This window comes from Desmodus rotundus, chromosome 9 (assembly GCF_022682495.2).
Source record: "Desmodus rotundus isolate HL8 chromosome 9, HLdesRot8A.1, whole genome shotgun sequence".
NCBI lineage: Eukaryota > Metazoa > Chordata > Mammalia > Chiroptera > Phyllostomidae > Desmodus > Desmodus rotundus.
The window spans coordinates 4528708-4600796 of NC_071395.1; the positions used below are offsets into that span (position 1 = coordinate 4528708).

The window sequence follows — 72089 nt, forward strand, 5'->3', positions numbered from 1 at the left end:
TGGGCAAAATGCACGTCTCTCCCTTCAGTACACTTTTCTCTCTGAGTCGACTGTAATGCATTTGCTAGAGAGAGAAACTTACCAATATGAGAAAGCTTATTTGGGGATTAAAACAAGGCTGTGTGGTTCCAGAAATTCAGTGTTCCTCTGACCTTTTTATTCATGAGTTGGAAATGTCATCGCAACCTTCTTTTGGGGAATATGTTCTTGAATCCTGTGTTAGTTGCTAATTGAAATGTATTATTTCATAGTAAGGAATATATGAGCATGTTGGGGGGAAAAGAGCATGTTTCAAGATCCCAACTGTTCCTCTTTTGACCGAGCTTCTTCTTCGGGGAACTCATGCCTTCTCCTGTCTTGCCAAAATTAGGGAAGGTTTTGAAGCTGTTGGTGCCTGATGCAGTGTGAAGGGCAGGTGTAGGCCTTCAGCTTAAGTGGAAGAAAAGGTAGAAGTGAAGCAGGGTGCAGCCAAGAGGAGGGCCCCAGGAAGGGATTTGTAATGGGGTCCAGGACTTGGGGTGTCCAGGAAATATTAGAAAAATGTATGTAGGATGTCCTCACCCCCACAAGCCTGAGCCAGGGGGGATGGGACACATGGAACAGGGCCATTCAGAGCTGTTTTGGGTAGCAAGAGCTTTGCAGCTAACCCCTGGCACAGTCATTTAACATATCTATAACCTTTAACTGGTTTCATGGATATGTTAAATAGCTGTGGCCCTGCTTTGAGCCAGGGAGATGGGAGTGACTTCCACCCAAGGTGGGACTGGGAGGCAACTCCCCCTGGTTACAGGGCCTGCGTGAGAGCTTGGAGATGATTGGCTCCATGCCATGGGGCCACACCTGCCCAGACTTACTATGGCAGCCCCGTAAAGCTGGAAGAATACGGGGATGCTGGCAGGTGTAACTGACTGTAGGAGGAGTCGGATATGGGGCTGCAAAAGAAGATGGGTGCTGGGATTTAAACCTAGGTGCAGCAGCCATAGAAGGGGGGGAGGGCCACAAGGTTTTGGGGGAGAAAAGAGGAGACCATGCGGCTCCAAAGTAAATGGGAGAACCATGAGGCTCTGAAGCAAGTAGATAGATAGAGGTCCATGTGGTTCTGAAGTGGGGAAAAGGACCACACGGTTCTGAAGGAGAGTAGAGAGGACCACGTGGTTTTGGAGTGCTTCTTTTTGCCACGCGGCTTAGGCAGCAGGAGAGACTTTGCAGCCATAGAGAAAGGGGGAGAGAGGACTCTTGCTGGTGGGCCATGAGAAGGTGCCACATGGCTTTGGATTAACTGGAGATTGCGGCAGCCACACAGCTGATGGTGCCGGGAGCCTGAACCACGGACTTCTACTTCTTTTCCTGAGACACGGTACCCCAGACTGGGCACAGGGAGAGGGAAGGACTGTGCATCTGTGGGTATTCTAGAGGACTTTAGTATCTTATTGAAGACATTAGGTCTTTATTCTAAGTTTGTGTAACTTTTAAATAAACAATTCCTTTCCTTTTCACCAGTCTCTGGCATTGAGAGACGTCTTTCCTCTGGCGGTGGGCATTTCGAACCTAGCAGGTGGGCGTGGGGGGCAGGAACCTCCAGAGACAGAAAGGGGGAATCCTTTCTGTAATAATTTATCGTGAACCACCCCCCCTTGCTCTGTAACAGAAGTGACGGGTAAACTGTAGGACTCCGAATGATAACATCGTCTTCCAAAAGGCCAGTAAGAGACAGAGTTAACAGAATGGAAAACACAAAGCAGGGACGTGGCCAGTGGCAGGCCACAGGGAGACTGACCGGAACAAAATGCAGACAGATGATCAGCTGCTATCGCAACCACGCAGCAAACAGGGTTCAGCTGCCTGTTGCCACAGAAGCCAAACACCTGCGGCAGGTAGATGCTGCTGAAGAGAAAAGAGGATTTATTCAGGTGCCGCGCAATCTAGTAGAGTGGTAGACTCCTGTCTCAAAGCCCTTCTCCTCTTTTTGCCATGAAAAATTCCAACCGGCCTCAGCAAGACCAAAACTGAAGCTGGGGTCCAGAGTTCCTGTGCTTTGGCTGAGCAGTCTCAGTCCCCATTCAGGGAGCTTCGCTTTCGTGGCTGCTGTTCATTTCAGGCTCCCTCCTGGAGCCTGTGTGTGGAGTCCGCATGGCCCCACGCCTGTGGCTGCCAGGGCCACAATGTCACATACTCCCGGGAGCATGCCAGCGCACCCACAAATGCATCACTAGACTCCCTCCTGGAGGCCATGGGCCAGGTAGCTACTAAGGCCACGTATCCCGTGGAAAGAACAGGCAAGTGCACTGGGCGAGTGCGGGGAATGAGCCAGGGTTTCTTTGTTCCCCCAGGACTATAGTAGCTGGGGTGTGGGATGGACCAGGGGCTTTCTCAGAATGACCAATCAACTTCCCAAATTCTCGTGTACTTCAGGTGGGTCCACCCACCACCAATCCCTTTCCCCCCCATATTAGACTGACAGGCCTCTTTGGTCTAGAACCACCACCTGTGCCACTTGGCCAATGGGAGAGACTCCCGGCACTCCGACTGACTGTTGTACAGTAACACTAGCATTGAATTAAATTATCTTGTAGTATTTGTATATGGTTTCTAATTTTTCCCTCTTTATTGTAGCCTGCTTGTTTTCTTCTTTGTAAGTGTTTGAAATTTCGTGTCACCTGGTTATTGGGAATACACTGGAATTTGTGACTACTCAACTTTGATTCTGACATTTTAATTTCATTATAATTTTGAAAATTTTTAAATTGAGTCTTTAGTATTAACGATCACCAAGATTTAAACTCTAGATCTACATCTCATTTTATGCTTTGTAAAATATTTTATGTAACACTATGAAGGGCTACAAGACCAGGAATTGTTATTTCTAATTTGTAAGTGATGGAGCAAGCGGCTCAGGAGTGACGTGGTCCAGAGAACAGCGCAGAGCAGGTGACATTTCAGGTCTCCTGGAAACCCAGCCCTCTTTCCAGTGCGTCGCGTGCCATTAAAAATACCTTCCAAAATCAAACTGCTGAAAGGACGGTCCCTGTAGAAATCTATGTGATGAGGTTTCTGTTTTTAAGTGTTCTGCACACAGTGATGTTGATGCTAAAGGTAGTTGTGCCAGAATGAAACATCCCAGGTGTAGGTGGGAAAGATTTCCCAATTTGGCACGTGGATCCTTAGTGGATCCTACATTTAAGACAATAAAGCACCCTTAAACAAAAAGTTTCACAGCCGAAAGCTTTTCTAAAAGGATTTATGAAGCCAAATACTAGCCAGAAAAGCACCAGGTCTTGGGGCACGAAGTCTAAACCAGCAACAGCAGGCTGGATGGAAAAAACAAACATGTCTGTCCCCCTGGGATTGAGGGGCACCTTCATACGCTACATACTGCGGGGAAGCGGTGTGGGTTCTCCTGAAAGAATCTACATTGGCTGCAGATAAGGAGGTGGGAAGGGTGTGGTGGGGCAGTTCTAGGATAGGGGCACAGTCCGTGAGGGAGAAACACCCACTACTTTTGATTGGGGGTGGGCAGCAGTCCTGAGTATTCCTGCAGATGCGGGATGCTGGGGCCACTACGTGATTCAAGGCTCCGACATACATTCGGGAAGATGAGCCGTCTTTTGTTAGCTGGCCCAGCTGTCAACTGGTTAAGTGCTCGTAGCTGGTTAACTTACTTTCCAGGGAATATGATTTAATTTGGGGCTTCTCAGAATTTTTCTCTTGTCAGCACATTGCCAGTAACTCTCAGGTTTCACTAAAAAGCACTAATAATATCTTACTTTTGTTTACGGATGGATTTCTGTGAAAGGATGGGAACGCATTTTTGGTTGTCATTTTGGTGAATGAAAACGTATTCAGTTGTGGATTTTTCTGGTGTTATAGTAGGTGTTCTGTTTGTTTTGCTTTCTCTTGTTTAGTTTGGTAAGGGCACTGAGTGGATCAAGGCCTTGTTCCAAAATCAGTTTATATGTAATAGTTTATCATGTTTTCATTTTAGTGCTTTCCTCAATTCAAAGATAACTAAATGCCCATGGCAGTGGTCCCTCTCCCTACGCACCTGAAGCCACGTAGACAAGCCAGATTCCCACGTTCTGACGCTGGCCCGCAACCCCCTGGTGGTGGTCCTGACACGGGAGGTCCCTGCACCTAAACTTCAGAAAACAAGAAGAAACCGAAGCCATCCTCTGACCTTTGTGCTACTTCCACTGCTGTGTCGTCCGGTGTGAGAACCTGTTACCGTCTCGTAACCGATAATAATTAATAAATCATTTATTTTCAAATCCTCCCTGTAAGTAGGTCATTTCCACTAAAATCATGTAAGGTTTTTTTTTTAGATTTTTCTAGGGATTGTCACCCTTAAATTCTTCCTATCCTAAAAAAACATTCACTCATATTAGGCATTGTTTTAAATATACGTTGTACTTATTTTTCTTCTATAAGCTACAGAGTGACTGTTCAGCATTTTCTTTATAGATTTTATGAATTTAGAGGTAATATTCAGTCACTCTTCACCTGTTACTTTTTACATTTTACAGTCTCGGTTTGCTTGACTCTTGTCCATAGACCCTAACTTACGACCTGTTTTTACAGTTTCCCTCAGCTTAATATTCCGTAATGACAAAACCAGAATCTCGGCTCTTACTTACTTTGTTGACAATGAACAAGTTGCTTAACTTCCCTAACACCATTTTCTCAGTTCATTAAATGTGGGTGGTAAAAGTCACATCACAACACTTTCTAAGAACTAAATGAGGGCATTGTATGCTGAGCACAGCGCGGGCACCAAAGTGCATAACAGTGCGCACTCCATGGCCCCAGGCTGAGGACGAGGGCAGCACCCCAGGATCGGTGATTTACCAGATATTTCTCTTTTTAAAAAAGAAAGAAAGAAAGGGAGAAAATCACTAAATTAGCCTTTTACCAGAATTCATGGATTCCCCAAGAAAGGGTTTTCTTCCCACTCTGGCCAGTTTGCAAGCAAGGGCTGCCTGCCCTCTCTCTTCCCACCGTGCTGGCGCGTCAGCAGGGGCAGCTCCACGTCTGCTTTTGCTGTTGGTCTGTCCTCCTGAGGCTATTGCTTTGCAAACGCTCTGGTTGACTTGCGCCCTTGAGTTCTCATTTTCCCAACTCCTGAGCTGACTATTTCCTAAATAGGAATTGCCTGTGTACATCAAGGGAAGGTTCTGCTCATGGGGAAAAAAAAAAAAAAAAAAAAAAAAAAAAAAAAAAAAAAAAAAGAAGCTTTTACCACAAATTAAAAAAGAGTAGCTCTGGTTGTTTTCTTTTCCTATACATTCTATTTTTAAAATGCATTTTTAGGGACAGTGGCAGGGCCACCTGTGATATTGTTACTGGCCACTGTGGTTGTAAAGACGCCTTCTCCTCAGAACCCGTGAGCTCTCATCCAGCAAGGCGCGGCCAGAAGAGGAGGGGCAGCCTTGTTCGTCTGGTCCACAGCGCGTGGCACGGCCCTGCGGCTGGTGTCCAGCGCGTGGCTCTGCGGCACGTCCGACAGCTGCGAGCCTTGCAGTGGTCCTTCCGCTGTAGATCGTTGTCAGCGATAACTCCGTCGCTTACCATGGCATTTCAGAACGCGCTTCCGAAATCCATCTGGGGGTCCCGTGCTGTCTCATCTGGAAAGCTTGACTTTCAGCTGTAAGATCCGTTATTCGTTGCCACAAGTCTCAGCAGTCTGCTCATGAGACATCCCAAATAAATCACATCTTCCACGGCAGGACTTAACCTGCACTCTCGTTTTTCTAAATAGAACATTTCACAGTGTTTGTTAGTCTTTGAAGAAAAACCTTAGTGCTAATGCTAATTTAGCTTTTCATCTTTTTTCCTATTTCTTGCTTATCTCTGCTTTACCTGCATTACTAACATGCCATTCATCAGGTGTAAAGTTTGCGCTACCTCTAATAGCCAAATCAAAGTGGGTAGCTGTATAATCTACAACTGGTCCTGCTTAGTCAGGGGAAAGAAGCTGTCTGCCACACGAATCCATGTAGCTGTTTTGATGGCACTAACTTGTCCTAAGAAATCATGTACTATCGATCTCTCTGCATTCTATGAAGAAGTACATTACCAGTTTCACCAGTCATGTCATCGAGCATGCCTAGGCTGGGTCACCACGCCAGAGAGGGCTTAAAACTTTTGTATAAACTTTGGGAGCTAAAAACCACAAAATATTTTTCTGCCCTGACTAGCTTGCCTCAGTGGGTCAGGGGTCATCCCGAAAAAGGCCGCCTGTTTGATTCCCGTCAGGGCACGCTCCTGGTCGTGGGCCAGGTCCCCTGCTGGGGGTGTGTGAGAGGCAACCTATCGATGCTTCTCATGTGCATCAATGTTTCTCTCCCTCCCTTCCTCCCTCCCTTCCCCCCTCTCTAAAATAAATAAATAAATAAAATATTAAAAAAAATATTTTTCCTCGCACCTTCTAAGTTCTTTTAGCTGGGCTGGTAATTCAAACAATATATAGCAGAATAGCAGAAGAAAATCAAATTTTAATACACGCATACAGGGAATTCCCATAAGCATGAACATTCCAAAGACAGGTAAAATTGTGTATGTACATCATTTTGGCCAAAGGAGAAGGGGGAGGGGAGGACTCAGGGGCCTGAGATTTCAAAGGAAACAGGCAATTTCCAAGTAGTCGAGGCAGAACAGGACCACCCGACAGGTAAATTTTTACTAGGCAACCCCAAAACAGTGGGACACAGGGCTGACCCAGTTACCAGGTCTCTGCTTGGAGCCTTTTCGTCCACCGCACTTCATTCACGGGAGGCAAGCGTGAGTAAGCTACGATTTCCTTCCTGGAACAGGTCTTTCCTTATGAGTCCTGTGGGTGGGGGAGGGGCGGGTCACATGTTCTGAGCCTTTGGTTTCTTCATAACCGGCCTAAAATCAGTATCCTGAGGTAGTTTTAGGGCGGCAGAACTTGGGTGCTCTTCAGACTAAAGAGTTAAATCAGAGCTATTCACACTGAATCAGTGGCTACAAAAGTTATGAATGAATGAATAAAGGACATGTATTTGAGTCAATTAATTTAGAATATCAGGTGCTAAGCTTAGCAAGGCATGTGGAGAGAAAGGAAAAACTCAACTAACATTTGTACCTCCAGAGGTGTTTCACAGGTTAACCCCTCTAACCTTCCCAACCTGGTAGTGAAGGTATTATCATCTTCAATTTGCAAAAAAGGGAAACCGAGGCTAAGAGGATAAGGAATTTGCCCAAGGGCATCGGCTAGGAAATGGTAGCTTCTAGATCTGAAATTAAGTCTCACTGCGGAAGTCCACGCCTTCCTCCTGGCCCGCTGCCCAGGCGAGAGGCAGTCTCTCGACCTCAGCCAATTCGTGGGGTCGCATGCAGGGCACCCGAAGTGATGCTGTGGTGAGTCATCTTGGCATGGTTCCAGGCAGGGTGCAGACTGGCAGGTGAGGCCTACCTGCATGCAAGACAAAGATTAAATGAGCCCTCAGTGAATACATATTGTAAAATACTGAGCTGGAAAATAAGTTCAAAAAAATCAAATTACTGTGTTTTATTGGATTTTCTTTTTGATGTGGGAATAAATTAATCCACTTGGTAAATAAGACAATAAGACGTATCCAGAGGAAAAGCCTGCCTCTGCCCTGAACCCACGGGCTCAGTCCCCGCCCTCCTCCTTGCAGATGTCCACCGCTGTTTCCTGCAGGCCTGATGGTCAGCGTCCTGGAGCCGAAGGTACAGGGGACAGGCATTGTTCTTTCTGCACCAGGCTTTCCCCTCACGTGACATGATGTCTTGGAGAGCTCTTCCTGTTAGTTCGTTTCATCGGTCTCCCAGCAAGGGACCTGTCTCTCAGGTTTCTTGCCATTTCAGTTTTTGTTTCTTTGGCCTACTTCCCTTTCTCAGTTGGGCAGCTCTCTCTTTCCGGGAGCGCCTTCATCCTTTCAGGCCCATGTAGGCCTCTCTGTAGGTAACTGTCGCAGAGGGAATTCTGGGTCAAGGAGTACAGGAGTTTGTGATGTTCTTACGCAATGAGTTGCCGTCCTCAGGGATTGTAGCTGCTGGTACTCACACCTGCAGCAGGAGCGTGCCCAGTTTCTCCGGACTTCCCAAAAAGAGGTGTTTAAAAAATAAAATTTGGAGGTGTTTGCCACTCTGATAGACCACAATAGTGCCTGATAGTGTGTTGCTTTCATTATGTGTTGTGGTTGGTTATTGTCTGTACATGTGAGAACTACTGTAAATATATATGAATTGTGTGCCTCGCCACTTTATTGAAATCTGTAATTTCCTTGTTTCCTTGTTAACTCTGGAGCAAGATGAACTGGGAGTGGTGAGTGAATTGTCTTCTTCTTGGCCAGAGTGGGATGCGCCCCATGTTCCTCATTACGCATAAAGCTGACTGTTACACCGAGAAACGGCTATTTCCTCCTATTTCCATGGCGTTTTTATCAAGAACTATTGTTGTAGTTTCCCAAATGTCTCTCAGCATCCATGAAGTGTGTATGTTTTTCTTTTTAGGTATGTAATTTTAAAAACTGCTATATTACTAGCTTTCCCAATAGCAAACCAGGCTTGAATTCCTGGAATTAACTCCATTGGTGAAGATAAAATAATTTTTAATGGGGTGCTGGGTTTTGGTCCCTGGTATTCACTGATGACTTTTTGCATCAAAAATCATAAGTGAGATCAATCTGTTGGTCTGGTTTTTTCATGTGGCCTTGGCCACGGTGTGGTGTCAGTTTGCACAGGCAGCCCTCACGCAGCACAGGAGTGTGATACTGGGAAAATGACAAGGGAACTGAAACCGTGGAGAGTGACATTAGCAATCCTTGGGATCTGGGTCCAAACGTCACAGCAGCGTCTTCATTTGTGCTACAGTTTCACTGGGTAGTAATTCCGTCCGTTCGGGCCAGCTTCTAAGACAATGAAGCCAACCTCTACTGGCAACAAAAGGTTTTTCTTTGGTTTCCTCATAATCACTGCATATGATTTTAAACACAGTGGGTTCTGGTCCTTAGTACATTGTACACTAAATGATGTTAAAGGGACTCTAGCTTGTTTTTTTACATTCATCAAAACTCTTCAACATGGTTTGTGCCATAACTTCACGCAAGCCCAGATCTCATCCAGTCTTTGCTCTGCTGTTGCCGTTTTCAAATCTAATCGCGTCCAGTTTTACTCCAGCATCATCTGTTTCCATGTCTCTGCTACACGTGAATCTTTGTTGGCTAAGTTCCACTTTTACTCATCCATTCCTGTAAAATGTCACGGGTTTGTCACTGGGAGCCTGGGTCACAACACAGTGGCATGTTTGGCTGTCTGTGGGTGACACGGGTCCCGGATACTCAGGACCAGCCACCTCAGGCTGGGAAGAGGCACCGTGAGGGTCCCTGCTCCTCGGGCTCCCCTCTTCCCTGCGTGGTGACAGGGGGCCTGAGGGCTGGCAGTGCAGCTCTTACTCCCTGCAGTCCTCATGGCTGACACGTCAGGGTGACTGTCACGGGACCCCCGATGTGAGGGACCGGCTTATGTAATTGAACTGCGATGATGAAATGCATGCGCATCAGGTCCATGTAATGCGAAGACTGCATACAAAGTGTCTAATAGTGTTTTTGCAGCGTTTTAGAAGTTTCAAAAACTTTAGCATTTTTTGCTCTATGTCATATAGTATTCCCTTATGAAACCACCTACTCATGCCTCTTTTTTTTTACATGATAGCTCTATTTCCTGTATAGAAATAAGATTTTTAGATTTTTTTAAATCTTTACAGAGTCAGTAATGGACAGTTATATTTTTCTAAGGGAATTACTCATGTCATCCAGGTTTTCAAATTTATTTGAGCAACATTAAACAGCTCTCGTGGAGTGTATCAGATGTAGGTTGGTTACTTCAGGATGGCCCTTATTTTAAAAAGGTGTATTTTTGCTGCCACCTCTCACTTGTTTTTCGTGACCTGAGTTCTGCTGCCGGGGGGCCGGCTTCCTTGCCACACCGCAGCCCCACTCCTGGGTGCTTACCGAAGACAGATGAACTCACGTGCCGACACAAATAACTAAATGCTCTTTGTTTACTTATTTGTGTGCCCGCTCGCTCTCTCGCTCATAACAGCATCACCCGTGGCAGCCAGCATCGGAAAACCGCTCACGTGCCATCAGCTGTGCGTGGACGGGCACACTGCGGTGTGGCACTAGGGTGGAGCGCTGAATCCACTCCGAATCGAAAGCCATGCCTCTCACGCACACCACCACAGGGATGAGTCTGAAAACCGTTACGCCAAGGGAAGTTAGCCAGGCACGGGAGTGCCTGTATGATTTCATTTATCAGACATTTCTAAAAAGGCAACACTGTGTTCCTGTCAATAGCTAGCTGATCATTACTAGGAAAGGGGGGCGGAGGAAATTAGGCATCGATGTGCATAAACTGGGGAGCAGCAGGAGCCTGTTCGCTTCACCAGGAAGCTGCAGCTTCACACCCCAGCGGACCACAGCGGTGCTCCACCAAGGGGATTAACCCTCCTCCTTCCCCCTCTGGTACCGGATTGCTGGGGGGCACTGGGGGAGGGGCTGGACCACAGAGGCCTGTCATTCTAACTAGGGGGTGTAAACCAATCAAGTCTGGAAAGATTGGGAAGCTGATTGGTTCTTTTGAAAAAGCATCTGGTCCACCCCAAACCCAAGCTAATAATAATTCCGGGGGGGGGGGGGAAAGTGCACGCTCTCTCTCTCTCTCTTGATCTCTCGCTCATAACCTGCACCTGCCGCGTTTGTTGCAAGGCTCTCTCTCCTGGGAGCATGTGACCATGTGGGGTAGCAGCTACTGGGGCCACAGCAGACAGCATGGGCTACAAAAGGACTCAGCTTTAATGTGAAGCAGAAACTCTGACACCGGCTTTTGCTTTGGCCTTGCTGGCTGAGGACAAGATTGGACTTCTTCCGCGGTGGGATGGAGGGAGATGGGACATTGGCAATCTGGGGGCAGCCTTCCACACAAATGAACCATTTTGCCACGCCACAATCTCCCGTGCATGGTCCTTGGAAATCCATCCTCGCAATCCTGTGGAAGAGCCTGTTTTCCACCAATAAAACTGTTAAGAAATTAAGACTAGTGGCTGCCAGAGGCTGAGGGGAGAGCAGGGAATTGATTTTAAAGGGCACACACAAGGAAACTTTGTGAGGTGATGCAGACATTGTACATCACAATTGTAGTGCTGTTTATGCTGTATGTACTTGTCAAAACTCATCAAACTATCCTTTAAAAATGTGAATTTTACTCTGTAAAAGTTATACCTCACTTAGAAATAAATTTAGCAACACTTCTGAATAAATGATCAATATACTGAGAAAACTATTTCTGTACAGCAACACCTAGAAAATGAAATAAAAATACCATTTACAACAGCACCAATAAGAAACAAATTACCTAGGAATATATTTAACGTATGCGCCCACCTCTACACAGCAATGAGAAACATTACGGAAAATAAATTAGATCTAAATAGATGAGGGATATGGCAAGATCATTGATTGGAAGACTGAATGTACGAACAAAGCAACTCACCCAAGTCCAGATTGATCTGTAGACTCAGTGTAATGTCAGACAATACACCGGCAAGTTTCTCTTTTTAATGAAATTGAGAAGCCAATTTTAAAGGCTCTGCGGGGATCCGGAGTGCTGAGAAGAGCGTTAGGCGCCCTGGGGAGACGAGGCAGAGGGCTCCCACTCCCAGGCGCTGAGGTTTGTAACAAAGCCACAGCGGTTTCCTGGGTCTGATGTTGGCTCAAGGATGGACACCAACACCCACATAAGGGTACCTGGTTTACGACAAGGGTGATACTACGAGACGCCGATAAGTAGATAATGCTGGGCCGATTTGACAGTAAAGGTAAAACAACAGAAATTAGAAGAAAACAAAGGAACTGCCCTCGTGACCTTGGGATAGGCAAGTATTTCCAGCACGGGACACAGAGCAGCGGAGACAAAGCACAGAATTTGAGGAGCCATTTGCACGGTATCTATTATGAAAAGGACCTGTATCCAAAATGTAAAAGAAGTTCTTAAAAAAAAAACCCAAGAAACCGAAGGAGGGAAAGGACAAATTTCGCCACAAGACAGGATATAAAAATAGACAAAAGTCTTATGTAAAAGTGCCTAATTTCATTAGTCATGACAAAAATGCAAAGTCAAACCTCAGTACAAGTCCACAACCAAACAGAACCACAAAAAGAAAGAACTGAACAGTAGTACAAAGTGATGAATTATTCGCAGAGCTGTGGAGACTCTTGTCCGCCTGGTGTGGGTGAAGCTGATGCAGCCACCTGGGAAAACCGACGTTCTTTATTAAAGCTAATCCTAATCACATCCTGAGACCCAGTAATTCCACTCATATTGTTAGAAAGAAATGTATACCATGGGCACCCAAAATACGCACGAAAATGTGGCCTGTGACATTAAGAACTGAAAACTGGAGACAACCCTAATGTTCACTAGTCATAACGTGGATTTCTGAAAGTTTTCACACTGTGGAATTCTATACAATTTTAGGACAAACGGCACCTTACAGTGATGGGAAAGGGCAAATCACGGTTACACGGTGTGGGTGAATTTCGCAAACTTAAGAAGAAGCCAGCACAGAAGGGGTGTATTGCTTGATTCCATTCGCGTGAACTGAAATAGCCAGTGCTGATCTATGGCGAAGAGAGCCAGAGGGGGGCTTTCGTCGTTGGGGGTAGTGTCTGGGAGGGGCAGGGGGGTTGCTGACTGCGGTTATGGCCTGCATCCGATGGCATCCAGATCAGGGGTTATGGGTAAACAGGTATGTTCAGGTTACAAAAACTTTCTGGCCAGCAGCTTAGGATTTCTGTATTTTCCTGTGTGTGTGTGCGTGTGTGCTAGTTCACCATGAGGTTATAAACAAAGCGGACACACCAGACCCTCGTTAAAAGCACAGCACCAGTTCCTCGGGGACGTCCTATTGTTACCAGTTTTCACACACACAGACCGAGAATAGGTAAAGGCTGCAAACACATAGGGGGCTTCTAAAGGTTACAAATATGTTTTTAAAGAAATGTTCTCAGAATTTAGCTAAGTTTTGCCAGGGTGGGAAAGACAAAGTATTTAAGAGTAGAAACCTACCTTGGCTATTGTAACTAATACTGCAATGAGTGGCTGTTTTGCATTTCTTTGGATGTACAGCCAGAAGTGAAATCACTAGGCCGTAAAGCAGTTCCATTTTAACTTTTTGAGGACCCTCTGTACAGTTTTCCACAGGGGCTGCACCAGTCTGCGTTCCCACCACAGTGCACGAGGGTTCCCGTCTCCACACCCTCGCCAGCACCTGTTGATTTATTGATGATGGCCGTTCTGACAGGGGAGGCTCATTGTGCTTTAATTCGCATTTCTCTGACGATTGGTGACCTTGTGCCTGTTTTCACGTCTACTGGCCCTCTGTACGTTCTCTTCGGAGAAGTGTCTGTTTAGGTCCCCTGCCTACTTTTTGCTTGGATTGCTTTTTTGTTTTTTGGGTTTGCTTGTTTGTTGGTTTTGGTGTTGAGTTGTACAAGTGTCCATCAGTAGCCAAGTGGATAAAAGTTGGGGTCCATGTATATATTCACTGGAACACTACTCAGCCATAAAAAAGAATGAAATCTTACCTTGGGACCTAGAGGTCATTGTGCTAAGTGAAATAAGTCAGACAGAGAAAGACAAATACCATGATTCCACTTATATGTGGAATCTAAAGAAAATAAAGGAGCAAACGAAATGGAAATAGATTCATAGATACAGAGAACAGAGTGATGGTTCCCAGAGGGTGGGGGTTGCAGAGATGGGTGAAAAAGGTGGAGGGATTGAGAAGTATGAAGCTACCAGTTTAGTCACAAAAACAGTTACGGGAATGTAAAGTGCAGCATGGGAAATATAGTCAATGATACTGTAATAACAGGTGTGTACCTGAAATACCAGGCAAATCACTTTGTAAAACATGAGTCTAACCACTGTGCTATCCACTTGCAACTAATTCAAAATAATATTGAATGCAAACTGTAATTGAAAATAAAACTTAGAAAAGGTAGAAACCTAAACACGCAGTAAATTTCAAATGACTCCATTTTAATTAGGATAATTTAAATTTTACTCTTACAGTAAGATAGGCCAAGAAGAGGCCTTCTCTTAAAAATAAATTAGTGCATATATTTGCACAATAACTGAAATTTTCCCAGAAAGTCAGGAATCTAAACCTTCGGTGTGTATCTCACTACTATTAGTTGGAATCCTTCCAACTACTAGGGCAAAGGAGTGAAACGTCAATCATTGCCAAGTTCTCATAGCGTATTCCTTCGGACCGCCAGCTAGAAAATTCCAGGTTTACTTAGTCAACCAGCCTGTTTTAAAATTCTTCTATGTAAATCACCCATTTGTGTTTAAACATTATTAAAAACGTTTAGAATAAGGTTTCTATTAATGCAACAGATTTATAAAGAATATAAGGTAATTACTGCAGACACCTGTAATTGTAAAATTACCTAACAGAAAATATTGTGATGGCCTTTCTAGAAACCTCTTTATAGTAACAGAAAACATACACATACATGAAGTGACTCAAGGTTACTGAGTGAACAGTACATAGAAATTTGTTTGAAAAATGAATGACCATGTTTGCAATAAAACTCCAAAACACCAGCTGCTAGAGGGCAGAGTATTCTGACGGTCAGGGGGCATCCCTGCACACGGTCGACTGGGCTACTGCAGTTGCAAAGGCACGGCACCTCCCACGCGAGTCACAGCTTGCTGCGTCAGTCAGGAAAAAGTTGGACTCAGGAAGGAGCGTTCGGAAGATTTACCGGCTAGGTCTTTCTTGCTGCCTCCCTTTGCAAAGTTATAGCGTGCGCGCTCGCGCTCTCTCTCTTGGTAAAATGGTTCCAAATTCATTTGCTCGGTACTTATTTAAAAGAAGTTAATATGTAAAACTGCTAGTTGTTTTACTATAAGCATGGCGTGCATGTTCTGTTGGTTCAAGAATAAAATTAAAACAAGATGTCCTCTGTAAAGCAAATATATTTATTATGCACTTTCATATACATAGGGATTTTTGCTTAATATAATACAAGGAATAAAATAAAACTTTTACAATGTGAAGTTCAATGTACATTTTAGGCTATTTACATACCCCAAACCAATGGAAAAGTAAAAAAGAAAGTATTGGTTGGCATCTACATTTGCTGAGACATGTGACTAAATGGAGGACACGAAGCAAAACAAACATTTGCATAGCCAGACGACGTGGAGAGAAGTATGTACTCCTGCTTTTTGAGAAGGAATTCTTTTTGGTGAAGATTCTCGGAGGCGCGGGGTGAGGGTGACAGACAGAAGACACCGCTGTGCTACGCAGTCCACACTGAGCTCTGGGCAGACCTTTCCTACAAGCACTCAGATTTTTATTCTTCATTCCTGTATTTTGTATCGCCCGGGTGGTCAACTCATGACTTTTAGGGACAGACACGGGACATTACAAACATGTTAAAAGCACATGGCATCATAGGCATGTAGTGGCATCAGGTGATTTACAAAATTTCACCAGTTTAATTTTCAAAATAACTTTTTAGGAGTTATATTTGGAGGACTATTTTTACTCTTCTTAATGGATTAAAAGCCATTTTCAATCATGGTGTTATGTCCCCCAAAGAAAGAAATAAGCAAAGTAGGGCATCTTGGTTCCTTATCATCCTTAGCATAACTAAGAGCCGTTTTTTGTTCTATTCCAAAACGGAATATAAAAACATTCTGAGGAATACTTACTTTTGAAAGTCTTATTTTTCCAGCAGGTTCTCTTCCTACCAACTGCTTCAAGTCTTTATCTTATGAATACGGAAACATTTAGCTGTTTGAGAAACATAAATCCCTTCTGTAATGAGTCGTATCTTTGCCCTTTGGCCACAAGGTGCATTTTTGTAAAAAAAAAAACAATAAAATTAAATAAATACAATTCTAATAATTCAAGGTTAATAGAAAAACCGGCAGCATTCAGGGTTCTCTAACAAAAATACACCTGGTAAGAAATTAGAGCTTCATCTTCTACAGTAATGTAAATGCACTGTGTCTGAGATACGAGGAAGGTTGGTTCTCGCAACAGTATGTGTTCAGGTTTATTAAAAGAATCACTAACACTTTTAAGGCTACTTTGCAAGAGTCCTATTAAGTGTATTAGGAAGTGTCCCATAGGGACAAAAGTTCAGTACTCGACACATTCCCATCTGAGCGCTGCACTGCCATGTCGCCCTAACAGCGACTGACCTCCCACTGCGCCTCCTACTCCCGAGTACGACCGATGACGAACACAAAATGAGTGTTGCTGACTCTGAGCAACAAAAGCAGAACGAAAAGCCTACAGGAGATCCAAGTGAAGGAAGCAATGACCACAGCCCAGTGCACGCTTGTTTCTGTGAAAACGATCACGCAGACCCTTCGTGCCAGATGGCGTTACTGACCTCGGTCACCTAAGACACTCTTTTAAATATTCTCCTCTCCTAGCAGCAATGGTCTTGTGCTGAATCTCCAAATTCTCTTTCCTCATTCCTCCTTCTTACCAACAGTGTACGGGGAAGAACAGAATTTCTGGATATTGTGAGATTTTTCAGGGCTCCTGAAAAGATCTAACACACCCCCTTGGCTTTTAAATCCACTCGCACCTTTCCAGACAGCGCACGCCCGCGGGGGCCGGCTCCATGGGCCAGGGCTGCGGGTCGCATGCTTGGCGGAGCCGGTCGGCTTGGTTTTCCGAGGTCACGGACCTCACCCTCAACCCTGGCGGACCTCACCCTCAACACTGGCGGGCATCCCGAAGGTGGTTGTCCAAGAAAGGAAACAGGAAGGAGTATGTGGACAAAGCTTCTTGTTTATCAAATACCAAAAAAATGCACATGTGCTATGGCTGACAGGTTAGTGGTGTCACCTGTGAAGGACAGCACTCACCACACTCAGCAAGGACCTTCATCCCACTAACCACCGGAATCGACCCAATTGATTTTCGGTGGGGACTTACTTTCAGCATGCAGTGATTTGCAAAATAGAAGCAACTGAGAGAGAAGCCAGCATCAAAACTCACACCTGTAAATTATGGTGTACTCATCTCGACGGAAGAGATGAAGGCAGGCAGTGAATTGTCCGGGGATCAATAACCCCCCTCGGAGACTGCTGGACCTCCCTCCACACACGTGCCACCGCGGCCTGGCTCTTTCCGGGGCAGTTCCCGGCCTCGGGGATTCCATCCATCTTCTGGGAGGTGGAATGACAAGTGAGTGGGAGGCGAACTCACACCCCAGTGAATGAGACAGAACTTGGTCTGCCTAGCCTTTTTTCTTTTTCCTTTTTGACACTCAAACATTAGGAAGGTTCTACTGGGAAATGCAAATTTCAACTACTTAGAGCAGCTCCCTAAAAGACGAGACATTATTTTTAAATCTGTGAAGAAACCATTTTCTTCACCTCAATGTGGCATTAATAGAAACTCATTTTAACCAATGCTGAAGGTGTAGCAAGTATAAATAGTTGCACGATTTATTTTATTGAGTGACATTTTTAAAGATACAAGAAACAAGCCATACACTACAGCAATGTGGATGTGACCGCAACGGTAGGCTTAAGATTCACTTGCCACAAAAAGAAAAATAAATACAAGGAACACTGCCTCTTCATATATATTTGATCATGGCACATGCACATTTATCAAATCTTAACTTAAAATACTTAAAGTTCTTTCAGCTTTTACCAGGGAACTGCGGTACATATCTGCATTTTAAAAAGTGCTTATTCTTGTGGAGTGGGTACAAAGCACACGAAATGAAGCTTCCGAAGCACGAGGGTCACACTGAGAAGGCAGCCTCACGAGTCAGGCACAGGACAGCACTCGAGGGGGACGCACTCCCTGCGGGTCGCACTCTCTTGGTTTCCTTCCAGCAGGCGCTCCGTGTCCTCAGCCGGCAGCCGAGGGACCGCCCGATCACCGTGTCTTCCAGTTTCACAGGACAGGGAGCTAATGCAGAAGTTAAAGATACACATATGAATTTCTACACTGCACTTACTGTGTAACTACATACAGTCTTAGGACCATATGTAAGAATATATACACTTCCTGTGTGAAGCACAAGGCAGACATTAGAGATTCGTTATTTAACTTATAAGGCACTTTTAAAGATTCCACAAAATGCTACCTTATTCACGTGTTCTGCCGTTCAGTACACGCAGTTTTGCTCTGCCTTTACAAAAGACATCATGAGTTGGGGAGTGGTAGCACAGAACAAAGTACTTTTAAAACAAATCACATTGGAGAATGAACTACTCCATACATATTATTTTTGAATGAGATTTCACCACACTGAAGGGCATCTGTTAGCAAAAGGTATAGGAAATTATTTATGCTAATGCATCACCTAAAATACATCTCCAAAGCAAAAGAAGCTTTGAAAGAGCTTTCCATTTGCTAGAAGGAAAGAGTACAATTTTGTTGGAGGATAAAAATGATTAAGCAAAGTAGGATAAACATACTTGTAGTAAAAGTCAGGGAAGATTCCTAATGAAATATTTATCGCCAATATCAGAAATGTGCTTCTAAAAAGTATAGATAATACAAAATTCTGTATCTATTTTCCCATCAACTTCCCCTATATAATTAATGAAACATCCGCTGAGGTGTTATTTAATAAGTATGACTTTATTTTTGAGGTTTTAACATTTCTTTTTTTTTAAAGATTTTATTTATTTATTTTTAGAAGGAAAGGAGAAAGAGAGGGAGAGAAACATCAATGTGTGGTTGCCTCTCCCATGCTCCCTATTGGGAACCTGGCCTGCAACTCAGGTATGTGACCTGCTGGGAATCGACCTGGTGACCCTTTGGTTCACAGCCTGCATTCGATCCATTGAGCTACACCAGCCACGTCTAACATTTAATTCTTATGTCTAAATCTAATGGACCCTAAAAACTCTCTTGCCAATACATCCATTCATCACCCTTCCACACCCATGCTCAGCGGGTGCAGTTTACTTAGAAGAGTCTTAAGAATCCGCCATCCAAAAATTACCTTTTGCTGGTTCAGTCTTTGATTTTTAGGGTGAAAAGTTAGGAAACTAACATGTACTATCATCTACTCAGCACTACATACAGTGTTTTATTCAAACCAAGAAGTATTACAGAAATAGCTCCTCCCTGTTACCACCAAATAACTTTTAAGAGGGAAAATGACTGTATAGAAGGAATTCTTAATCTGAGACCCATAAATAGTATATTAATTAATTAGTTCATTCATTCATTCAACAAATTTTTACTGAGAAACTACTATAGGTCCAAGCAATATCCCAAGTACATGGAGCGAACAAAACAGATAAAAATCCCTACCCTCACAAAGATTCCATTTAAGTTGGAAGGGGGCAAATAACAAACATAATAAATAACACATGTAAAGAATGTGAAATAGCCAGTACTTCGGACAACAAAAGCAGAGCGGGGAAAAGGGAGTGCTCGAGGTGGGAGAGGCCAGATTCCTAAGAGGGAACTAGACTTCCGGTACTCTTCATGTGGACCACAGGTTACCTGTTATAACGGTGTCTCCTTTTTATAGTTGAAGCTAGGGTCAGAGCCATCGATCTGAAGCTTCAGGGCTTGTTTAAGGCTTAATTCCGTCTCTGATGAAGGGTACCCTTCCAACACTTCCTGATGCCCCCTGTCTTGTATTGTTCGTGGCACTGAAACCCTGCCAAGGAACACCTGGCTTCCCTGGAGGTGGTAATTTGGGTTTGTCATTATTCCATTTCTCTTCTTCTGTTCCCCACTTTGTTGGTGAATGAGAAATGGCTGCTGAGATCGACCAATCTCCTGCTGAGCTGAGGGCATCGTAATTTTGCACTGAGGTTCTGCTGGCGTTTGCTTAGGGGGTGCACTGGGCCCGGATTTGGCTGCAGGCCCTCTTGCATCAAACTGAGTCATTTCATATTCTAAGACCTTTGGCTGGGAAGAATTATTTTGTTTAGCTTTTTTCCCAGCAGACCCAGATTTGCTGGAATTTTCTGATTTCCCCCCTTTATTTGTTTTAGTTGACTTCAAACTGGGCTTTACTTGACTCCACTCGAATTCACTGCTTGGGGAGTGGTGGCTCTGTCCCAGGGACTGTGTCGTGGAAGACGGGGACACGATGGACTGTCGACTCCTACTGCGGGGCAGCGAGTGCTGCTGAATCTGCTCCGTGAACGACAAGTTATGGAAGCTGTCAATCGGCACAGTTTGAGCTGTTGCTGTAGACGATGTCGTTCTCAAAGAGGAATTTTTCGAACTTTTCAGGGAATTATTTGACAATGACGACTTCTGCCGATCGACCGTAGAATCTGGAGATTCTGAAGGAGAACTGAACGCATGCGCTGGCCCGTTCGGTAAACCACGCAGGGGAGGCTGCACGTCCCCTCCACCAGTACTGCCAGAGCTGTTTGATTTAATTGTTAACGACTGCATTTTTGAAGACACTGATGGTAGAGGCTTTTGCTCCATCGTGTGAACAGGAGATGGGGAGCAGCCATTCAAACTAGATGCACCGTATTTTTCTAATAACTTAATTATCTGAGAGTGCCCGTTTTTGGCTGCAACACGCATAGCAGTGCGTCCAAATTGATCTGCGTGGTTTGGGTCAGCGCCATGCTCTAGGAGAACCTGCACGACATCAATGTGCCCCTCCTGGGCTGCGATGCAGAGTGCCGTCGCGCCCTGGTTGCAAGTGTGGTCGACCACCGCCCCGTGCTCAATCAGCAGCTGCACCACTTTCACGTGGCCCTGCCAGGCCGCGGACTGCAAAGCAGACCGCTTCTCGTTGTCCGCAGCGTTGACGTCGGCATGGTAGGTGATCAGCACCTGCACCATCTCCAGGTGGCCCTGCCAGCAGGAAACGTGAAGTGCAGTCCTTCCTTCGGCATCGCTTGTTTCTACATTTGCACCATTTTCTAAAAAATACTCAGCCATTGTAAGTTGGTTTTCTAAGGCCAAAATATAAAGGGTAGGCCTACCATCGGCGTCTTTGTAGTTAACGTCGGCTCCATGGCTAAAAAGCAGTTCAACAATGTCCCTGTGTCCTTCTAAGGCAGCAACCCGCAGCGCATTCCTGCCATCGTAACCTCTCTGGTCAATGTTGGACTTGCTCTCTAACAACATCTGAACACAGTCATAGTGACCCTCTTGCGCAGCCAGTATGAAAGGTATTCGTCCGTCATTATCAATCTCATTGGTTCTAGCACCTTGTTCGGTAAGTGCTTCACATATTAATCTGTGCCCTTCAAAAGCTGCCATGTGCAAAGGAGTCCACCCGGCGTCATCTCTGTGGTTCTCATCTAACCCTCGATCCAGCAGAGTGCGCACCACCTCAACGTTCCCTTGGGCTGAGGCTATGCTGAGGACTGTCCTCCCTTCGCTGTCAATGCTGTCCACGGCCGCACCCCAGAACAAGAGCGTGTTCACAACCGAGGCATGGCCCATGGAAGCTGCGGCTAAGAGGGGCGTGCGACCGTTGTTGTCTGTGTGGTCCACATCTGCGCCCCCCTCCAAGAGCAGGTCAACCACGTCGACATGTCCTTCATAGGCAGCCACCAGCAGTGGAGTCATGCCGTCTTTGTCACAGTGATCTACTTCCGCACCTCGATCGATCAGGAGGCTGACGACGGAAGCGTGCCCCTTACTGGCAGGCACGCAAAGTGCAGCTACAGAGAGAGCAGTCCTGCCGTCCACGTCCTCGTGGTTCACTTCCGCCCCGTGGTCCAGAAGGTGCTCCACGATCTCCCTGTGTCCCATGTACGCTGCTGCGATCAGAGCGGTCCTGCCCTCGTTATCTGCTTTGTTGACCTCAGCACCGTGCTGCAGCAGATTCAGCACAATGTCCTCGTGTCCGCCCCACGCTGCTGCCCGCAAAGCTGTCCGGCTGTCGGCATCCGCACAATCCACTTTGACGCCGGCATAAAGTAGCGCAGAGACCACCTCAGTGTGACCGCCCCAGGCGGCAGACCTTAATGCTGTCCAGCCATCCTGATCGGTGTGGTTAATGTTTGCGCCACACCCGATCAGACAGTTCACCACCTTGGTGTGTCCTTGCCTAGCAGCGAGGGTGAGTGGTGTGTGCCCGTGAGCATCTTCGATCTCTAAATCCGCTCCCCTGGAGACCAGTAAGTTCACCACATCAAGATTGCCACTGTATGCGGCATTAGCCAGTAATGTCCTCCCATTGGAGTCACACTGATTCACTGAAGCTCCATTATCTAGTAGGGTCCGAATGGAGTCCTCTCTTTCCAAGGCTTGCCGTACTATGCAGGAGGCGCGGTCGTCCTCGCTGTTCACGTGAGCACCGGCTTTAACCAGCAGCTGCAGCACTTCTTGCTCCTTGGGTATTAAGGTCGACAGGGAGTCTCTGACAGGTGTGCCATTCCAGATCATCCACAGGGCTAACTCAGCTGTCTCCAACTGTAAGTTTGAATTAATTAAGTGCAATGCAAATTCTTGTGCTTCCAGTGGTGTTAAATTCTTGGCTTGACAGGTATAACTCATAGCCAACATTCTGTGTCCTTCTGCTGCATTACATAAATACTTCTGAGTGCAGTGTTTCACATCCAGAAGCCACTCTGCAAAACTATAGTGAAACAGTATTTTAGTGTTTCCTAGTCCATCAACAAGAAGTTTGGAGAGGACGTCTAACTTGCGCTGAAAGTCTTCCAAGGTCAACGACATATTTTTGGTCCACACTGCATGATATAATTCCGTTATGGTCAAAGGTCGGCAGGCTGCAAGAATCACATTCAGAATAGGCTGAACCTTTGCAAACTGCTTTCTCACAAAAAGTCTTTGACACAGCCAGAGATATAGACCATTTAGAGTTCCTGGGATGTCACGGATCTCTCGTAACATAATAAAGTTTTCTACAACTCCATCTAGAACTCGTTCTAGATAAAGAAAGCACCCACTGCTTTTAATGTGCAGTTGATTTAACATCTCTGCAGTTTCCTTTGTGAGGTGTTGTCGCAAAGCTTCTTCTTGATCCAAACGATGAAGAATGTACTGCTGAACATCCTTAACAATATATGCCTTGCGGAGGTCATCTAGACTTATTTTTCGAAAACCTGGAGAGACAAAAAGTAGATGTCATCCTTTGAAAACAATGATAGAAGTTGTCATACACTCAGAAAGAATGTCTTCAATATGTAATCAACTAATAAGCAAAAAAGTCAGTAATAAATCAACTAATACTAACAAACTGATACCTGTTAGTATATAAATCAGTCTTACTTTCCTTCTATAAAAAGCACAATGATGGCAGATAAACGATTTCATTTTCCAGCCTACAAACGGAGCTCACTTCGGTGGCTCTGTGCTGCTCTCAACTTCAGGGGTAAGCGTTCAACAGTTCTACCCACACATCCAAACAAACACATTAACATTTTCTGAACTCTCAAATGACTAGGAAAAGTTGTTGCAGGAAACACAACAAGTAAGATTTGTTTATACAGCTGATATTTTTTTATATGAAAAATTTATATATTTCCAGCTCCATAACTAAATGTATACTAGCTTTAATTAGGGGACTAAATATTCATATCCAATTAGAATGTCACCTGTCACAGCCTTTGAATAACATCATTTTATATGTTATCAAATCAAAATGATTAAATGTCAGACTGTCAAAAAATAGCCTGAACCTTAAGATGCAACTTCATCAAATTATGCTAACAAAACTTCAGCACTGTAAAAATAAAGCCACTTAATATAATTCAAACCAACATGAAAACATACTAGTTAAAGCTACTTGAAACTCACTTTTAATTCTTTAAAGGGAACTGTAATTTCATTTCCTAAAGGGAGGAGGTGTCCTGATTTGTAGGTATGAATTTCCTAGGCAGGTGTGTGTTTTCATCTTACAGAAGAAAAAACTACTCAGTGAATGAACTCCCTTAAGAGACATTACTCAAGAGAGTCGGCAAAGATTAGTAATGGTCGATTAATACTGAGTGAAATACTCTTACCCAACCCAGTAAAACAAATACATATGTACCCAGGGTCCAGCACAAATAATGCCCCCTTTTTTATTACAATATCATAAGCATGTAATTCTGTAACATAACAACATCACACTCCACACCATGTGACATTTTAGGTGAACTGTTCAAATTAAGACTATAAACTATTACACCCATGTGATTACCCTACCCACCACACCAAAGCAGGCCTTACTTCTGCCGGACCCTGGACATCACCTACTGTGTGTCAGGTACTCTGTGAGATGGTCAGACTTTTATCTCGTGATGACCCATCAGTGTGGAATATGTGACCAGACCCACACTGTGAAGGACGGGCCTAACACCACTGAGGAGCTGGGGTCAAACTGTGGGCAAGACTTTTCTGAAGAGCCCGTGAGCCATTCTGGGTCAGAATCGCTAAGGGCCTGCCTGGACCACGGCAGCAGCACAGAAAGAGTGCAGTACAGGTTTGGGGATTATCAGTAAGAGCTACAGTGCACAGAGTGGGGCGAGTCTGGAGGAGGAGGGAGAGGAGGAGTCGAAGCGGACACTAACTTCCGGCTCGATGGAACAGGATGGAAAAAGACCCCTGAAGGATAATAGGTCTGGAGAGAAAGCTGCTAAACTCAGTTTTCTGATACTGAGCTTGAAGTACTTACATGACATAGATAACTGCATTGAAAACCCAACCCACTAGGATGCCGTAATAATTTGCGTATCTGTAAATCTACACAAAAGTGGAATCTATAACTATACACGCATGCAACTGACAATTAATTATACAGACAATAGATTATTCTCAATAGAATTAGTTTCAAAAGATAAATTTGAATGATTAAAAAAGACATTCTTGATCTAAGGAGAGTTTAAAAGATTCATAGAAATTTATATCACTCTACATTTAACAATGACGTAAGGGACATTAATTTGTCTCAAAACCTTTTTCTGTGTGTTCATTTGCTCTTGGGTTTATGAAGTCACTAAAACAATTTAAGTTAGAAAACAACTGGAATGTTGTTAATGAAAAACATTTTCAAAAATAGTAACCATCTTACATATTACAGCATTTCAAAGTTTCCAAAATGATCTTGTAGATAGTGACTGATTTATTTACATGAAAGGTTATAGTACCTATTATGGATAAATATCTATTAATTTAAACCTACTTAACTAAGATATCATGGCTGAAACTTGAGATAATTAAGGCAGAATCGAGGCTAAACCTCCATAGGAACAGGTTCAGTTCCCAAGAAACAAAAGAGATCAATTGTTCAGTCAACAGTTTTAAAGCAGCACTTCAAGTACTGATCGCGCCTAACCCCTTTTTATGTGGTGCCTGCGAGGTAAGTTTCTGTACTTTAAAAATGAAGAAGCTAAAGCCCCAAAAGGTCAGTTTAACTGCCCAAAGTAGCAGGGCTGGCAAACCAGAGACCCAGGATTCTGACTGTTTTGACTTAGAAGTTTGCTCTTTTCAGAAAGGTGGGGATGGGCAGGGAAAGTTGTGAAGGGGAATGCAAGTGCTTGACGGGGGTGAGGGCTGGTGGGCAGGGCCACTGGACTGATTCTAAAAGAGAAAATTTCAGAAAGTACAGACATGAAATGTTTGCAGTTAAAAAAACGAAGAGCTTCCAAATCTAGACATGCTTAGTGATATGAGTTCAGATAGAATCAATCAGTGTTCATCATTAACGACAGTTACCTGTTCCTTAATACAGAACTAAGAATATTTATTATCAACAATTTGAATATCTTGAGTTAAAGTTGCTGAAAATAACTGCTTTTTTTGCAGTATAACTTCTGACCATTTTACAGGTAATTCCTTTCTCATGGACAGGCGCCATGTAATACATTGCTATCAAAGCACTTCAAAGTATTTTTATAAGGCTGAAAGATGCTCAAAATTTCTAGGGGAAGATACTGAAATGTGTGACCACTTTTGTATTTTTTCCTTAAAATATTAATCAGGACGTGCGACTCCTCGATGCCGGGAGACAGCAGAGTGACAGCGCTAGGGCCTGGGCCAGTGGGTACCAGCCGCTGCTCACTGCACCATTACTGCCCCGAAGACTCTGTACGGGGGGGAATACGAGAAAACGTAGAAGCACAAGAATAGGAAAGCTAAGTGAATTCTGGATGCTGACATACTAAGAAGTTGTGCATCCATTAAAATAGATACTAAGAAGACAATATAGTGACACTGAAAGGTCTACAAATGTCAAATTTACAAAGCAGAATCGAACTGACATAAAGCATGATCTCAGCTAGGAGGGGTAACATCCCCAGAGTTCAATCCAGAGTGTCCGAGTGATTATTACCTTATCTCTGAACGACGTGCGTGCTGTTTATTTGAGTATGTTGTCGTTTAAAACACTGTCTATACATAGAGCATGTATTACTTTTGAATTGGGTAAAATAGTATGTATAAAAATCTTCAAAAATCATTGAGGTTTAATTTTTTTATACACAAAATGCTTTCAAACGGGCTGCTGTTCTGTCAGTCCCACAGCGAGTGCCAGCAGCTGGCAGCCTGTGATGACACTTCCACGTGTGGTCGAAAGTCTGCTCCGCACTTAGGGGGTTTTCATGAAATTAATCTGACGGTTAACAGAAGTGCTATCAGTATCGCATATACCTGCGGAAAAGCAGTCCCCTTACAAAATGTTAAATGCTCAGGTATGAGCAGATGAAACTGACGCAGACATAGTAAAAACCTTAATGTTACTGCCCTATGGGTTATGTACCTGACAAGTTTAAGTTTGAAGGCATAGATCTCAACTCAAAACCCACATTTTTCAACTTAAAACATTAGCAAAAAGCAGGAAGAGATGTGGAGGACATATATAAGAACAGCTGAAAAATCTAAGAAAAAAGCTGAATAAATGAAAAAATAAGCCATGTTCATAGATGGAACAGAAGCATATATTTTTAAATTATTTTTTATCCCCACCCAAGGCCATTTTTTCATTGCTTTTAGAGAGAGAAGGGACAGAGAGAGAGAGAGAGAGAGAGAGAGAGAGAGAGAGAGACAGCAATTGGTTGTGTTATCATATATGCCCTAGGGCTCGAACCCGCAACCCAGGTACATGCCCTGACTGAGAATGGAACCTCTGACCCTGTGGTCCACAGGACGACACTCCAGCTAACTGAGCCTCACCGGCCAGAGCTGACATACTAATACTTTTCTGTTCAATTTCATTATTTAGAAAAATTGTACAAGTTAATTAGGTTTTACCACACTGTAAAATGCATAGATCTACTGAAAACTGGCATGGCTACTTAACCAATAACTTAATTATTTTCTCTCCAATTACACTGTAAACCCTGTGAGTGGCCCTTGTTTACACTCCTTTCATGTCATAAAGCACAGAGAATGCTCTACATAATCGAGCAGGAGGAGTAACCACAACTACACTGTGTTAGTAACAAGAGTAAAACAGTTACGTCAGGAACAGAACCTGATCATGTACCTTTATACATTACATATGTTCTTTCCCGTATCAGGAAAGGGTTGAAAAGGGTTGAAGAGGTATCCTCAAAGGCTGTAGACTCTGTCTCCCCTCCCACACCTTGCTAACTGCCTCCGATGGTTTAAAGAGCGAATTCACTCCTCTAGAGATGCTCCGTCTCGTGAGAAGAAAAACCACATGCTGGTGGTGGCGGCGTCGCTGCATGATAAACGCACCCCCCCCCCCAAACTGCAGCTACCACCGCATGGAACTCCCCCAGCACTTACCAAGGAAGTTAGGAAAGAATTGTGAAAAAGCTAACATTAAAGGATCTTAAAACGTTCCATGGCTTGTTTTCAATACAACCTTTAAAAAGGACTGCTGGGAAGAGCGGACAGAAGCAGCTGCGAGATTTCCCACTGCACACTCTCCTCTAAGAGGGAACCACACAGACCAGTTCATCCATCGGCGCCAGCCACTTGAGAGCGACAGTAAGGGGTCGTGCTTACCGGTAAACATTTTAGTGACAGCCTTACTCTGCTTTCGGGCAGAGCAGAGGAGCAACAGCCACGGCGGGAAGAACTCGTGGTGACCAGCTAAGAGCTCCGCCACAGTCCCAGACAAGCTGGTGGACGCCTGTTCACCTTCGGTGACGTTACAGCCTTCGTCAACAGAATCCACAAGCAGATAGAGGCTGTGCTGGGGAGGCTTCATTCCCAGCAGAGGGAGCAGCACGCACCTGGAAGGCACAGCCACACAAGCAGTGTGAGTGGTGTGGGCTGGGACGCAGCCTTTCATCATTCAGACAGGAGTCTTACCAGTTACGCACACGAGGTAAAGGTGAGTTCGGGTTTCAGCATCGAAGCACTGTGTAGGTTTCAATTCCGTCCTTGAAGGAGGAATTCCTCACTGCGCTTTTATCTGAAGTAGTGTGCACTGCCAATAGCGTTTTCCTCAATCAAGTGTGTGAGTGTGTGGGTGCGTTCGGTGATTCAGCACAGGTCAGGAAGAGCAGTCGGAATGTGAGGAAACAGTGCTTCAATATTTCCAATCTTCTGAATTGGTACAAAGCTTGAATTGTTTGTAACAAAGCTAGAATGTGTTGCAAAGGGGGGAAAACAAATCTGGGGACCACTTTAATAATAGGAAAAGTAGCCAAGATTCTAGAGAAGTTAGAAGTGTTTTGTCACCATCTCTTACAAAATGACTGCACTATACACTAGCTTGTCACACAGCTTTTCTTTGGACTGTGCAAAGTTAAACTGCAGTCTAGGTCCCATTAGATGTACTTTCAAATGCCAGTGTAGAGAATAAATTACTGGGTATCATTCCACGGAATGTATTTCCTACTCATATAATTTATATTGCAGCTGAACATAACATTTTCTTAACCGAAACAGTGCTTGTTCATTTTCAACCAACATTTACTTACTGTGTGCCACGTGCCACGTGCTGAGCAAGGTGCTGCCACAGACCGACTGCGCTGCAGAGGACACAGCCCACCTGGGTGTGACGATGCACAGGCCCTCCGCCCGCCGGCTCCCCTTCCCGTCCAGTCGGCAGCACCCAAGATCCGCTCAGCAGCATGCCCTATCAGCATTCCTCACGGAGCCTCTCAACCCGTCTGGGCTGTACCGCCACCACGCGGGCCAGCGACTCCCGGCCTCTTTCCTCTCGTGGCGCCCATCCACCAGTTACTACAATGCTGTGGCACACCAAAACAAATGTTTTCGCCAAGGTGACAACAGGTGTGATTTTGACTCATTCACACTGGATGGCTATTGTTGTGTTGGCTGTTGTCATTTTTTTTTTTATCTGATGGTCTAAGGGAAGAGGTCAGTGCCCCTGACTGAAAAGGCAGGTGTTGCATGTTTTAACCATCCTTGCGGCCTGCTGGCTGCACTTCACTGCCCGAGTCCAAACTACCGTCACCTGTCACCTGGGCCAGGATAATAGCCACATGCCTCCCAGTGCTCCCCTCCAGAGTGCCCACTGCGGCCAGATACCTGTCTCAAAATGTCCCTCCAGCCACAGTGGCCCGCTTTCGATGACTTTTAGTAGATACAGTTATAAAGGGCCTTTGCATTTAGTTCCCTCTGCCTGATACTGCTTCCCTTCTCTCATCACGAACCTAACCCACTAGGGAAATGCACATTAAAGCCACAGGGAGATGCCACTAGACACCTATTAGAACTGCTGAAGTAAATGGAAAATCTGAAAACATCAAGGGCTGTCACTGATGAGGCGCGATGACACAGCCATGGCCAAACAGCCAGTTTGGAAGGGTTTGGCAGTTCCTTAAAAAAGTTAAATGCACACCTACCCCATGACCCAGCGACCCTGCTTCCAGGCACTGACCTAAGTGAAGTGAAACTTTCGGCGACACAACCGTCTGCACGTGAAGGTTTGCAGAAACTTCATTCATAAACCTACAATACACCAGCAGTCAAAACCACTGACTCCCATCTACTGGACGGCGCTACGTTAATTCAAGCGGCTTCGTTTCCGGAAGCTGGTCACAAACCAAAATCCTCAAGTACGAATCACTCCAAACCGGGCACCGAGATACGGGTCTGAAAATGACTGGACTGCCTTAGCTATGTTAAAGCAGCGTGGCTTTCTGATGCTAGAGGATTAGTGAGCAGCATGGAGTGTCTCTGTCTTCTGCATCCAATGTGTGTACAGTGTGTGTTAATTCACTTTCTTTTGGAAACCAAATATTTAAAATATAAAGGTGGGAAACACACACAGTCACCCTCACATTTACTGAGTGCTCCCAAGTATGAAGCACTGTGCTCAGTGGTCTCTCTGGACTTACCCGTTTACACCTCACAACAGCCCTGTAGCGCAGACAGTGTTGTAATTTCCATGTTGCAGATGAAGAAACGGGTGTGAGGAAAGCAGCCTGCACAGTCAAGCAAGCAGTAAGTGGCAGAAGTGGGAACAGAATTTGACGTTTCAAGGTTTCTCCTCTTTTTTTATGCTAAACTGCTTCTGAAAATATCAGAAAGTTGTATGAAACCTTGAGGTCCAATTTAAACAAGAAAGTTCTGACTAAATTAGCACAGAGCTAACTTTTTAGCATTTAATTACCTGAAAACGTTTTCATGGAAAAAACAAAATTAAATACTTTAAGATCTTCTAACTGAATCTGCTACATTTCAAATTTGACTTTCCTGAGAGTATTAAACATTCATGTTTGTTTGCTACAGATTCTGTACTAAAAGTCACTTGCCTCGCCCTGGCCGGTGGCTCGGCTGGTTGGAGCATTGTCCTGCTTACCGAAAGGTTGAGGGTTTGATTCCCGGTCAGGGCACATAGCTAGACTGGGTTTGATCCTGGGCAAGGGTGCATACAGGATTCTCTTTCTCTCCCAATCCCACTCCCCCACCCCGGCCCCGCATCTTTCTCCCTCTCCCCTCCTCTAAAATCAATAAACACATCCTCACGTGAAGATTAAAAGTCACTTGTCTCAATACCGAAATTCCAGAAAATCAGTAGACGGTAGGTGTTCCCAATAGTTTTGCTACAGTGGATACATAATTAATGCCAAGGGTCATTGATGGCTCGGACTGCGCTCTGCTGGGACCTGCAGTTCATTCTCTCCGCCACACCTGCCACACCTTCCGAGGACAGAAGGGCTGCCCCCTGCGTGTTCCGCTTTACTTGCTCACCCCACTGCACCGCGCTAGACACAGCACAAGTGCGAACGCTCACTGACCACAGAAGTACTGACCAAAAAACTAATGCTTTTCAATGTAAGCATCTGCTTTTTTCTACACTATCACCTACCTGGATATTTAAGGAACTTTCAAACTTAAATTACACGTAACATTACCAGATTACCCAATGTTGAATTTCTGGAGCCTGAAATCTCACCACTATCTGGTGAAATTTAACATCAAAACCACCACAATCTAACCTCTGCATGAGTTTGTCCCAGATTCCACATCTAAGTGAGACAATACGGTATTTGTGTTTCTCTGTGTCGCTCGCTTCACTTGTCTAATCCCCTCTAAGCCCACGCACATCACAAATGGCCAGACTACATTCTTTTTTTAAAGGATTTTATTTATTTACTTTTAGACAGAGGGGAAGGGAGGGAGAGAGGGAGAGAAGCATCAATGTGTGGTTGCCTCTTGTGCGCCCCCTACTGGACCCTACCCGGCCCGGACCCTGACTGGGAATTGAACCAATGACCCTTTGGTTCACAGGCCGGTGCTCAATCCACTGAGCCACACCAGCCAGGGCTGGATTACCTTCTTTTTTATGGCTGGAAAGTATCCCATTTGTATACATATACCATAATTTCTTTATCCATTCATCTGCCATGGACATAGGTTGTTTCCCTATTTTATTTTCTTAGAAATAAAATTATCCATCCAATAAATTAAAGCACAGGGTACAGAGGGTAAAAAGTGTAATTACTATCTCCAATCAGTTAAAAATCGTATATTATGCATTTATTCATTTTTTAAAATCTAGTAAGTAAAATTTATAATTAAAAACAGGTCAGAAGTTTGGCCAATATGTAGGGTAAAATTTCTCTCTGAATTTTTGACCAAGATGTTGTAGTGACTTCATGCCTTTATGAACTGTTTCCTCTTTGTTAAAATACAGCTGGGAAATATGGAATAAGAAAACAAAAAGAAAAATATAACCAGTCAAAAATTAAATAAACATTTCAGAGTGTAAGAAACAGAGAAGTAGCAGAATGCTGAAAGTCAACCTTAAACTCTGGTTTGCCAAGAAAGCACACGGCAGCAGCCTGGGGACTCACTGGTGGAAGCACAAGGGGCCAGCTCTCCGGCCTCAAGCAGCAGGACTCCCATGCTGGTGTGAGACAAGGGGCTGGAGCGGCTCGCTGCCACCTATTGAAAGGGAGAGAGAAAAAACACCTCTGGCCCCTACTGAGGGTCAGGGCCTTGGAGCAGCAGCAGGGGGTACCCAAAGCCAGCCCCAACGGAGAAAGGAGCCTCACTGGACAGATCATGGCTTAGTGACCGAATTTACAAAATCGCCATGACCGCCTTGGAGAAGGGGCTTCATACCTTCACCATCAGCCCTCACTCGAGACCACGAGGGTGAGCGGTGCTGGAGGCAGAGCAGGGAGAGTGAAGAGGTCAGGATGGCGGTGGGAGGGGACCCGGAGGGGAGAGGGAAACACTGCGGCGGGCTCCTCGTGCTGCCGAGGCAACAAACCCGCAGTCAGAATGTGCACTCGCATCCAGCCGACGGTGGTCTGTGAAGCTGCCAGAGGGGTTATAGGACGTGTGTTTGTGATGTACAACAAAAACGAAACTCATTCAGAAATTATTTAACAAGCAAATAAAGCAGCAAAGAGCTAGGAAAATCCTCCTCACTGGGACTCCCGCTGCCAGCTAAAATGGAGTGGGTGGCAGCAGCCCCAAACTCCCACTGCCACTACTACCGAAGATGGATGGATTTCAAATTTTAGATTCTGAGTGACGGGAGGGCTGCTGAAGCAAGAGAACAAGACGAAACTCCAGAGACAGAGCTCCAGAGGATGGGAGTCCTCACTCGGTAGGCATGAAACGCACCTGCGCATCTCTCCTCAGGAGTCGCGTGCTGATTCGGGGGGGCATCCCCTGCTCTTACCTGGAGACTGAGTAAGAATCACGCTTGGCCCACCTGAAGGCCCAGTACCAAAGGGATAAAACCAGCAAGGTGTTTCAGAGGTCAGGCATAGCTCTCTCAGAGAGCAGAGTGTAAAAAATATACATAAGGCATTGCAAGCAAAGGTGGGTTTTCCCTAAAGTACATTTGCTAAATTCTGGGCTGTGCTTTTAAAAAGTTGGGGAACTAGGCCGAGTGAGACTCGCCAGCATGGAGTCTCCCACAGTCCCCACGTTGGAGACAAAATTCTGCTAAAGGGAGAGTGCTGGCTTTAAACGCAAACCCCACCTCCCTCAAGACCTGTTAGAATTGGAAGCTATAAAGGACGGGAGATAAAGAGCTAAACATAACTGTTTGTGGGGGGAGAAATGAATCATCACCAGTCTCTTCGGAACTCTCAGTCAGAAGCTCGGAAGGACCCATCAAAAACCATGGGCGATAAGTTGGTGGTCTCAGCCCGACTGCGAAGGAGCCACTGGCCCAGCTGAGCCCGGCCTGCCTGCCGGACAGAGCAAAGGGGGGCCTTGTCTGCTGAAAGACGGCATGTGGAACGCCACAATCAGTTACACCCTGTCTGACATGCAGTCAAAAACTACTGGGCAGAAAAATGGGGAAAATGTAGCTACCACACTTCTCGCTGCCTGCACCACCTCACCCAAGTTCAAGCACCAAGTCTCTCCCCTCAGTGCTGCACCACCAGCTCCTGGCCTCCTGGCTTCCACCCTCAGCACCACAGCCCACCACACCTTGCAAGCTCGGGCCGAATGATTCACTTCTCTGCTTCAAAGACTTAATGGCTTTCACTCTTCTCAAAGTAAAAATAAAAACGACCGTCCTGAAAACAGCCTCCAAGGCCATACACCGCAGGGCTCCACATTACTCTTGTCTCCTGCTCCTCACCCCCGGGGCCACTGTCCAGCCACCAGGCTCCCCTGGCTGTTCCCGGATGGTGTCAAGCCAGCTCCCAGATCAGGGCTGGAATGCTGCTGTCAGAAACGTCCCTCAAAGACCCCGACTTCCACTGTATAAACGGCAACCCCTGTCCCCAATACACCCCGCACCTCACTCCTGTCCTCCTTACTGTGTTCATGTCCACATGCATTTCTTGCCAAGTGATAGGCCATATAGTGTCTTCCTAACTTTTAATTTTTTTACCAACCACCCACACTAGCCCTCAAATTTTAACAAACACAGATGATATTTGCCATTTTTATTTACTAACATTACCACTATTAAGAATGGCATCTGGTACATTCCTAGTATCCAATGTTTATTCGGTGAATGAATGAATGAATGAATGATGAACCACAGTAGAATACAGAACTCAGAAATACATACATTTGTGTGTATGTGTGTCTTCCTGTGTTAGTATTACAAATTAATAGTGGAAGGTGAGCCAGCCGTTCAACAAATGTTGCTGGATCAGGCAGAAGACATGTTTTAAAATATTGAGACCCAAAAAGGCCAATGAGAACACGTGCGGGTGACCTGAGCAGGTCACAGAAACCCAAGGACACAAGGCCACAACAGGACAAGCTGCCATGCTTGTGGGAGGCGGCTGGCGCTGTCTCGGAGTTGAAGGTGGGAGTCCACACCTGCCACCCACATTGTCCTTGTGAGTGCGAACTTGGAATCAGTTCTCACTGCTCCTGGAGTGAGACCCTGAGGGAGCCCAAGCGTGCTCTCAGCAGCACTGCTGCCAAGTTAGGAAGCTGACGTCGTAAACGGGTGTGAACACGGCAGCAACAAATGATGCAGTTACATGCTCCACTACAGTGGTCAGCGGGAACAGCGCAGACCCCCCGGCACCAACACGGGTAGACTCAAAAAGCAACGTTAGCCACACAGTGCTGCAGGACAGCGCTCGCCACACACCCCATCCTGCGGACTGTGGTTTGCAGAGTGCACTCCGGGGTGCCTGGGGGCCTCCTGCCCTCTGCACCCCTATAGGGCCATCAGAAAACTAGGTGGTGTTTGCCTTTTTCACTCTTGTTCACTCTCAAGAATACAGTGGACTTTGCCAGAGGCTGCATGCAGAAGCAGATATGAGAATCCAGCTGTCTTTTATTAAGCCTAACAGGAAAAAGATTTGCCAAAAAAAAAAAAAAAAAGTAAAATAAAATAATGCCACTCTATTGGGGGGGTGGGGGTCTTGGGCAATGTATTTATTCTTTCATGAAAATGTTATTTATGTTAATATATAATGATAACTTATTAAATACATTAATGCATATTTTTAAATTTACCTGCTAAAATTTCACATAAGCAAATACTGATAGATATAACCCACGTCAACAAGAGGTCTTTGAGAGTATAAATGGGACCAAGAGGAAAGCCCTCTGAGAACAGCTGTATGGAATCACCAGCACGCACAGCCAGAGTGGATCACGGGGTGTGTGTGAACTCACACGTCTCCCCACGCAGACGAACCGCGTGCACTCGCAAACTACAGACAGACCTTCACCAGAGGGATCTCTCATGGGGTGTGAGTAGATCAGACTTGGGAAGAGAGACCTGATAGGCTTCCAGCGTAGATTACTTTTCTTTAAAACAAAACAGAAAATGCAGACTTAAAGCAAATGTGGCAAAATGGGTACATGCGTATTTAATTACTCTCCTGTGTAACTGAAGCATGCTGGGGGCGGGAACAGGTCCTACAACCATTTCTTCCCCAGTGCCAGTAGTTTTTCCCTTTCAGTTCCTGGGAAGTCCTGGGTTTGCAAGCTGCTTCTCTCTGTACAGAAGCAATTTAACAAACCTATTAACTGAGACTTAAGCTACAAAAGTTTTTTCTCCTTTCTAAGTGAATGTGAATTTTAAATGATAAAATGCCAATTATCATGTGACAAATCATAATGTTTGAAGTTAAAATATAGTTCATTAGTTCAAGAAATAGTTACTTGATCTCTACTATATTCTAAACCCTGGAGATACATAAGACAGGCAAGTCCCCTGCTCATTCCAGCAGGCAGGCAAGTCAAATCAAACAAACACAGAAAATAATTCCAGATCATGACAGACACTGAAAATTAAGGAACAAAACAGTGTGGTGATGTGATTTAAGAAAGTGACCAGCTAGGACGCCTTCTAAAGACTCAGTGGACAGGGGAAGCCCTCTGAGGAGGTGACAGTAAAGCTGATACACACACCTAAGTGATACCAGAGCAAGTCGCCATGCAGAAATCTGCCGGCCAGAACTTGACCCATTTCAGAATCCAGTAAGGGAAGCGTGGAGACCGTGGGCAGGTATAAAGCAGGGGAAGTAACAGGATCTGATACTCTGCCTGCTCTGCGGAGGAGGACAATAGCAACAAGGCCAGTTCAGAGGCCACTGCAAGAGTCTGGGCAGGAGATACTGCGAATAGCAGCCACAGGGGGAGAAGCGTGGAGGTAGCAGTTTTATCTTGGGATAGAGCAAAAGGAGCTGATGGGTTGGGGGGGGGTGAAATTGAGGGATCAATGAGGGTACCTAGATTTTTGTAATGAAAACTGATGAGTCCCTATTTAACATATCACATCCTTAGTTTTTGTATTATTAACTATCTTCATGTTACTGGTATATCACATGCCACTCCCAACCCAGTGGCTTAGCTTAAAATAACAATCACTTACGCTTTCTTTTGTGTCTGTTGATCCACTCCAGGCTCGGAGTCATGCTGCAGGCTGGGACTGGTCTGCTCCACACCAGCCCCCTCCTCCTACAGCCGACAAGCCAGCCAGAGCACGTCCTCCTCAAAGGGATGGCCACACCAAGAGGGCAAGCCCACCCGCCCACGCACACGTTTAAACCTCTGTTTGGACCTTGTCTACTAACATCCCACTGGTCCAAGCAAAGCACGTGGTTGTGCCAAAAGCAGAGGCGGAGGAGTGCGACACCCCCACCCCCGCCAGCTGAGGGCTGGAAATGCCAAACAGCAGAGAGCAAGAGCTGGTGGAGGGATGAGCAAAAGCGAGTGGGTCAGCGCACCACGGTTTCTTGTATTCAAATCATGAGTCGCAACTGTAAAAGGCCACCAGTTTCTGGAAGGATCCAAATCGTTGTCTCAAGATAACCACAGGTAAGACATAATTAGTTCTCTTAATATTATTTATATTAAGCAATCACATGAACTGTATTTCACTATACACGTGTACAGAAGAGGAAAACGACATGAATATTTCTGTGACTAGGACAACGGTGAAGGAGAAACTGGTGTGCGGTGTAAGACAAATACATAGTGTGGTCAAAGGCGGCGCCATGCCAGCTGCAAGGTAAAGACACGCTACCCACCAGAAGACGCTTCAGATTTCTAAGTGCAAAAAAATGACTTCCTGAAATCAAATTAATTTACTGTATAAAAACCATTTTACTCATAAGCTTTAAGAAAGCAAAATTGCTAAAAACAAAGGGCTAAAAAACAAAATCTGCAATATATACAACAAATAAGAGGCTAAATCCTTACTATGTATATGAAGTTCTTACTAAACAGTAATAAGAATATTCTTATTTAGTCCTATCTCCTATCGACTTTAACACTTTCTCATTTGCTTAAAACCATTTCTTGAAAGAATAAATGAGCTTAACGTGGCCAGATGAAGTTTAGAAACATGATACATACGTTAGCTGGAGCAGAATCAAATTATCAAGAGCTTTTAAAGCCAGGCAGAGAGAAATCTGAACTCGTGTAGATTATCACGGGCTCAAAGAATGACCGAAAGAAAGCGCTGTTCTACTCGGGCTGACCGGCCAACTGTGACCAAAGTGAATTAGAATAAAGAGGGGCTAAAATGAAGTAGGCCAACTGAGAGTAGATGAATAAAAATTCCAGACTAGAGTGGAAGAATGCAAGAAACATTCCAAGAAAAGGATTAAATATCAGAACAGAATAGGACACAGAGAGAATCTAGCCCGGGACAACTTCGGTGGGCACGGGACACACGCGGGGATCTCAGGTGCGGACTGGGAGCCAGTGAACCTGAGACTCTGCATTTCTAATGACCTCCCAGGTGCTGCCAATATTGTTGATCTTAAGATCACACTTTTACGTAGAAAGGGTCTAAGAAATTAGAATAATTATGGAACTTAGATAATCAGTTTTCCCAGACTTCCAGATAATGACTAAGCTTCTGTTACAGCTTTTTTAGCGTCCTGTGTCTCTGCTTCTTAGCATTTCTCAAAGCTGCACTTTTACATTTATTTTTGTAGTTATTTGTCTAATGCACTCCCTCCCGCCTGGTTCAGTGTGCTGTTTGGCTAGCCCTGCACTCAGCACACCTGCCTGGCACAGAGCAGGCGTTGAACGTTTATCTAAGCAACGAATGAGTTGAGTCCGTGAACAGAAATGCTGAAAGAGATGCTGGTTTGAGCTCTGGAAGGTACATGCGGGGACACTCCAGTAGAAAGACATATATTGACCAGAGTGAAGATAAAGGCCGTTGATGCCAATTTGGTTGCTCTGGCATCCATGTAAGTAAATACAATGTTTTCAAGGAGTAAGTACCGAGAGAGAAGATCTAAGTAAGCTTTGCTGGACAAATACCCAGGCACAATCCAGAGGAACAGCTACCAAGGAACAGTTGGGTGGGGGATTCTGAAAAGAACAAAGTGCAAATAATGAAAAGTAGTACTGAAATGTATCACCTAAGGCTGAAGATATACTGAGCAGTGAGTTCAGAGGCTGCCACACCTCAACAACTTTCTGTGACTGCGTAGAGAGAGAAGGGAGGTGACAGCTAAGAAGCACTCACATACACAAAATGCACACATCCTGATAATACGAAGAAGTCAAGTTTAGGGGGAGATAAAAATATAGTCTTTCTTTTTTCAGAGGAATAGGAAACATGTTCATGGTTTTTTTTTAGTTAACAGTTAAAATTATTCATGAGAGAGAGGAAGGAGAGGGAGAGACAAGAGAGACGTGGACCCGCTCCCTCACTTACACAGTCATTGGTGGGTTCGTGTATGTGCTCCGAGCTGGGACCAAACCCCCAACCCTGGTGTGGCAGGACGATGCTCTAACCAACTGAGCTACCCGGCCACAGCACATGTTCATGTCTGAACTTTCTGAACTTGCCTGCGGGAGCCAGGGTGATACAGAGGTCTGTCCATAAAGTATCCAGCCATGACTATGGAAAAGAGAGACATTCATTGAAGAAGATACAAGAAACACTGTACACAGGACAATGACACCTCAGTCCCATTCCAAGCAGGCAACTTGGGACCTCACACAGTTCTCCCAGCGTCTCTTCCACTGCAGATGTTCAAAACACTGCAAAATCCTTTTTTGGAATTGTCATCAGCCATTCTATCGTGTTTTCATGAATCTCATTGATGGCCTGAAATCTCTCCCCTTTCAAAAGTGATTTTAGTTTTGGGAAAAGCCAGAAGTCGCAGGATTCTAAATCTGGGCTGTAGAGGGGCTGAGTCACCTGGGTGATTTGATGTTCCGCCAAAAAACTCTGCAAGCGACGTGATGCGTGAGTAGACATGATGTGATGGTGAAGCTGCCAATCACCAGCTGCCCACAGCTGCTGCCATTTTTGTCGTATTGCATCTCTCAACCGATAAAGATCATTAAGGTAGTGCTCCTTATTGTTTGGCCTGGAGAGGTGTATTCATGATGGGCAATACCTTCCCAATCAAAAAACACAGTTAACATGGTCTTGATCTTCCTACAATGTCTTCAGGCCTTCTTCAGGCATGGAGAACCAGGCACCTTCCATTGGGATGACCGGGCCTTCATTTCTGGATCATATCTGTAGACCCACGATTCATCTCTAGTCATGGCCTTCTTGAGAAAACCTCATTCTCTGGTAGCGGTTTGAATCAAGTCATTAGCAACTGCAGCACGATGTTCCTTCTGCTCTGGTAGCAGAAGCCACGGAATGAATTTTGCTACAACATGTTTCATGCCAAGGTCCTGCATCAAAAATCTCAGACCCGGTAGTTTTTGAATCCCCAGATCAGCTTCTGGTTCTCACACTGTCAGGCACTGACCACTGCTGATTGCAGCCCGTCCACGTTCAACATTCTCAGGTGTTCTGCTTGTTGCAGGCCTTCCAGAGTGTGGATCACTTTCAGCAGACTCTCAACCACCTTTGAAGTGTTCGTGCCTCACTTGTATTTGTGCTGCACTCATTGCATCGTCCCCAGAAGCGTTCTGAGTCATCCAAATAGTTGCCGCAGAGGAATGTTCAAGCTTAACACAAAATCTGATGCAGATTCATTGCTCTACTCGCTCAGTCATTTTGAATGTGATGGTCACACAGTACACAAGCTCACTCAGCAGCATCTGCTGCCCCCACTGACTAGTACAGTGAAGTAGTCATTGTTCACACATGCACATTCCAGTCCACTCTCCTTGGCTGCCAGGTTACATCGATGTCAAGCAAACCATTTCATTATGTTAACAATGGCTGGACTTTTCCTGGACAGACCAGGAAACAAATGAAATGGTCTTGGGATGGAACAACAGTGTGTGTGTGGTGGGGGTGCAGAGGCTGGAGGATCAAATTAGGATGTGTAGGCCCGTCTAAAGACAGCAGCTAACTCAAAGGAATGAGGATCTAATATTGTCAAAATTTCCTTTTTTTTCCCAAGAAAAAAACAGTAATTTGGGTATGTATGTGCAGTGTCCTGAATTGGGTCCAAAGGAAGCAGCACCCAGACATGACGTATAAAAGAGAGCCCAAACGGGGTAGGAAGAAAAGATTTTAGGAAGTGGAAGGGAGGAGAGCCTGAATGAATGGAAGGCCATCTTAAAGGAAATTTAACGGTTAAAAGTTGGAAACGACAGACATTTCAGTGAAAAGTGACAATCTTAGACTTAAGGCAATGTAGAATTTTGATTATGAAAATAATATTCTTTTATTTTATTCAAAATCTGACCAGTAAAGATACTTTTACAAAATCTTTTAATCTGGAAATATTTAGGAACGGGTAATACTCAGTTAACAGTTATCTTACATAGTGTTAGCTACACAAGGCAGATAATGGAAAGGGAATATTTTGCCTTGAAAATAACCGCAACTGAGGGTAAGAAGGAAGCACACATTCCGGTCCCATTCTGCTCTTCCTCCCTTTACTGAGTTTGCCAAAGACACCTGGAGCCAGTTGAGACAGAGGATGGACACCTGGCCACTGAAAACCGTCTGGACCTATGCCATATACATCCATGCTAAAGAGCAGAGAGCAGGCTAATAAATCACTAATCACTACACCAGCGCGGTCCTCACCTAAAACTGACCTAAACGAGGTACCATTTCTGTCTCCTTTCATATGCAAGAGCTTCTGCTGTCCTTCAGTTACGTTCTAACATCTCCCAGACAGTTAAGTAGCATTATTCAGGCTTTCAGTTGATAGTCATTTAGCAATTACTGTACGAGAAGTGCTGTTCAAAGCACAATTGTGAATATAAAAATCAATCACTCACGAAAAATGTCATGAAGAAGCACATGCCTAATAGAGGAGACAGAAGACATATGCATAAGTAACTACAAAAGCAGCTAAAATCTGTAGAGATACATGGTAAGAGCTATAAATGTTCGAGAAGGAGATACATAGGAGATTCCACTATCTAAGGATTCCGATTCGACATCTAAAACAAATGTCGGAGTTCAGACTTCCAGTTTCCAGCCCCAACAAGCCACGGTTGCCTTTCACCACATACACTTTCTGCTAACTCTCAAAGTTTAGAGCCTGTGTCCTTAATTCTTCATCACAATTTTATTCCATTTACACTTGCTTGGTGGTAACCCTGAGGCTGTTCAATGAACGCCTATCAACATCACACAGAGCACAATCTTTTTAGTCAACATGGGAAAAATTGACCTCATGCATAGAAAACTCACACCTGGTCTTGCAGATTGTTAAACAAAGAAAAGTCAGGAATAACAGCCACCAGAAACAAAGGGTTTTATCTCCCACATCCATCTACATCTCCAAAGAAGACCCTTTGATCTCCATCTCCCCCAAAATATGAACTCCTGGAAAACAATGATCTTCTGCCCATTGTCCACCTGTTGAGCTATACCGATCCCGCCTAAATAAAATACATTCCAATTAAAACTCTCCAGAGGACCTATTTAACAAATCAGTCAGTCACTAACAGACCCTACAGTGAAACCTTGACGATCTGTCCAAAAGTAGAGGCCTGTATCGTCGAATGCCATAGACTATGCACAAAATGTTTCTTTTTAACTTTGAACTGTGTTCTCACAGGTACATTTGGCTGTGGTTATATCACAGCTTCACAGTCGTAGAGGAAGTGTACATCTAATGAATTATCAGAAACAGCTGTTCCAATACCAAGATTATCTCATTTATTGAATGCTTACTTTAACGATAAAAAATGAAAAGTGACCCAGGCCTTTGAAAGCCCCAGCAGGAGGTTTAAGGTAGAGCACCCCGCGGCCCAAGCAGAAGCAGCGGGTTTTCTCCTCTATGAGGCACGCGCTTCTCTACCAAAACGCAGACTGGGGTGTGAAACCTCGGCTCCCCGGGTCCCTCGGGTAACTGGTACCAGCGTGAACTTCACGCACGGCTCCAGCTGCTGCTTATTTCTCTCTGATTAGCTCATAACTAAAATTCACACAGGAACAGAAGAGAGGACTGTCTGAGTAAGGGATCTTCCTGTAGAGGAAGATCTGCTTATGGTCAGAACATATCAAATATAGTTATCAGACATGATTTCAAATATTTAAAAGCAGTAGAATTTTAATATGAATTCCAATATAATAAAGTGCATAGTTAGTTATACTCTTTGAAACTGGTTTCCTAAGGTGTCAATAAATCCGAATACTTATGAAACAATTTATAAGAAATGGAAATTCAGCTCTTCAACTACGGACAGTATCTTTAGAAAAAGCATTAAGTGGAGACGAAATGAGTTGTTTGTGTACAGACTTGACGCCTCTTAGAAAGTAAAGTTTATTCCGGGGGTGACGCCTCACTCCATACGGTGCCTGCAGCGGGACACTGCCCCCCACACCTGGCCTCTCACACCTGCGCCGCAGGCGTCCGCTAGCACGTTTCCTCACTGAGTTAAGAATGATGTAACAGTTTTAAGCCAGATTTTGTTGCTAACAGCAAAAGATAACAGACTTGCCCTGAGTTTTACTGGCTAGCACTTACACATCTGAAAGGTCTACAGGAATATCACACCTCTCTAAGACACTGCCCTTCGCTGACTTTAGTGAACCTCTCACCTGTTTGAATTCTACACCACTCCGGACTGCCACTCCTCCTGTGCGTGGGGAGTCTGAAAACCACACTCAGGCCCCGGCTCTGACACACCCTAGGTCTCCACAAACTTCAAAGCTCCTCCTCTTCCGCTTAAGTCCTCCAAAGAATGTCTATGGTTACCAATCTGTACATATATGTGTCTTTCAAACCCCAGCTCTGCCCTTTACGAGCCTGTAACCTTGGACCAGTTACTTCGGCTCTCCTGCTTCAGTGTCCTCATCTATAGAATGGGACCGATGATACCTGCCTCACAGGACTGTTATGAAGATGTGATGATTTAATACTGACATAGCTCTTAGAACAGGGGCTCGCACAGTGTGTGCTACTATTACTGTTCGTCTCAGTATCACACCAAAATTCACAGATTTCATACCATTAGATCTGAGGACATCAAAAGAACAAAATCACTTCCACAGCAATTCAAATCCTGCTTAAATGACTCCTCTACTCACACAGACACACACTCGCACTCGCCTTCAGCGTGGAGTGCCCCTGCGTCTTTGGGCAACAACCCGTGCCCGCTAAGAACCACTCACCGTGCGGGGGACAAAAGTACATGACTAAGTGACTAAAGCAGTAGCAAGGCAAGAGCAACCACAAAACAGCAATTTGCCTCCTTCTTTTACAATGAGCAGAGAGCAACATACAAAAAATTATTTTCAAGGACTCATTTTTTTAAAACACATTTGACTCTGGAACCACTCTGAAAAAAACTCAAATCACTTCTTAGACCACTCCTTCTACTATGGAAAAGTGCGTAATTGAGATCAGGAAAAAAAAATTTTTTTTTGTATCACTTGGTAAAAGTACTAAAATGATGCCTGATTTTCATTATTTTGTAAATACCACATATATCAAAATATCACTGAAATTTCCGTTTACTTGAAAGGTGAATAATACCAAAGCACATTAGCAAACTTTCCTCAGATTCTCAATGGCCAGTGGTCTTTTTCAAAGAGAACTTTGCTTATGCATGGAGAAACACTACAAACAAAGATAGTAGATTCTATGATGAGAGTTCCTCTAAATTCAGGACCAGGTAAGTTTGCCCTTCCTAAAAATGCAGCCTAGATTCCAGGTAGCTAAAGTTCTTCTCTACCATAAGAACAGGTGTCCCTTACCAATTATAGGTAATACTAGAAGAGTAAATAAATAATTGGCATAAATTTGAAAAATAATTTGTTGCTCACAGTGCTTCAAATGCTGTTACAAAAGACATACTTTTAATCCACAGCCTGTGCCAACAAAGCTTAAATTTTGTTTCCTTCAATATTCAAATAAACTGGTTTATTCACAACCACAGATTATCCCCCAAATTTACATCAGTAGTATAAGTACCCCACAAAATTTTAAAAAACTAGAAAAATCTAAAAGCCATTCTCACTTTTGCATAGAAATCGGAACACCATGACATTCTTATTGTTACCTTTTAAATGCTTCAGCAGGGTTCCTCTCGCATTCCCCCGGCTGCAAGAGGCTTTGGACGGCAGGATCCCTCAGCTTGTCCTCGTACCCTTGGAGCAGTCCACTGTGGCAGATCTGGGCGACTAGGCCCCTAATAAACCCTCCAACACACAACGTGTCCGAGTCCTGGGCTTTGCAGAAATGAAAGGCCAAAGCCTGGCGATGTAAACCTCTCTGCAAGCCTGTAGGTGAACTTGGCCACAAGAGCTCAGTACACAGGGCGGTCTTGCCACTGCCAGGCCCTCCTACCAACAGCACACCCCAGGCGGCTCCTTTTCCAGAGACCACACCAGCGTTACTCCCAGAATTCACCGAGAGGGGCGGTGTGTTGACGGCACTGTTGCAGCAGCTCGTCTTCTCCTGGAGGCAGTGCTGAAGCTTGTGGAAAACCCACTCCCTACAGTAAAACTGCTTCCCCCGCAGTAAACTCGTCTGAGCCATTTTGCAGACTTTCTCTTCCCAAGGATTAGTCATAATAGGCTTCGTATCTTCAACCTTTGCTAACATCGGGACACATCAACACAGGTCTTTACGCCCACTAGGACGCAACCTGCATATCAAGTTAACTCTGAAGGACAGAGTAACCAGTTACAGTAAAATTCAACAGCCACGGGGTCCATTTGTCAATAGGGTGATGGGCATGACTTTATTTGGTTCTTTATTCTTGATTATCAGCAGAGAATGTATCAGTTTAATTGTTGAACTGGTGAAAAATGGCCTGGTTTCCAGGCTCAGCAGCAGTTTTTCTCTATCTTGATGGATCACAGAACTCCATGGCTAACAACCAGAGTTCATGTGATTGGGGGTCTTTCAAGTATGCAGATGAGACAACACATCTGGAAAACTAAAGAGAAAGCCCAAGCTTTCAGTTTGTACAAAATGCTCCTCCAGATTCCAAGTGTTAATTCTGTATCTGAAAATCAGATCAGAGAAAGTGTCCATTATAGTCACTGTCATCAGAGAGATCACATGTATACCTTAGAGAGGGAGCTCTGTTCTTCTCCGGGAAGGACAGCCACTCACACTACCAGACCTGCCGCTTTCGGGCACACGGACCACCGCCAGGGAGGCAACTGTGTGGCAAAAATGACAGGCCAGTGTTAGCACCTCTTCATGCAAAGCATTCATAAAATGCATTTTTCAAGACAGATTCTTAGTGAACCTTTTCACAGCTTCCTCTTCATAAGGCATCCTGGTAATCAACAATTTCCACCAGTAACTGAAGTAAAATATCTTAGTGCAAAATCTGTGTTGAAAGTTTAGTTACCGAAGGATACGACTTACCAGTTAATCTCAAAAATCCACATACTTCATTTTTTGCACTTTCAAAAATTTGGACAATTACCCTAAAATCCTGATTACGTTTTCCTTTCTGCATTCTCCTCCTTCCATGGTTATAATTCCCATTCATCTACATTTTAACCAAGTAACCCTAGCTTTTTAAAACCTCACTGTTGAAGAGGGAAGCAAGACGACGTGCACGTACAGTAACATCGTTAAGCCTAGCCAAAGAGATCTTTCCACCAGCTTCGTAGAAGAGCGCCAGCTAAGGAAGCTCTATTAACCCGCACAGCCCAGCCAGTCAAGGACTCTGTTTACTTGACTAGCCACACTTCTTTGTTGATAGTTTGCAACATCTAAGGGATGACTGCCATGGCGGAGGCTGGATGGCAACGGGTTAAAAAAGAGGGGAGGAGGGGGATGATCTCACACGAATGATAAATCCAAACAGAACAACGTGAATCCTTCCTCGCTCTGCACTGGAGGTGAAGGTTTCGGATGGGGGTGAGGGGTGCAACCTCCTCCGGAGCACGGAGGAACGGCTGCCGGGGAGAATTCCCTCCGAGGCAGGAGGGGCCAGGAGCCCACGGCCCCGGCGCAGGGGGTGTCTGCCTACAGTTCCGGCCGCTGGGTTCAGCTGACAGACAAAAGGAATTCCGGGACCCCCAGCGACAGAACCACCTTCGTTTAGGCAGCTCCGAAGAGCCACAGGGGGGCCACCGCGGATGGGCTGCGGACGGAGGTGCAGCCACCCTCCGAGGTCTTCCCTTGCAGACGCTGGGACAGCCCGCCCCGCCCCGACACCGGGGTGTGTCTGTCGAAGGGGGAGGGGTGCCCGACGTCCTTGCCAACCCCTGCTGAGGGGTCGCCTACCGGATCCGGGTCCGGCTCAGCGCCCGCACCTCGCGCGCGGATCCCGCCCCCTCCCGGCGCTCGGCGGGGAGAGGGGGTCGGCGGTGACCGGGGTCCTAGCCTGGAAAGTGCGCGGGTGGGTCAGGTCCGAGCCCCGGCGGTAGTCCCGAGCTCTCACCGCCGCCGCCCCTCGGTTACCTCGGCCGCAGCCGCCGTGGCCGCCGAGGAATCGCAGCCCCCGACACTTGCTCCGCTGAGACGCCGCCGTCGCCAGAGCTCCCGGGGTTCCAGCTGCAGCCGCCTGCTCCGCCCGGCCCGGGGCGCGCTCCCAGCTCCGGATCCGCCGCTCGACCCGGGAAACTGCGGGTTCCAACTGCGCTGGCAGCCAGGGTCGCGCTTCCCCCAGCCCCCCAGCGACCAACCGCCAGCCGCCGCCGCCGCCGCCAGGGCAATGACTGTCTCAAGCAGCCCCGGACCGGCCGGCTCCGCCCAGCTCGCGGCCCAGGCCCCGCCCCCCGGCCCGCTGCCTTTCTTCGCCGCCAGCCCCGCCCCCTCTCCGCCCCGCCCCCAACGTGCGGGCCCGTCGCCGCCCGTGCCCGGGCGTGTGCGGCTGCCTGGGACCCGCTGTTCGCGCCGCGGGGAGACCTTTCTCGGGGCGGCCTTGGGGCTCCGCCTTCTCGGGACGGCGGGCGGAGAAGGGGGCGGGGGCTGCGTTCTCACGTCCCTGTGCTCACGCGAGTCGCTGCTCCCACCCACCCCGTCACCGCTCGGCCCTGAGCTTTCCTTTGTCTTCCAGGCCCGAGGGACTCGCTGGCTTTTGGGGCCAAATCCGCTCATAGGAGGAGCAGCTGGGCTAGGAGAGTTGCCCTCATCCTCTCCCTTAGCCCTCTTGCCCCAAAGAGCCACTTGGGACCCATCCTTGTTCTCAGTCGTGCGGGTTCCCTTTCAGTCCATTAAATTCCGGTGATTTTTTTCCTTTCTCAGGATGAGACTAAGAGCAGGAAGGAAAAGACTGGGAAGAATGTTGCAAAAATAAAAATAGCAGGGGTATAGGGCGGCGTTCCTACCGCCCATGGAATGGACCTGGCCTCCCCTGATGGAGATTGAAAGCGGTCGTTGCGTCTCGGGCTCCTGCCTTTAGGGACGGTTTGATGACCTCCAGGGGCCACTATAGGGGAGAAAGTCCGTGGTGGTGGTCAGAATGCAGAGTCAGATCAACTGCCCTAGAGGGCCTGGCTACAGGCAGAAACTGTTGAATTAGGCAGGCCAGTTGTTCGCACTCGCGTGGACCTGGATCATTCAGATTTCAGATTCCTGCTGGGAAAGTAATATACTTCCTGTGAACTGATAGGGTAGAATATGTACTATCTTTATTATTTGATTATTTATGCTAAAACCATGAGCTGTCCACCTCCCATTCTCCATTGATTTGAATGTGTTTATTTCCCAAACATTAAGCCAATTTCCATCTGGTTTCAGGAATTTCAAAATATAGCTATCATACTCAACTAGAAAAACAGATAATGAAGTGATGGTGCTGTGCTCTTCCCTTCTCTTTATTCCCATCCTCTCCATGGCATTTGAGGCTGGTTGATCTTACTATTTAACTTTAATTCATTTGCTGAGAATTCTGAGGTCCTTTTCCAAAGCAAGAAAAAAAAAGACGGAAGAGTATAAATTATCTGGAATTAGAGCAAGGAAAATCTATTTTTAATAATTTACAAATTTATAAAAATCTACAAAATTGCCTAAGCAATTTGAATTACCAGGTAGATTGTTTATAAACCTAGCTTGCATGCGGCTTTATAGTCACTGACTCCCTCAGGTTCTTGGTTGTAAAATTATGTTTAGAGAAAAAAATAAGAAATATGTCCATCATATCATTTCCATTAAACGATTTGCTAATGTGATAATCAAAATAATTTTTGCCCAGTAGAGTTTACAGAAGCTTTTGGTTTAGTGGGTCAATTTTTTTATGGCAACTAACCATACTGGAATGCTGTTAATTAAGTGATAGCTAAGCTGTAATTGATCTTCAGGCTCATTTAGAACTTTTTGTGTTTTGCCTTACAGTTTATTTCACATTTTAGTTCTGTGGCATTTGGCTTTCCCTAATTCCTTACCTGTAAGGCGGAATCACGGTTGGGACGTTAGGAGGTTTGGTTGGGTCAGAGTCAGCACACACAGCTGAGAGGCTGTACACTGCCCAGCTGCAGGCTACCATTCAGATGGACTGGTGTGCTTCACAGACCAGAGTGTATCAAGGTAGTGGGCTTGTGTCTCCCAGGCAGTGAAATGCCCGGGAGGTGTGGCTCTGCAGTGCCCTGAGGCCTTCCTGCCTGCCTTTCAAACAGGGATAGAGCACAGCAAACTCCGGCCTAGTATGGATCTGGGCCTGTATTGATAAACCGGTACATTTTCACTTTTTCAAAGATAACCAAAATCTATATATAATTTTATATAATAAATATTAATTCAAAAATCACAAAGATATTGTAAAATATTACACTTTTTTGAAAGTCAATATTACCACCTTTTGACTTAATATAGAAGAAAAATATCATGACAATGTTGACAAGTCTTTTGTAGTACATTTGCCAAAAAAGCTCTGTAGTACAGGGGACAAATTGGAAAGTTAAACTCGTTTTTCACCTCTAAATCAGCTTCTTGTGGGGTATTAGACTTTTGGTGTGCCAGTTCTCTGTTGCTATACATCACATACCATAACTTACAGCTAGGTGGCTTAACACAGCACTGGTTTCTTATTCCTCCCAATCGTGTGGATCGACTGGGTGGTTCTGGGTGGTCCTGAGTGGTCCCCCCCCACCCCCGCCCCGCCTCTGGCTGTGCACTTGTGTTCAGCGGGCTTCACTCCCCTGCCTGGGTCACCAGCTGGGCTGGCAGCGAAGACTGAGGTGTATATGCCTTCTCCCAAGGCTTCTTCCCAGCAAGTGGGCTCAGAGCTCCATGAGAACCAAAAAGCCTCTTGAGGCCTTAGTCTGGAACGCGCCCTGTGTCACTTCTGCCGGTTGTGTAGGTCACAGCAGTTCACCAGGACCGGCCAGACTCAAGGGGGGAAATATACTCCGCCTTCGGAGAGAATGAGGTGCAAGATATTACGGTCATATCCTTCAAGTACCACAAATGGAAACCTTTGAGAATTTGACACATAATTTAAACTCTCCACCAGAAAAAAAAAAAAAAGGCAAGCTTACACAAAGTCTGTGTTATTATAAAGGAATAATGCCCTTCTATGTCACAGGACTCCAGATTAAGGACCCCTGACTTAAACAGCTTCCCTTAAATTCAGCGACCCACTTAACATGAATAAATAGAAATACAGTGCAGATATATATAAATATATATAATATATCCATCTACACTGACACTTTTCTCAGTATTAGGCTCTGTGTTTATCAACATTTACATTTTTATTCAACATAACAGGATTTTAAAGAGTTAAGGCTCAGAAAATTTGAGTATCATAGTTAAACAGAGATTGATGATTTGTTTGACTTTGAATGAAATATTAGTTTATAAATTAATTCATAAGAAGACAATGTTCTCTTTTCTAGTTTTATTTTAAAAGTTCTGGTTTTAATCAACATGTCACTCCTTCTTTGGTTAAATTCTTTTAATTTAAGGAGGTTAAAATTTTTTTTGTCTTTAGTCATTGGTAGAAAAGGAACTTTTTCTTCAAAGAGGAAAGCGAAGTAGAGTTTTTGCTTGGCTTGGTTAATTATTAATAAACTAACTAGTAAATTAACTAGTGTTTATTGAAATGTACATCAACATGAACATTTTTCAAAAGTATTTTCACCCTTAATAACTGATAGCTCTAATACTTCTCAAAATGTATTTCTTATTTAATATATCCTTGTAAGGTGAACAAATATTCTAATACATGGTAGTTTAATTTGGCTAAATTCCAATTAAAATGAATGAAGACTGCTTTATTTTATTACTTTTTTTGTTTATATACATTTATTATTTGCTTCCCGAAATGTCACCTAAGTAAGTGCCTGGCATTTCAGTCTATAATCTGTCATTGATAAGATAAAAGCAAGACTTTCAGATATGCACACAGGTTGCACACAGGAAACCCTCACAGGGTCCCTGAAACTCGAGAAAACAAGGCGCTGCCATTTGATAGTAAGAGCCAGAGGCTGGAGAGGGGAAATATCTTAGTCAAGGCATGCGCAGATCAAGGCCACATGCTGCTTGAAAAGTTCATTGTAGGGAGGTTATATCAGAATGAAAGTCCACAAATGACACACTAAATCCAAACGAAAAATCCCAGTTTGACGAATTTTTTTAATTTTAATTTTTAATTTTTTTTAAGAGAGACGGGAAGGGAGAGAGAACGAGAAGGAAAGAAACTTCGATGTGTGAGAGAAACACTGATTGTCTGCCTTCTGTCTGTGCCCTGACTGGGGACAGAACCTGCAACCCCAACATGTGCCCCGACCTGGAATTGAACCAGTGACCTTTCTGTTTGCAGGATGGACGACGCCCAACCAACTGAGCCACACTGGCTGGGGCCCAGTTTGAAGGATTTGTTGCAACATTGCTGACTTTGAAGATGGAGAGGGCCATAAGCCCAGGATGGAGAGAGGCAACGAAGAGGTCAGTGTAAACCCAGGCCAACCGCCTATCAGTGCAGAGAACTAAATTCTGCCAGTAACAAGAATGAGCCTGGAGGAGGACCTTGATATCCACGAAAACACTGTCAGTAGCTTTGCACACTGGCAGTGTCCTAGCCAGTGAAGTTCATCCGAGGCACGGTCACTGGTAATTGAAAACACTGTCAGTAGACACCTTGGTTTCAGCCATGAGTACATTGAACCCCCTTGAGCCTGCCTGGACTTCTGATGTGCAGAAACTGTGCAATAATAATTGGGTATTGTTTTAAACTTCCGTGTTTCTGATCATTTATTTTGTAGCAGTAGAAAACTAATGCAGATTTTGATACTGAGGGAGTTAATGTAGAAGATACCCCCAAAATGTGGAAGGGGTCTGGAATCAGGTAGTGACCGGAGGCTATTAGAATTTTGAGGAGCTTAACAGTCTATTCAAAGCCACTTTGCTTTGAATAGACTGTTGGTACAAAGAAGGACACTCCCAATGCTGCTGGTGAGGGTCCGGAAGGAAGTGAGGAAGACGTTACTGGAAAACAGAGGGAGAGAGAGTCTTGCTAGGTCTCAGAGGGAAGTTGAGGAAAATGGTTTCCTGCTGTAGGACTTGTAAATGATGAACTTGGATATTGAGTTGAGAAGCTTCCTAAGCAAAGTGTTGAAAGTGAGGCCTGTTTCCTTCCTTCTATTTATAGTAAAATGTGAGAAAAGAGAAAGAGATTGGAGAAGGAACTGTAACTCAAAAGGGAACCGGGACTGGATGATTTAGGACAGTCTCACCCTACGGTGTTGGCAAAAGGTACTGAAATTAAAAGATTGCGCCTGAAGGTGTGGCCCAGAGTAACAGCCGCGGGCTGGCTGTGCCACCCTTGGCGGCCGCCCTGGGGAGAGGAGAGTCTGAGGCGTGCAGTCACAGGTGACTTCAGGGGTGTCTGGTAGGTCCCAGTCGAAGCCGGCAGCCTCAAAAAGCTCATTGGCAGCATCCCTCCACCACCTCAGCCAAAGCCTAAAATAGAAAAGGAATTATTTCAAAAAAAAAAAAATCTGAGCCTTTTGTCCACCTAAATCCACCTAAAGCCACAAGGTGCTTGGTAGTACTTGTCAGAGGAGCACTGCCAGCTGCAAGGGACAGAAAGCAGGTGACATAAAAGGGCCAGGAGTCTCCTGCAGGACTCGGGGCTGATAACACCACTGAGCTACAGATAGGTTGCACCTTTCCTGAGAAAGGATTACCTGAGTGCTCACAGTCACCACTTTCTACAGCTCTCTGATACAATTATGAGCTCCTGCGGGGCAGGAACCTGCTTCATGCTGCTTATTGTCCTGCCCACCCCCACCCATTGCTGTGACTCGGCTTGCTATTCCTCAGCAAGGATGTTGAATAAACAAATAAATGCACCATGACTAATACAGGCAACCACATAACTACTCTGATTAAAAAAACACAACACCTCCTTTAATATACCCAGTCATGGCATTTTCATTTTAATTCTAGAGAACATATCTTCCCATCACACACAAATCTGTTCCTTCTCCTGGGCTGGCTCCTGCTGTTTGGCTACGTGATCCACTTGGTTGCCCAAGACGGAAACCCAGGAATCTCCCTACATGTCTTCCTTTTCTTTCCTCTTCATGCTAAACTCCATTTTTCCTCCTGGCTACCTTTTATATCCGTACCTCTCCTCCATATCGTTACTCTGTAGTTCAGATTCTCATCGCGCCTGGTTTTCCTACTTCGGTCTCAACCTCATGCATCCCGTCTCCCACATTTTTGCATAAGTGATTTGTCGAAAACCAAATGCTAATGTCATGCTTCTTTGTTAATTTTTTTATTGGCTGCTCCTAATGTATGTATAAGCGTCTTTATATGGCTCTTTGTGATAGGGCACCTAACTCACAGTTCAAATTATCTCTCGGCTTTTTTGCAGGTACACTTCGGACACCCTAAATTACTTGAGCTCTTGATATTTCCATAAGTTTGGAAGCATTCTCTGTAGGATACTTCCTTCTCACATCTTCAATTCAGCAGAAAGACTGTCACATAAATGTCAGCATGAAGTTTCTTTGCGAAACATCTCCTGACTCCTCTAGCAGCCTCAGCTGTGCCTTCTCCTGTGTTGACATTCTGTGTTATGCCTGTTTTACTATAGCAGTGACATTGTGACTGCTTTGCTGTTAGACTCCCTGGGGAGTCTAAAGGCACACATTTTAAAACTATGTGTGCTTTTAGAGTCCAGTGGGATGTATTCCATAGTCATTCAATAGGCACGTGATAAATTCTTGTGAAAAAGAATAAATGGGTAGGGGTGGGGGAGGGTGGTGGTGGGACATGGAGACAACAGTACTTGAACAACAATAAAAAATAAAAATGCATAAAAAAGAATAACTAGAAAAAGAAGAATTGAGGAATAAATTAATTTGAATTCTAGTCCTTAATATCGAATTCTAGTCCTTAATATTCAATATTAAGGACTAGAATTCCTTAGTCCTTAAATTTTAGGTCATATATTCCATTGTCAAATAATCTTTTAGGGTGTAAAAAGCATTGTCTTTGTTCACTGCAGAGGAATAGCCATGAATAACAATTACAACATAAATTGACAATAATAAACCCTGAATTTTAATTTTCTTTAGTAAAAAAAGAGTAAAATTAGTAACTAATGCTACACTAGAAGGCTAGATTATGCATAAATTTACAGTTTCATGAAATTTTTAAAAATCACAGCATTCCGTAGTTTCTATATGTGATACCTTAAAACATATTTATGTTCATTTTCAAGGATGAGGACAAACAAGTTGGCTTTTGTCAATGAAGGTGATCATCATTTTTGTCATCCCGATGCCCTTAAAGTCTGCATCTGTTAAAGAGAAAGGAGGAGGGAGTGCCTGTCCCTGGGATGGCAGGCAAACATCGTGTCCTTAACAAACAATGTATCAGAGTAGTAAGAAGCGTTACACTTCAATAAAACGTCGGTGTATTTCACACCGCGACAGTGGAGTTGGGCAATACCCCATCTGTGGCTCCCATCTTACACACCAGAGATATTCCTGAGTAGTTCTGGAGCATTAATAAACTCCATAAACCTTGCTATCATCTAGTAATAAGCCTCACTTCTCCACAATAGCCACATTTACGTCCACGTCACAGTTCTCTTTCTTTGGTGATATTTCACGCCGGACCTCTGATTACTACTCCGTAGTTTCCGCTGCATAAAGTGCCCGACCTGCCGGCCTGGACCCTGCAGTGACGGCGGCACCTGTGGTTCAGGCCTGGCCTGCTCAGGGCAGGGACAGGTCGGGCATGTCCCTACACTGATTCCAGTGAGTAAAGTTTTGGGTTTTTTTTTTAAGAAGGACTATCATTCTTTTTTTTAAATCCCATCTAGCTAATAAAAGATTCTCAGGTCAGTGAACTGTGTTGGCTGAGGAAAAATTAAAGTAGAGTAGTTCTAATGGACCGAAGACTGCAAGCACAGCTGGAGGAGCTATTCCAGTGACCTGTGTCATACGGTACTGAGCTTTGTTGTGACAGTTTTGCAGAGTACATGTCCAAAGAATATGCTAGCACGTATTTTTTTAAGAAAAAAGAAGAAAAGATAATTTCTCAATAAGACTTTAGCAGATGAATCACCCAGATGCAGCTTCCTTTTCACAAACTCGCTACGTGTGGGAAATGGGAAAATGTGCCTGATGAGCCACTGGAGTTTTCAGCATTATGTGTATTTATCATTTCAAAGTTCCCTTTAGCTTGCAGATGCATTAAATTAAATCAGTGGATTAGAAAAACAAAACAATGAAAGCTGCTCTTCACAGGAAGGGCTCTGGGTAAGAAAGTGTAAGCAAGACCCAGTTTGCTTTCCGTTAAAACCACCCCTGCAAACATTGTAGCTAAATCCATTTTACTTTTTCTTGACTCCTTTGGAGGTTTTTCTGACTTTCGTTTACTTAATAGGAAAACAAGACCTCGGTATTCTTTTATTCTTGCACTGGAACCCTCTTTCCCACGTAACCCATATATAGCGTGGTTTTGTTTCCTAAAGAAATGTGTTAGATATGGTCCACACCCTAGAAAAACAACTAAAATGTAAAACCCCGTGTAAGGCGATGTCATCATAAACAGCACAGCTGCTCAAAGACAGAGCCTGATGGGTCCCATCTGGTCTTCATGGCTCTCCTTCCTCTGGGCCCAAGTAACTTCCTAGGGGCTCTGATGTCCACAATCCTGTTCTAGGCCACACATACTGTTCAGCTAGTGTTGTAAACAATTTGCTTTAGAATCCATTTCTTTACTGTCCGGATGTCTCCAGCAAGAATAACATTTACACTGTTGCTGCCACTGGGCTAAAAACCGAGGGCCCTGCAACACCTCCAGGGTTACCCTGTCATCTCTCCCTTCCCCAGCACAACGTGTCCATCTGCTTAGTGGTTTTTGGAAGCAAAAGGGGAAAATGAAACAAACGTTGGCACAGAGGCTTAGCCTTCTTGCCAATATCCATTCCACCATCCATGTCATCGATCCAACACGAGGACGTTCCAGTCGTCTAGGTTGTTTGGGGGATCCAGGGAAGATAATGGGGGAAATAGTTTGAGGGAGGCGGGAATTATTAAAGACTACAAGGTGGATTGCCATCTACTTTGCCAAGAGAACAATTCATTTATTTTTATTTTTTTAATTTTTTAAAATATTTATTTATTTTTAGAGGGAGGGTAAGGGAGGGGGAGAAGGGAGGGAGAACGTGAGGGAGAGAAACATCAATGAGTGGTTGCCTCTCATGTGCCCCCTACTGGGGACCTGGCCCACAACCCAGGCATGTGCCCTGACCGGGAATCAAACCAGCGACCCTTTGGTTCCCAGGCTGGCACTCAATCCACTGAGCCACACCAGTCAGGGCAGTTTACTTTATTTTTAAGATTTAGTAGTAAATGATCTAAATGAAGGTGTATAATCATTTTCTGTTGCAAGTTGCACTCAGATTATTCAACATAGTTTAGCATTTTTTCCCCAGGTATGTGTTATAAAACATCAGTTCCCATCTTAAACGTAGTAATGCTCAGTTCCTGATTTCCAATAGCCTATTTTACTTGTTTATAAGAGATATGCCGTGGAAACTTTTTTTTACTCCCTTTTTTAGTTGACTTGAATACACGGTGCAGGCCAGGGAGGCTGAAACAGTGGCTTGTGTTTCCTTATTTTCTCTTGCTCCCACTCACTTCATGTCATTTCCTTGTTTTTAGAGAAATGTCTTCCCGTAGGGATGACCTGTTGTGTGCAAGAGGGCTGTGTTTATCTTATCGTACTTTAGAACTTCGGTAAAAAATTTTAGTTACGTCATTGTTAAAGGCCTTTCATTCTCTAGATTAGAGAAGAGAAACCCAAAGTCCTTTGAACATCACATCAAGAAAACACTTCAAACGGATTAGCGATGGGGCAGATGAATGACGCCATGTGTTTGGAAAGGGAGCAAAAGGCACAGACCAGTTCTCACTGATTTCTCCTTTCAGTTCCTAGGCTACCACGACTCACATGTGAGTGAGCAAACTTCTCCTGTCTCCCTGCCTTTATCACCAATTTTTTTTAATTTCTTGATTTTTAGAGAGAGAGGGGAAGGGAGAGGGAGACTGAGAGAGAGAGAGAGCGAGAGAGAGAGAGAGAGAGAGAGATTTGTTGTTTCCCTTATTCACTGGTTGCTTCTTGTATGCGCCCTGACCAGGGATTGAACCCCCAGCCTTGGAGTATCAGGACGAGGCTCTAACCATCTGAATGACCTGGCCAGGGCTTCAAATTCTATTTTGTTTGTAAATAAAATTACACTGAACATCATCACTTGAAATTATTCTCATTATGTAACAAATGGAGCCATAAACACATTTTAAATAAAAACCTGAATTGGGCAGGTTCTATTAAATTAGGTTTCACAGAGAACAAATTTACAGAATTTTTATTTCAACTCACAAAAAATGTAAATACCAGGTGGAAGCTATGGTTCTTCAGCTTCAGGGCCCCTCACTTGGGCACGGTCCCCTCTAAGGGCGATATCGAGTAATATTGACTATTTCTTTGAGGAGAGTTATTATATTGACAACATGGTTTGTACCAGGGGAGAAGTTCTTTTTATTTTCAACAACCCCTATACTTTAACATTTTCTGTCTATTACATGCGATTTATTCAAAGAGTATCTTCCTCTTTTATCTCAGAGGCTATTAAACTTTTCTTCATTTAGCAATTACACTTTTTAACTTAAAAATCCACTTTAATAAAGTACAATTTGCACATTATAAAATGTGTATGTCTTTTTTCTCTTCATTTTAATTTTATTATTATTTTTAATCCTATTTTTTATTTTAATTTTTATTGTTTTCAATTACAGTTGTCTGCATTTTCTCAAAATGTGTATGTCTTAATTGCCCCACATTGACAAATGTATTACCTGTGTAGCCACCACCAAAATAAAATTACGGAACAAACATTTCCGTCACTGGAAAGGTCAGTCATGCCCCCTCCATGCAGGGATGCCCCATCTTAGGCAAACGATTCTGTCTATTCTCTTATTTCAAAGAGTATTTTTAAAGCAGTTTTAGGTTCACAGCAAATTTGAGAGGAAGGTATCTCACGTGACCCCCCATCTTCCACAGGCATGGTCTGCCCATTGTCAACATCCCCGCCAGAGCGCCACATTTGCTACAAGTGACAGAGCCAACCTTGGCACATCACAATCGCCCTACGTCCCTAGTTTACTTTAGGGCTCGTTCTGCATGTGGGAAGTCTGTGAATTTGGACAAATTTATAATGACTTGTATCCATCATTACAGAAATATACAGAGTAGTTTTTCTAACTTAAAAATTCTCTTCGATCAGCATTCATCAACCCCATTCCACACCCTGGGCAACCACTAATCCTTTTACTTTCTCTGCAGTCTTGCCTTTTAGAGGATCAGACAGCTTTTTCAGGTTGGCTTCGTTCAGGTAGCAACATGCATTTAAGTTTCCTCCGTGTCTTTTCATGGCTTGATAGCTCATTTATTTGGGGGGACTGAGTAATATTCCATTGCTTGGATGGACCACGGTTTAGTTATCCATTCACCTCCTGAAGGACATCTCGGTTGCATCCAAGTTTCAGCAATGATGAATGAAGCTGCAATGAACATCAGTGTGCAGGTTTTTAGGTGCCCATGAGTTTTCAGTTACTCTGAGTAAATACTAAGGAGTGTGACTGATGAGTTGTATGCTAAGAAATGATTATATTAGTAAAACACCTTTAAACTGTCTTCCAAAATGCCTGTGCCATTCTGCCTTCCCATGAGCACTGAACGAGAGTTCCTGTTGCTCCACATCCTCGTCCGCATTTGCTGTTGTCAGTGTTTCAGATTTTGGCCATTCTGAGAGCCTCACAGTGGTGTCTCGGTGGTGTTTTAATTTAAATGTCCTTGGTGGCATGTGATGTGGAGCATCTTTTTATGTTCAGTTGCCATGCTTTTCGTAGGTTTCCATCTGATCAAGCGAGGAGGGTGGATTGAAGAATCTTTAAGGTCCCTTCCTACTGACATGTTTCTTCCTTTTGGAAGGCAACTGGGGTGGGCAGAGCAATTGGTCCCCGGGGTAGCTGGCTGGTGCCACTGCTCAGCCCTCTGTCCCCAGAGAGGTGAACAGAGGGAGTTGCCATGTTGGTGAGTAGAGGAAAAAGCAGGTGACTTCATTGTATCCAGAAGAATTCCTAATAGGCTCTATTACTGTCACCCTTTTGTAAAAATTGTTCTCAGTGCAACAGGTGAAGCTTCTCTCTCCCTTCCTGACCTTGCCCTTGAGGCTAAAATTTGCCAGTGAATTCGATTGCCGTCTTGCCCTCTTTGAAGTTGGCTTCACTCACCACAAAGTGCTGCCTATTTTTCCCCCTGCACTGCTGGGAGGGGTCATGTAAGGTGACCCAGCTGTTTTGGAAAACACTTTGGCAGGAATGATCACAGTGCTTAAAAATACTCATAGGCTTTTATCTTATAATCATACTTGGAGAAATCTAGCTTAAGGAAGGAATTTTAAATGTTGTTAAAGATTCGGGCATGAAGATGTTCACCGCCACATTGTGTGACTTACAATTGTGAAAAACTGGAAGCAACCTGAATGTCCAGAATAGGGGAATGATAAAGGCCTAGTATATTGAGACGATGAAATACAGGTTAACAAATGGTATTAAAGGGTTTAAAGAAAACTTAGGGACTGCTCACTTGCAAAATGGCAAGTAGAGAAAGTGAGAGATGTACTTGTATGGTGTGATTTCAGCCCTGTGAACCACAACAACAAAAAATAGAAAAACATTTGATGAGACGTCCATCCAAATGTTAACAGTGGCATTTCCGGATGCTGTGATTCTTTCTCGCTCATATTCCTCTATTTTTTTTATTGGTAAGCCTTTAATATTATCTGAGTAAAAATATCATGCAAATATAAAAATACTCAAAATCAAGACTACATTCACCTCAGTGTCCATGGGGGTGTTTCGGAGAAGCTGTGTACGGCCGTGCTTTGCTCATCGGCACCGCTACGCTTCTCAAGTTTCCTGCCAAAGATTGCTTGAGATTCCTCCACTTCCTTTTCCTCCTGCTATTGGAGCTAACTGCAGCTTTCCCTGTTGTGACTGGAAACAACCATCAGCTCTTGCTGTTTGAATTAATCTGAGCACTTTGCAGCTGTCCCAGGCAGCTCTTTCAAGCCTCAAAGCATGCAGTAAACCCGGAGGAAACCGGAGGAAAAATTGTGAAGCGGGTGGTTTTTCTTCTTTGACACCCTACCTCTTTCTCATGACTCATCCAACTTTTATTGGTAGCTTCTGTCTCAGTCCATCCTTCTGCCTGTCCAGCCACCAGCGGCTTCTTTCTGGACTCCGCTGGCACCTGCCCTTCTCTAGGAGGGATCCCTGTTTTCCAGCTCTTCTGCCGCGTTGCCTCTCCAATTCATCTCCCACTGAAAATGCTTCCTCTTTCATCTCTTCATTGTCTTAACTTGTGCTAAAGTAAATGTGAATATGTAAGTATGTATACATTTATCTGATGGATAAGATGCTACCTTCTCCAAGCGGAAGGATTTATACGCTAGCATTCACTCCGCAGCTTTTCTAAACGAGTTAATACATATAGAACCACCACTGCAGCCCGTCCCACCCACAATTTTATTTTGCTTTCAGTGGTGTCAGTCATCAGCGGTCAACTGTGGTCTGAAAGTATGGTGGAAAATTCCAGAAATAAACAATTCAGGAGTTTTAAATGGCACACGTGATGAAATCGCCTGGAACCTTTGGGTCCTAACCCATTTATTTGCTGGGCTTCTCCACGCCGGGGAGTCACGTGGTAGCCATCCTATTATCGAATTGGCCATCTAGGGTCCCAGTGAGTGTGTTTGGTTGACTCTTCTTTTACTTCCTAACGGCCCCAACGTGCAAAAGGAATGATTCTGGGGATTCAAACATACCAAAGAGAAGCTGTGCTTCCCTGGTGAAAGGTGGAAAGTTTTCTACTGAATACGGAAAGAAGAAACATCCCCTGCTGAGGTTGCTAAGATCTACGGTAACAGGGAAAGCTCTGTCGGTGAAACGGAAGGAGGAAGAAGTTCACGCTCACTTTGCTCTCACAGCTCAGGCTGCCAACGCCATGGCCACAGTGCACGCTAGCAGCTCAGTTATGGTGGAAAAGGCATCGTGTCTGTGGGTGGAAGACGTGAACCAGGCCAGTTCCGACTCCCTGCAGCGTGTTGCCCCTGGAAGCATGGAGCTCACACGGAAACTTCAGCCAGGGGATCCCTGCAACAAGCGACCCCCAGCCATACCCTGCAAGGGAGGGACGGTTCCACCGATTCGGGAAGGGGTTTTATCTTGTATCATCTCACATCGACTCAAGAAGAAGGGTGAGTGCAGTCCTGTAAGACATTTTTAGAGAGAGAGAAACCGTATTCACATAATTGTTATTACAGAATAATGCTATGATTGTGCTATTTTATTATTAGGTATTGTTGTTAACCTCTTACTGTGCCTAATTTATAAGTTAAACTTTATCTTGGGTCTGTGTGTGTAGGAAAAAACAGTATACACGAGGGAGAACCAAAAACAAACCCGGAATTATCTTCTGGAGGGCGGCCCCTTGTAGTCTGGGCTTCCCCTGCTAGGTGAGTGTTCTAGGAGCCCACCTGTATCAGTGCATCAGCTGGCGTTGTTGTGAGAGGCTGCGTTTGGCTTTAGTGAGGTTTTTTTTTTTGATACTCTTTCAACACCGTTGCCCATTTCATGATGGGTGATTTATGAGCGCATCTTCCCACACCACGCTGAGTGTTCAGCAGTTTCTGACCAAAAATGGCATGACCCCCGTGCCCCATCCTCCCTATTTACTGGATCTTGCCCCTAGCGACTTGTTTGTTTCCCTGGATGCAAAAAGTCCTCAAAGGGAACCATTTGCCCATGTGGAAGAGACTCTAAGCACTAAAACTGGCAGAAGCCCTAAAAGGCATCAAAATCGATGAGTTCAAAACTGTGTTGGGCAGTAGAAAAAAGTCTTGATAGGTGTACTGCATCAAATGGAGAGTATCGGGAAGGAGGTGACTGAAGTTTAAACATGTGAGAATAAACACACAAATGTTTATAAATAAGTTCCAGGTATTTGGGTCCCCTCTTCATATAGGGTTCAGTGCTACCCTTTGTTTCAGGCATCTACTGGGGGTCTTAGAGTGTCTCCTCCAAGGGTAAGGGGAGAGGGCTGTGCCTAAGCTTTTTATTCATAGGAATTATTTATCTGAAAACTGATATTAAGAGAAAACCCTCGTTAAACATTTTCTCTTATTACTCCTGTGCTCAAAGTGTTTCGCTTTCAGGCTGTCCTCTACAGCAGAGGTCAGCAAACTTTTTCTGTGAAGAGCACAACAGTGCCTTTTGGAGAACTGCAGCCCACACCATGCCCGCGTGCAGAGGGCGGAAGCTGTCGTGGGCGTTCCTTAAGTGAGTGAGCAAGCTGCGTTCCAGTCAGACTTGATTTACAAAAGCAGAAGGCAGGTCCACGGGCAGACGTTCACCAGCCCTAGTCCATCACCCAAGAACTGATCCATCTGACGTGTGCTTAACAGCCCTAACACATCTGTCTGCAGCCTCCTTCTCCCTGGACGTGCTCACTAACTCACTAGTCTTTTTGTTTTACGTGTTCTTTAATTTTTAAAAATATACTCTACACTCTCCTGGTCTGTTCTGCTGGCAACTGGCGGACAGGTACTCAAGTTCTAGGAAAGGCAGATTCTCTGCGATCCTCTGCACTCTTCATGGTACTTCCCTAAGACTGTTCACGCCTGTATCACAGCACTTCCTTCTTACAGTCACTATCACTTTATTTGTTCACATTTTTCCTAGATTCATTTGGGTATAATTGATAAATAAAATTATTTATATTTAAAGTGTGCAACGTAATGATTTGGTACTTGGTGACGTGATTACCAGAATCAGGTTATCAACACATACACCACCGCCCGTAGTTACTGTGTGTGTGCATGTGTGTGTGTGTGTGTGTGTGTGTGTGTGTGGTGAGAATGCTGAAGATTCACTCTCTCAGCAGATTTTAAGGACACGGTATGGGATCGTTAACTGTGGTCACCATGCTGTGCTGTACAGTGGCTCCCAGGACTTCCTCATCTTCTAACTGAAGGCTGTGTCCTTCGACCAGCCTGTCCTCAGTTTCTCCATTCCTGAGACCCTGCTGACCACCCTTCTGCTCTTTGCACGAGCTGGGCATTTTTCATCTAGATTGCACGTACAAGTGAGATCATACAGTGTCTGTCTCTGACTTACCTCACTTAGCATGATGTCCTCTGGGTCTGTCTGTGTTGTCACTAGTGGCAGGGTTTTCTTGTTTCCATTGCTGAATAATTTTCCGTTATGCGCCCACACCAGCGTGGCTCAGTTGGTTGGGAGTCATCCCGCAAAGCGAAAGGCCGCTGGTTCCATTCTCGGTCAGGGCACGTGCCTAGGTTGCAGGTTCGGTCCCCGGCGGGGGCGCATACCAGAGGCAACTGATCAATGCTTCTCTCTCGCATCACTGTTTCTCTCCCTCTCTTTCTCCCTCCCTTCCCCTCTCTAAAAAAATCATAAACGTTAATAAGTTTGAATGGGAGAGATGAGTGTTCGCATAGACGTGTGTGGGGCACAAGCCCTGAAGCTGCTGAAGAGAACACTTTCTGTCTGCCAGATCTCAGGGACTTCTGTGGGAGGATGCAGATCCCAACCACACTGATTTGTTCATGTGACCAGAGTGCATGTACCAGGAGCTGTGCCGAGTGCTGGACGTTCAGTGGTGCCCGCGAATGGGGGTCCCTGAGCCCTGAAGCTTGGAGTTGAGTTGGGGCGGATGCCATTGAGTATGTGAGTTGTTAGGTGGTGAGAAACTGTAGTGTTTACTCACTATGAATAGATTGATGCTATGAATGCCCTCATTAAATTCCTATGTTGAAGCTCCACCCCCCCACTCCGTCACCCCCCCCCCCCAGGTAAATGTCAGAGATAAGGCCTTTCAGGAGGTGATTAAGGCTAAATGAGGTTATGAGGGTGGAGCCCTAGTCTGATGGAACTGCTGGCCTTATAAGAAGAGAGATGCCCAAGCTCTGTCTTCACTTGTGTGGATGCAGGGAGAAGACACCCACCTGCAAGCCAGAGCGAGAGCCTTTCCAGAACTGGTCATGCTGGCGCCCTGACTTCGATGGGTAGGCTTGAGGGCTGTGAGGAGGTAAATAAATGTCAGTTGTTCGAGCCATCCAGGTGATGGTAATTTGTTACGGGAGCCTGAGCGAACTGGTTCAGTGCTATGCAAGGTATGACAAAGGGCCTGTAGAGAGATGGGGGAAGGACTGTCCACAGAGGGTGGAGGGCGGGACCTGAAGGACGGCCGTGACCAGCGGTGAGCAGTGCTGACTGAGGTCACAATGGCGGTCCAGATTTTCCTCTGTCGGGTCTGACCTTGGATCTGTGAACGTGTGGGTAGGCAGAACAACACGTGTGTTATCTCTGTTCTGAAAGCCCTCCCAGCTCTTACCAGGACATCCCTGCATTGTTCCTGTTTCAGAGATGTTGTCTCACTGAGGGATGATGTGTGAGTTTAGAGAGGCACAGAATCAAAACACAAACCTATCGGAAACACCCAAAATATGCATCGTTTTCAACATATCAAGCCTAAAATTGGATGATTTCCCATAGAATTTTCATCTGAATCAATTGTCCAAACGTGTTAATTTGGTTAGTGAAGTTGTTTTTCAAAATGCCTTTCACCTAAACTTGGAGAGAACAGTCTGAATCTACAAGTCCTTTAATTTCCATTCATGCCAGCCCTAAAAGCAAGTCTTTATGTGTTTATACCCTTAATTAAAATAAGTTCTTAGGGTCATCTTATTATTAAAATATGTTAAACTCTGTATATTATGACTTTAATACAAATAAATTCTTAACAAAAAATATTCCTTGGTTCACCTTTAAAGGTTTCTGGACTCTACACCAGGTTAATAGTTCTGTTTCTGTACATGTACGTTCAGAGGCTAGAATTCCTCTGTTCACGTCAGCATTCCCAGTTCTTCGCATAGTAATTGGCACACGGGGAAAGTTTCATAAAGGTGTATTGACAAGTCCTTATTAACTCAAAAAGGCAAACAATGTGTTATTGTCTTTTTGAAGTAAAATATGACATACTGAAGGTAGAAATGTGACTTTTAGGTTCCTATACCAAATAACTGAATGACATATAAATTTTGGTGCCATGATTGTTAGATTTGGGTCAGTTTTCCTTTGGATCAAATTTGACATGTTTTTAACGTATGGTATGACATTTTTTGTTATGCTGTCGTATTTTTGGTTCAAAGAGATTGGGTAACAATGGCAATTAAGGAAACAGGCAAGGAAATGAGAGGTTTGGGGGTTTGTCCAATTAGTCCTGCAGCACTGTAATCCATGGAACACGTTGGAGAGGTTGTCAGGATAAACCTTTAATTAGGAAAGGAGAAAGCCACGGCATGTGATCTGGACTTCAGAGCATGGTATCTCTACCTTTTCCCAGAGTAAGTTTTTCCTGTTACACAATAGTCATAGTCCTTTAGACTACTAATTACTATTACTGTTACTAATTACTAATAGTAATAGTAGCAGTCCTATAGAAGTTGACTGGAAAGTATTGAGATTATGTTGCGTTTTGGGACATTTGGTTACAAGCACATTGGGACCATCGACTGTGTAGCAGACCACCAGGGCTGGAACCCTGGCTTTGGCGCTGATGTGCTGCGTAGACTTGTACAAGTTACCCTTTCTGGACAGTGATTTATTCACTTACAAGGCGGAGGTAGTGCTAGTGCCTGGTTACTAGACTTCACTGAGGGTGTGAGCACTTTACACGTGTAAAATGCTAAGAACTACCTCGCACGTCGTTAGCTCTGTGAAAAGTGTGTGTTCGATACATAATAACGAACATTTATACTCAAACACAAGCGTATTACTGTAAATTATAGACAAGGGAATTGAAGAATCTTTGTCGGGTGCTCCACATCACTGAGTGGAGTTCACAGGAGGATGGCTCAACCCCGAAGCTTCTGATTTTCCACCTCGTGGTAGCCCCGCGCGTGCCGGCCTCTGTCTAGCCACGCCACGGAGATGGAGGATTTCCCTGCTCACAGGGCTGCGGTGTAAGAAGGGTCCTCTACAGCTCTGTAAAGCGCACACTCCAAGGTCCTGGAGAAGAGCTGGTGTACAAGTACATGCAGGGCATGAAGGGTTCCCAGGCGGCGATGGGCTTCCTCACTGTGACCCGCTGAGAGCCACCCAGAAACGCACATGGCCTCTTCTCCTGGAAGGAACAAAACCATTAGGGAAAAAACTGTCCAGCTCACAAGAAAAGAACATAAAATTAGATATGCCATTGAAATAAAAAGTGATCAACTATTTGCCACTTAAAATTCCTTTTGGAATGAGCAAGATATAAATCAATGACCGACAGATTAAAGTATTTATTACAAAATACTTCAAAGAACACCCCTGGAACGTATAAATTAATGAAGGCTTTGAAAGGGTCAGAACAAAGCAAACGAAGGCTCCCTCAGGCAGTCCCTGCATTGGCAAGTGAGTAGGCTGGGCTGGTGTTTAGCGCTCATATCGGAAACGCGGAGAAGCAGACAGGCGCTGAGAACCCGCCGAGCCAGCTGGAGCTGCCGAGGCTGGCACCTCAGGCTGCGAGGCTCGCTCGGCGGATGGGAGGATGGCTTCTGCACTGCTTGTCCTGGCTCCTGGTCTTGTTTATGACGCTGTGGAAAGTGTAACTCCATGTTTCAGTGGTGTATTAGAATTAGTGAGATATCCAAAAGACCTTGAGGTGCTGACTACTACTCTCACCAAAAGAGTAGAATATGTGGAAAATGTATAGTGAGTCTTGATGTGAGACATGATTATGTTACCTTCTGGCACGTGGGAATGAGTGCGGAATTAGAGTTGGAATTGGGTCACCTCTATGTCACCTTAGCCAGCTCCTAGTTTAATGGATTTGGGTAATACCCTCTTTTTCATTGTCAGCCTTGCATTACTGAAATCTCGATTCTTTAAATATGCTTTATTGACTTTGTGTTTTGTTGGCCTCCACATTTGTCAGGCTAGTAGAGGCCAAACAGACAACAAAGAGACACAGTTCCAGGCGAGTGCTGAGGAGTGGTTTCAACCAAGGTGTCTCACGCATTGCTGGATGGGAAGCGTTAGAAAGCTGGGTGATGCCAAGGGCTGGCAGAGATGCGGGGATATGGGAACCCTCACCGTTCTGGAGAACAGTGCGGAGTATTTGGAACAATTCAGGACAAACACGGTGTATGACCCACCGGTTCCACTCCAGTGTCCGTAAACGAAGTCCTTGCATGTTTACAGTGGGGCATTTGGAAGCATTGTCATCGCATCATTGTGCCTATGTGAGGTGAGTGTGGATGTGTGACCATGTGTGTTTGCAAGTGTGTATATGTGAGCATGGTGTGTATGTGTGCACACACGTGTGAGCAGCATCGGGAGAGTGGGCACACATGGGCTATATACATGAACTAGGCATATATAATAAATCACGTGGTGTTAGAACCACATAGATGGACCTTAGAAAGCTATTATTTAATGAAAAGTAAGGGACAATGAGAACTTTGAAACAACACATGTACACACACTTGAAAATACATTTACTCAAGCTATATACATTTGGTAAAAACATACAAGTGAAAGAGAGAAATTGCACTAGTTGCATAAGGAAGAGGAAGGGACAGGAGTAGGTGAGGAGCTGAAAGGAGAGGCCCTTTGGACCGTGACGATAACGTGGCGTGGAATAAGCACACGTGTAAGTCAGGTGGCTGCTGTGAGGGGCATTCTGGTGGACGTGAGGTTTGAGATGGGTTTTGTGAGGAGGAGGAGGAGGAGGAGTTGACCAGGCCAGGTGGTAAAGGGGCGAGACTTACTAGAAAGAAGACTCCACTCTATTTTGAGCAGTGGGAGCTGCAGATTCAATGGCATGAAATTGAATGCTTGTCTTCTGCTTGGGACTCCACATAGGTGGGAGTGACAAGGGCACAGACGTCAGAGTGGAGTAGTGATGAGATGAAGGGATGGAGGGGCAGACAGGGCCCAGAGGATGCAGGGCGTTAGATCATGTGTTTTCCTGCTTGCGTGGGAATCCGAAGGTGGTGGGGAGGACTCTCAACAGGAGAGGGATATGATCCTTTAAAAAAAATCTTACACCATTCTCTCTCTAATTTGAGGGAATCTGTTCATATTTAAGGCCAGTTCAAGTCTCCTTTCATCTGTGAAGTCCTTTCTTAGTCCAGTTCCTAAATCAATTGGATGGAGTCTCTTCCTGTGAACCTGTGTAGCATCTTGTATACTTTCTTAGAGTTATATGTCCTTATCTTTCCTTGTGACATCTAGTAGACCAAGCATTTATAGATGGCACAAAATGCCAAATCATCCAATGTTCAGTACCCATGGAAATGAGTTCAATCGGTAGGTAGGAAAGGAGATTCAACTTGAGTATGACGGCTCGAACTGAGGCAACAGACGATGGAGGGAAATACAGCAGGGTTTCCTTGGGATACGGTGTCTGAAGAAGGCAGTTAAGTGAGGGCTAGAGAGGCAGAAGGTAAAATTGATGGAGAATTTTGTTTTCAAGGAGTGATTTTTGACTTCTGAGAGAAAGTTCCAGTCTTCTGGGACAAATCTTAGGGTTTGTGAGCACCGTCTCCATCCCTTGGGTTTGCATTTTATCCTAACAGTTCTGATAATCTGGATGAAAAAATACAACAACTACTGAATTAGTGGCCAACTGCAATGTCGAGACAATGTCTGGACTTAGCATTGGATAGAGGGCACCACCTTAACAATTGTGAAGTACACATTCCGGTATACACTCAGTCCTTTAGTTATTTGAAATAAAAGGTTAATACTTGTGGTTGGATAAAAAATAATAATGGAAAGATTTCATTATTAGCTTGAATTCAGTTTATTAGGTTACTTATGAAAATTTCTCAATCTATAACTTCAAAGCACATTCCTGCTAAAGTCTTTTCTGAATAAAATAAATGTTAGGTAAATTGATTTATGAGTTGACCCTTCCCTTGCCAGATCAACCCAGGGATTCAGAAAAAAATAGATACATTTCATGTCAAAATTTTCCAAAAGATTTTGTTAGTGCAGTGGTGATTCCCAAGTGATTTGGCAACAAACCCATGAAAATATTTGTTTGTTATCTCCACGTGGCCCAAAGTTCCCACCATCTCTTCCTGCCCCACCTCTTTCTCCTCTGAACCTTCCTATCAGCTAGGGATTCCCGGGGGGTTTCAGTGGCTCGCTACCGAAAATGTTTACTAAAACTTGTGCAGTTACAGTGATGGGGGCCTTTTCAGGGACCCGCGTCTGCCATCTATTCCAGCAGCAGTGCGCTTCTGTCCAAGTATCTGTCCCTTTTCGCCAAACATCTCCCATTTGCCACACACAGGCAGCCTGTGCCAGACTCAGCTCCAGCAGAGTGGAGGGCTGCATAAGCACTGCTTCATTTGGAATATTCTAGCAGTCAAATATTTACACGGAGTCCCCAGTCCTCTGGCTTGAATCTTTCATATTTTTGCAGCTCGCTGTCTCTTTACAAAACCATTTGTTTTGGAGGGTGGGATAGATCTAGTTTCTGAGAGGAAGCAGGCGAAGCACCATCATTGGCCACTGTTAAAACAAGATTAGCTCGCACACTGGGAGTTGTACAAACAGAAGAATTCTTACTCGTGCTAGCGTATTCTTGTTTCTTCACAAATTTATCTTCGAAATATACCAAAAGGCATTGCTTTTTTAAATGAGTTCTGAGAATGTTATTCTCAACGTTTCCTGCATCTGTGACTGATAAGGGCTACTTGGAATTGTTGAATAATTTTAAAAGAAAGACAAAAATTAGCTGTCTAGAAACCTATGACTGAGGAGTTAAAATATTTGACAACTTGCATGAATGTTGAGGATCAAATTTTAATTAAGAAACGATTGTTTTAAATGTAATTATCTCACTGATATGCAACGTCAATATTCATAGAGTGTCTATGGGTAAAAGGTTTATTATGTGGGAGAAAGAACAGTGTGTTTTATACAACAGTTTCTTTTATATGCTGGTTAATACAATAGACAAGTTCTAAGTATCTTAAAAACCAACTGAAAACATAATTCGTGTAGCAAGTGTTGGGTACTGAGCTGATTTAGGTAGTGTTGGTATGGAGAGACTTAGAGACTAAGGGAGGTTCTGCTCTGAGGACAGAGGGTCATGTCTAAAGGCATTGAAGACACCTAATTGCACACACAGTTTAGAACAACAGTGGGCCGCCAACACACATCTACAAGCAATAACGTATATAACGTCCACACTGTAGTTCACTCGGGCGCTGTGTCCTTGAGATCGCCGACGAGGTCTGACAAACAAGCACCTGCTCAGAACTCAGTGTCTCTGAGAGGTACTGTCTCCCTGGTGGAGAGCCGTCTGTCTGCGTAAGGGAAAAACAGCCGTTATAGCTTTAGGGTTTTATATTTTTTCTTTAGAAGTGCTATTCAAATGTGTTAGTAGATTGAATGAGTTTGCAAATTGTTTTTTTTATCTGTGCGTTTAGATTTTTAAACTTCTATTTATCTTGAACGTTCTTCAGAGTGCAATCATTTGGTTTTTTTTGATCTCCACTCTCAAATCCTGTCGCATTTTGCATGTTTCCATCACAAATGTGTGATGATCTTACATTAAAATTTTCTTAAATAAATCTGCTCGCAGATCAAATAGTTGAGCTGTGTTACAGGAAACTATAAACTCACTTCTTTATTTTCGATTTAGCATGGCATTGGTGTATCTTAGAATCTGACTCATGTTTCATAAATGTTGACTACATATTACCTTGCAAAGCACAGCTATTTCCTGCTCAGATATGCATATAGTGAGGAAAAGCCTGTATTAATTGCTTCACTGATTTAAACTGGATGGTCTCTCATGCATTAATTTGTTTCAAAGAAAGTAAGATAAATAAAATAAATACTGATACCAGTTTGACCTGCTTTTTCTTGAACTTTCTAATAAATTTCACTCTCAAAGTTTAGGCAAAGCAGGTCCTTGAAGCAATAGTTTTTCAAAGTCATTAAATATTAGATCCAGGAAACCTGACATTTTCTGCAGAACAGTAGACTTGCTTCACTGACAGGCTTACGACAGCGCGTGAATGTTCTTCTTGGTCTCTCTGATAGCGGTGGAGTACACAGTCCAGGCCTCGCTGCTCTTTAAGCCGTTCATTAGCGGATATTCCCGAGGATAAGTTGGGCTTTCCCTTTTCCGCATAGTAAAAGGAAAAACTTGGCACTTCTTTAAAATAAAAGTTTCCTGTGCCCTCCCATACAGGCCCAGAAATTTGGATTTTTATGAGCCTCCTAGATTGAATTGATACTTATTTTAGTCAAGTTTAGGAAGCCCTGGACAAATTGATTTAAAATTCTCTTGTGTTTTAAATGTACCTCCTTAGTAGGTAATCGGTGTGTGTTTGTGAGGAAGGGCGAGTAGGGTGGGGGGAAAGAGAAAGGCTGAGGATACAGTCACCTTTATGAGAGTTGAGGGACTCATTCTCAAGCCCAGAGCAGCTGAGATTTGTGTGGAGGTGACAGAACATTTCTGGAAGGTGTATGAATACAAATCAGACACCTTAAAATGGTGCATCGCATATATTTCGACCCCTCACTTCTAAAGTCTAAATGGCTCCCTAAGATTTCCAGCCTCCAGTGTTTACACAGCTTTTCCTCCTTATTTGATTGAACACTGAGTAGGCACGACTGTGAATTGTTTTTGTACATGTAGTTAAGGTCCCAAGTCAGTAGTTTTGTTATGGGGACATGATCCACGTGGCTAAGCCTACAAGGTCTTCAAAAGCAGCATTTCCTCTGGTTGGCTGCATGAGGGAAGGGCAGCGAAGCACACGGCACTAGGCCTGGAGGAAGGCAGACGGGCCCATGGTGATGGGCAGCCACCTGGCAAGAAGCTGCCAG

The 72089-nt window shown here is 44.5% G+C and overlaps 1 protein-coding gene across 3 annotated transcripts; it reads right to left on the minus strand.

The window, feature by feature from the left end:
• Window positions 1-15011: 15011 nt before the first annotated feature.
• Window positions 15012-47367, minus strand: ANKRD50 (ankyrin repeat domain containing 50). 3 transcript variants are annotated; one of them, XM_053910789.1, is made up of 6 exons: window positions 47101-47367; window positions 45747-45842; window positions 44732-45613; window positions 27956-28185; window positions 19556-23106; window positions 15012-18001 (listed from the first exon to the last, which is right to left on the minus strand). In XM_053910789.1, exons 3-5 carry the CDS (start codon window positions 45274-45276, stop codon window positions 19559-19561), a joined length of 4323 nt encoding a protein of 1440 aa, XP_053766764.1. In that variant the 5' UTR covers window positions 45277-45613; window positions 45747-45842; window positions 47101-47367; the 3' UTR covers window positions 15012-18001; window positions 19556-19558. The 3 variants fall into 3 exon arrangements, with proteins under 3 accessions (XP_053766764.1, XP_053766763.1, XP_045058373.2); XM_053910788.1 differs by lacking the exon at window positions 45747-45842 and having other exon boundaries at window positions 44732-45682; XM_045202438.3 differs by lacking the exons at window positions 45747-45842; window positions 47101-47367 and adding an exon at window positions 46924-47088 and having other exon boundaries at window positions 44732-45682.
• Between the last annotated feature and the right edge of the window lie 24722 nt (window positions 47368-72089).

Coding starts and splice junctions, on each gene's coding strand:
- ANKRD50 (XM_053910788.1), bottom strand. CDS start 45,276: ATGTTAGCAAAGGTTGAAGATACGAAGCCTATTATGACTAATCCTTGG. Junction 28,186..44,731: donor CCTGCTGAAGCATTTAAAAG/GTAACAATAAGA, acceptor TGTGCCTTCCAG/GTGCGTGCTGCTCCCTCTGC. Junction 23,107..27,955: donor TGTCACTAAAATGTTTACCG/GTAAGCACGACC, acceptor TTGTCTCTCCAG/GTTTTCGAAAAATAAGTCTA.